The sequence below is a fragment of the Prosopis cineraria genome, unplaced genomic scaffold, assembly GCF_029017545.1.
Source record: "Prosopis cineraria cultivar Desert tree isolate PC_DT_omini unplaced genomic scaffold, ASM2901754v1 PC3, whole genome shotgun sequence".
NCBI lineage: Eukaryota > Viridiplantae > Streptophyta > Magnoliopsida > Fabales > Fabaceae > Prosopis > Prosopis cineraria.
Window position 1 is genome coordinate 43,378,752 of NW_026555334.1, and position 71,087 is coordinate 43,449,838.

The 71,087-nt window shown below is 35.3% G+C and overlaps 4 protein-coding genes across 4 annotated transcripts; 1 reads left to right on the forward strand and 3 right to left on the reverse strand.

Moving 5' to 3' along the window:
* Nucleotides 1-3,220: 3,220 nt before the first annotated feature.
* On the reverse strand, nt 3,221-4,994 carry LOC129306395 (cytochrome P450 94A2-like). Its single transcript, XM_054946986.1, has one exon. The coding sequence runs from the start codon at nt 4,936-4,938 to the stop codon at nt 3,400-3,402; it is 1,539 nt and encodes a 512-aa protein (XP_054802961.1). The 5' UTR covers nt 4,939-4,994; the 3' UTR covers nt 3,221-3,399.
* Nucleotides 4,995-14,918: 9,924 nt separating this feature from the next.
* On the reverse strand, nt 14,919-19,130 carry LOC129305316 (myosin-binding protein 2-like). Its single transcript, XM_054945358.1, is given in 4 exon segments — nt 14,919-15,497; nt 15,939-17,385; nt 17,477-18,316; nt 18,319-19,130. Coding segments are annotated over 4 exon segments (2,655 nt in total). The 5' UTR covers nt 18,686-19,130; the 3' UTR covers nt 14,919-15,496.
* A 5,915-nt stretch (nt 19,131-25,045) lies between these two features.
* On the forward strand, nt 25,046-39,770 carry LOC129305978 (uncharacterized). The gene is made up of 5 exons (XM_054946231.1): nt 25,046-25,465; nt 26,533-26,783; nt 26,886-27,177; nt 38,043-38,195; nt 38,812-39,770. Exons 1-5 carry the CDS (start codon nt 25,109-25,111, stop codon nt 39,196-39,198), a joined length of 1,440 nt encoding a protein of 479 aa, XP_054802206.1. The 5' UTR covers nt 25,046-25,108; the 3' UTR covers nt 39,199-39,770.
* An 18,440-nt stretch (nt 39,771-58,210) lies between these two features.
* LOC129306319 (histone H1-like) lies at nt 58,211-59,520 on the reverse strand. Its single transcript, XM_054946844.1, has 2 exons — nt 59,210-59,520; nt 58,211-59,112 (listed from the first exon to the last, which is right to left on the reverse strand). Exons 1-2 carry the CDS (start codon nt 59,390-59,392, stop codon nt 58,435-58,437), a joined length of 861 nt encoding a protein of 286 aa, XP_054802819.1. The 5' UTR covers nt 59,393-59,520; the 3' UTR covers nt 58,211-58,434.
* Between the last annotated feature and the right edge of the window lie 11,567 nt (nt 59,521-71,087).

The window sequence follows — 71,087 nt, forward strand, 5'->3', positions numbered from 1 at the left end:
AACACAATATTCACTATGCATAAGACGATATCCACGCATGCTCAACAGAAAGTCTATGCATTTTCAATATTAAAAAGGACAATTATATTATATATGAATAATTTCATGATGGTATTAGCCTAGGTACTAAAACAAGTACTCACATGAAATTTGACACAATATTTCAAGTCTGATATATACAAAAAGTTAGCCACTATATCCAAAATATCTAACAGTTGCTTCTCCATATACAAACAAAAAATATTTGTGATTTCCACTTACCCAAAAAATATTATTTGAAAATACTTTCATATACATAATTATAATTGCTTGTGTACACTAAAGAAGTACAATATAACCACTTCTCATGTTGGGTTAAGATTCTTGTATGTCTTGTGATTGTGTCCGGCCTTTCCACATATTGAACAATGTAAATCTTCTTATCTTGGAAGACTTTATCCCCTTGTTCATGCCTTCCAAGAGGACGGTTAGTTAAAGACGGTTGCAAGAAAAAAATTATGATATATTCTCATATGAAAGTCCATGTAATTTCAATTTATCATTATGCTAGGCTTAACAAAATATTAAAGTTAGGCAAATAATGCATAACACAATATTCACTATGCATAATATAAGGTTCATTTATTCTCAATTAAAAGTCCATAAGATTCTACCTTATCAGTAGGCTAGGCTTGATAAAATACACAAGCAAGTAAACAATGTATAACACAATATCCACTATGCACAACATAAGGTTTATATATTCTTAACTAAAAGTTCATACAATTCCACTTTATCAGTAGGCTAGGCTTAATAAAATGCACAAATAGACAAACAATGCATAACACAATATCTACTATGCACAATATAAGGTTCATTTATTCTCAATTAAAAATATATAAGATTCTACTTTATTAGTAGGCTAGGCTTGACAAAATACACAAATAGGCAAACAATACATAACAATATCCATTATGCACAATATAAGGTTCATTTATTCTCAACTAAAAGTCAATAAGATTCTACTTTATCAGTAGGCTAGACTTGACAAAATACACAAGTAAGCAAACAATGCACAACACAATATCCACCATGCACAACACAATCTTCATATATTCTAAACTAAAAATTCATGTGTGTTTAGTTTATCAGTTGGCTGGACTTAACAAAAAGTTTTTCAAGTTTATGAACAATAAAAATTCTGTATATAACATAACAAGGTCCATTTATTAACAACACAATGTCCATTTATTTCATATAATTTGTGTGATTAAACTGAACATTTGAAAAGTGTATCAAGTTAATAAAAAACAAAAGGTTTATATATAACATGAAAGTATTCATTTGCTAACAACACAATGTCCATATATTTAAAATAGAAGGTTTATCGATATGATATACATAAATATTCGCACAAGTTAATTGCAAAGTTTGCACAACGTAAACTCCATAAATAATAATATAAATTTCATAAACAACATCTACACCAGAATATTTATATCAATTGCAAAAAAATATGTATCAGAAACAACAAAAAGTTCATAAATAATAATTTGTTTTCATTAAATGAATGTGAATGCATACATTATGATTAGATAAAATTGATATGGCTCAAAATCTCTCTATATCTTTTTTTGACAAAATAAAATCGATAATAGAAGATGCAGTACTTGATCCACACTATGAAGAATCGTTTCAAGAAGCTGGTTAGTATGAGAGGAATGTAATCGAACGAACGTCTGATCAGCTTCTCCATACCCGTCTGGATAAAAGTGAATCACCCACTCATACCTGTTGAACAAAAAAGCTTTAAATGAGAGAAAGAAGGAAGAAAGAGGAAGAAGAAGAGAGGGAATAGAGAAGCATGATGGGAAAAGAAATAAATTTGGTTATTGTATCAGTGTTGAAAGAGGAAGAGAGAGAAGGACGAGGGAGGAAGGACGGAGGAAGAAGAAGCAATTTTCGTTTAGCTTATAGGAGGGACAAATTAATCATTTCACCAAAAAATATAATTTTAAATGAGGCCTTTAGACCCTCAGAATAATTTCAGAATCTATTAAGTCTTATTTACAAAATTCTTACTTTTAGGGCCCTTAATACCATTTTCCCTAAAATTTAAAAAGAATACTTTAATCCAAAGGCTCGTGTGACTCCATAGAGAAATGATTGAATTGCATCTCAATTTAATTGTCCTGTTTTATTTATTTTGGTCAAATATAAATTTTCGAGCGTTGATAACATCCTAAAACTATAGCATATGACAGTATTTGAATTTAATGAGTGTTCTAGATATACTTACTTAATGAATGTGTAAATTATAATTGTTAGATTTAATCAATACTTGAAACTTATCAGTATATATTTCTATCCAAAAATTCAGAATAATCAACACAATTAGAATACTTTAAATCATTGACAACCATTCAATTAAATTAAACTATTGTTATCAAGTCACGTGAGATTTTTGTTGAATGAGTATACCTAGGACACTTACAAATCCAAATCCTTAGCATGACATTTACTGGCTGTGAAGATTCAGGTCACTCATGGAACCATTTTCTGTCAGTGTACACCAATGTTAACTTTGACTTTTAAAAAATACACACCGAATTTAGTTTTATCCAGTATGTTCACCCCCCCCGGGGCTTTAAGATGGAGGCCAAATTTGACTTGACATAAATTTTTATCGGTTAACCGACCAGACCGAATGATTGAATAGACCAAAAACTGATCTTGATTATATATTCTGTAATTTGCCCCAGTTTCTAATCTGATGATTACGGTGAAAGCAGTTACAAATAAAAAGATTAAATTGATGTTATCCTGTACGTGCTTCATATCAATCTAAAATTTTAATTTAATACGATGTACTCCCTCCATCTTAAATTATAAGACACTTTTAAAAAAATTTAATGTTTCAAAATATTAGATATTTTAATAAAAATAAAATTTTATTAATGATACTTTTTTAAAATTATCCTTTTCATATATTCTCTCTTTTTAATATTATTTTATTAATGAAGTATTAAATGAAGATTATTTTTAAAAATTTATATTTTTTTTGAAAATGTAAGGTTATAAAGTATATTTAATAAACTTTATCAGTATATAAGATTTTTTTAAAAAATATTTTATAATTTGGATGGAAGGAATAGTAAAAAACGAAGTGAAATTAAGAAACTTGTTCTCTTCTTCTTAGCAAAGGCATAGAGCTTCAAGAGCAGCAAGCACCATGAAGGCATCATGGAATAATAAACACGTTTTATTAATTACCGACGCATTAGACAGGGAGAATATTGATGTACAATCGATGTTCACCCCTTTTAAGGTTTTCTGAATCACACGCAGAACCGGAGACTAAACTCTGATATGTATTTTCTTAGTCATATAAAATTAATTGCTGTATATGCATGCATAGGATTAATTACTGGTGATGTCGCTCCGTTTCTCAATCCTGACAGGGAACCCATTTTTCATCAGTGACGTTAAGTGCGCAATGTACACCGGCTCCACTCCATCCGCCGCCACCGGCACCACCTTGAACCTCCTCAGAACTCCGCCCACTATCCTCTTCATCTGCAAGAACGCCATCTCTTTACCCAAACACACTCGGGGGCCTGCCTGGAATACCGGGTACGTAAACGGATCCATTGCCACAAATTTCCACTTCGTCGTCCCTTCCGCGTCCGGCCCCTCGACCATCTTCAACCATCTCTCCGGCCGGAATTCCGCCCAGTCAGAACTCCATAGCTTTTCGGACCTTCCCATTGCGTATACGTGATACGCCACTCTCGTTCCTTTCTTCACAAATGTCCCGTCCGGCAACACGTCATCCATTGCAGCTTCTTTTGTGTCCACCGGCACCGGCGGGTACAGCCTCATGCTTTCACATAGAGCGGCGTGAGTGTAAACCATGTCTTTCAATTCCTCGTAGACGGGCGCGTCTGATTTTTCTTTGATCTCCTTCAGAATCTCCTTCTCCACGTTCGGGTGCTTCCACAGCAGCCAGAAAAACCACGTCAGAGCCGCCGAAGTCGTGTCCCGACCAGCTAGTATGAAGCTTATCACTATGTCCGTTACGAAATTTTCGTCTGATATGCCGGAATTCAAGAACCGCGACAGCAGGTCCACTGAATCCAGCGAGGCCTTCTCTCGAAGCTCCTGCTTCTTCTCTCTGACTATTCTTGTGGCCAAGTCGCGCACTTCCGAGATTGCGACTCGGAGTCGCTTCTCGGACCCAATGTTGAAGAGCTTCTTGATTTTCCAGACCAGGGGAATCGCTGCGTTGAACCTTTCGCTGCTGAGCTTAGTACCCTCTTCGAACGCTTTGGCGAACTTGGTTTCTGGGAGAGAGGGCAACAAGTACGCCGGATCGAAGCCAAACGCTATTCTGCAAATGTTGTCGAACGTAAATCGTTGGAGGATATCTTGGAAATCAAGAACAACGGGGTCACCGGCGGCGGCGGAAGAGAGGAAGGGGAGGAGGCGGTCAGAGAGCTCCGTGTCGACGACGGTCTCGACGAATTTTCGGAGAGATCTGGTGTTGAACTCGTGGCTGGAGAGCTGTCTCTGGAACTTCCAGGTGTCACCATCGGCGTTGAAGATACCGTTGCCGAGGAAATCGCCGAGAGCTCGATGGAGAGCATAGCCTTTGTGGTAGATGGGGAAGTGGGTCTTGAGGATATGCTGGACGACGGCAGGATCGGCGGTGAAAACTTGGCGGGAGCCGAAGGAGCGGTGGAGGGTGAAGGTGGCGGAGGGAGAGCGGTGGAGGATGTCGGCGATCCAGAGGACACGGCGGTGTTTGTTGGAGGAGATGGAGAAAACGGAACCGATGAGAGGATAAGCCCTGGGGAGGGCGAGGGAGGAGGGAGGGCGGGAGGTGTGGGCTCTGCTGGCAGATAAGAACAAGAGAAGAAGAGAGAGTCCCAGAAGAAACAAAGAGACGACTAACTCCATGCTGCGGCTGCTCTGTCAAACAATAAAAGAGTAATGTAACCACTGCACTACATCTACATGTTAGTCGCGCCATATATATACACTGAAATCTCACTCAGCGCCGGCCCGCTTTCAACCAAAAGGTTTTACTTTTCTGTTTTGTCACGTTGGACCGCTTGTCAGCAACCGCGCTTCGTTTAGTTATTTCCTCGGGAAAATCACATTCAGGGATGACCGCAGATAATTAATTACGTGGACCCAAAGATTCTCGCGTTACTCCGCCGAATCAAAAGACTAAGTGTAACAAATATTTACTGTGAAGAGATAAAACTTCCTTGGATGTATATTTGTTGTTACAGAAAAATTGATTGTTATTAAAATAAAAATTATAATTTTTTTAAATGAAAACTTGTTGCACTTAATTGTAACACTCATTTCTCTCCATGTTTAAATTAATTTTTTAAATTTATTGATAAATAATTGATTATTGTTAAAATAAAAATGTGATTTGTTTTGTTTTGAAATAGAAACTTATCTATCGAATTACAGTACTTGTTTTATCTCCACCATCAAGGTAATTTTTTACAATTATTAATAAGAAAATTGATTGTTGTTAAGATGAAAATGATATTTTTTTTAATGGGGACCTATAAAAAAAAGTATGTGTTTAGATATGAGGAATGGTTTTGTCCTTGAACAATAAGTTTTAATTCAATTTAGGTCATTTGATCCTGCAAAATAATATTAGAACCGTTTGGTCTTGCAATGCAGTTAATTATCTTTAATAGTACTTGACTGTGTTTTTCCCTATTTTCTCCCTCTACGCCACATAGTACCTATCAACTATCAAGCGTGACCAAATTTTCTTTTCCTGCTAAAAACGCACGCACGCACTTACGCACGCCAAAATAATAATGGAGACCTCATAAAATAGTTAATGCAGAACAATTTAAATTTTAATTACTACGGTGAACACTCACTTTAAAATTTTATCTGCAAGCCAGCCTAAATTGTAACAAAATGCAATGGCATTTTACAAAAATACCCGTTTAGATCTCAACGTTTCTCTCACTATAGAAGGAAAAAACTGTCAAGCGAGCGTTACGTTGTTTGATAACAGAGGAAGAGAAGTATTGGTCGTACATAAACTAACAAACAATTTACCCTGTTGATATATTTGGAATTCCTTATAGCATCTGTGAAGCAGGAAAAATTCAAGCAGCGATGACTTGGAATGGTGAATAAATAAGCAGCGATGACTTGGAATGGGGTTTTTATATTTTCGAAGTTTAACCCGCGACTGCGAGCGTGCAAGTTCAAGATGCAAATCATGTACTGAATTATTAATATATGTATATATATATATTTTTTTTTTCTTTTTTTTAAAAAGCATGTGTATCCATGTCGATATTGAAAGGGGCAGGGGCAGGGGATGGGAGAGCCTGCTGACTGACACGTGAACCATTAAAAAAAAAAAAACACGTGACAGTGGGGAAGGATTGAGAGCGCCGCAATCTGGGTAGTCTCCCGCCCTGCCTGCCTATTCTGATCATATTCGTGTTTTTATGTTAAAAAAAAAAAAAAAAACTTCGGGTGCTTGTCATGCCCGAGCCTGGGTGAAATCGGGGACGAATCTAGAGCTCCCACATTCCAATCAACCGTTAAAAAGATTTAAAAAAATTAAAAATAGATTTTGGCTCCCTCACTTCATGTTATATTTTTAGTTCCTGGATTGGATACTGTTGAGGCATGTGATGGTACGGCAGCAGCGAGCTGGGCGAGCCTCTCTTAAGGGTGGTGTAATTAATAATAATAATAATAATAAAACGGCGATGTCGTCCGCCGAAATCACGGCGCAAGGAGTGGCGTCACGTGGCTGGAGAGCGTACGTCGACTGTCGACACCATGTTCCTGCCTTCAACGTAACTCTTGGAGCAATAATCCTGCATGCGGCAGACATTTTAATCTCTCCACTGTTTTATTTTATTTTAAGCAATACGCAATGCCAATGCATATTCGTAGAATGCAAGTAACTGTTGTCCGGAATGAAATTTAGAAAATTTGAACCCAGTGATTATATTTAATACAGATAATATTATTTAAATTATTAAAATATAAATTAATAATTTAAATAAATTTATTCATTTATTAATTTTAAATGAAGTATGCATTCATAATTATTAATTTAAATTTTAATAATTTAAATAAGATATTTATATTAAATATACTCATCAAATTTAAATTTAAATTTGTGGCCGTTTCTGTCCGAGAAAGCTCCCTCCGCTTAATCATTGGCTCGCTTTCCCATTCTCACCTCAAAATCATCCATTCTCCGTGAACGCCTTGCGTTCGACATTGACACCTAACGGCTCTCCCCCTCCCAGTCCCCATTCGCTCTCCTCCTCAATTATTTTCTTATTCCAACATTTCCAATACAAATCTTATCTTATTTCTATTAAATTACAATTCTTTTTGCCAACCCTGTGTAATTACGTGATTTATACATATTCCTTTCATTTAAAATTATAGAATACTTTTAATTAATTTAAACTGTTCAAGAACTTGGCCAACGAGCTATAAAATTATATATTATTTTATATTTATCCTATCAATACCACGTTTCAATTAATTTTTTCACTAATCTCGCTTTCAATCAATGTTGTTTTTAAAAAGATATTAAGTACTCTGTTCGTTAAAAAATATAAAATATTTTTTAAAAAATTAAATGTTAAAAATATAAGATATTTTTAATCTTTCAAGATGTAATCATTATTTTTTTTAAATATCATTATTAATAATAATTTTATATTTATTGTAAGATATTTAATAAAGATAAATATAAAAAATAAATAATTACTTTATTAAAATGTAAAATTCAATTAAAAATATTTTATATTTTTAAACAGGAAGGCTATGTTTTAAAAGGTTAAAAATACATAGTTGTTGTTAAGTACTTCCTTCAATTTGATTTATAAGTTACATTTTAAAAGATTTATTTGATCTCATTTATAAGTTATGGTATGTCTTTTAAGATAATATTTGAAAAGTATTTTTAAAATATTTTTTATAAAAAATAATAAAATATTATTTTTTAAATTTATTATATTGAGATATATTTAAAATTTTATAAATTTTTATTTTTTATATTTTTTTATATTAATATTGATAAAAATGATAGAAATGGTTGACAAACAGTAGCGAGGAGTAATGTATAGAAACGGGCGCTTTGGTCATGGCCGTACACAATTCCATCAAACTCGTCACATCATTGCGCAAAGTTGGACGGTGCGCCTCCTTGCTTCAGGCTATTGCGCCCCGCCACTCTGCCGACTTACGGCTAGCTAACCTCATCATTGACCACGCTTCAGCAAACAAAAGTTTGTCTTAGACTATGATTATTAGCACTTTGTTTTAGTATGCGCTAGGACTCATCCGCAGTTTCATTTCTTAAATTAGAAATGATTATATTTCAATCATTTTTTTAGCAATGGTTATGCACGTGCTTCGTCTAATGTGTGTGTGTGTGTGTCTTTGAGCATTTTTGTAAATATTTTTATACGTCATATAATTAAATTAATTAGATTAAATATATTTGTTGTTAAAAATATTGATTGGGAGACTAAAACGTTTATGCGAATGCAATGATGCACTTCCATCCCCAATTGGGAATTATGAAGGGCTCAAATTTCAAAAGAATCTACTGGCGTTTAATAGTTCCGTGCATGCTTGGTGGCAAAACGACAATCACTCAAGCTGCCAATCATACGAAGTGATCCTCGCGGCGATTTTATATGATCTATCCCTCAGTCTATTTTCCCACGTCGACTTAGCCCTTAGTGGATGCGTTAAGCCATTATTAATATACCAATGATCCATGAAAAATCAAAGTCCGTAGTGTACAGGACGAAATAATTTTATTCTTGTGTTGAGAGAGATGAGTTGAAGTTTCTTAAACAAACGAGGAAGATGAAAAAAGACATAAAAATTGTAAAAACATTAATAGTTAAAACACAAAGAACATGAAATATTTTAAGTGACCATAATTTCAAACGAGGAAGATGTAAAAAAAAAAATTACAAGACAAATATAATAAAAAGTAAATTTGGATTTGACAAATTTTTATGCATCTAAATGGGGGATTTATTTCAAATTTAAATATCCATTAATCCAAACAAACAATAATAGAATATCCTCTGCTTTCATTTCAACGGTGTTGCCAGTTATCTTACAATGTATTAAAATTATAAGAAAAAGAGTAAAATAACACAAAAGATGCATGGACATCAAAAATTGAGATAAGCATCCCATGGGACGCAATCCTATGAAAGGTATAAACAACGTGGAAGACCTGAATGTTTGACCCGAGGTGTTTTAAAATTGAAAATTTGACTTTGCGGATTTACTTGTGGCATGCTTTCATAGAACGTGTCAAGTAATTGATTATGTTGTCATCAACAATAAATAAAGGCCCACAAGATTTAACATCGCTCAAGGTCGCTTTTGCAGAGGATTCAGCATTATTTGGGGCTAAAATGGTAAAGATGGAGTGCATCCATGTCATGCACGTCACGTTTGGAATTCAAAGTCCTCACACGTCCTCAGCTCAGTTCGGTCTTACTTAATATTGGGCCCTGCTCGTACTGGCCCAAATACTATCTCAATCTGTAATCTGTTGCTCTCTTTTTTCTGGTGAACGAATTTGTTTCATATTTTCTGCCAGAAAAAAAACAATATCTTACCGATTTTAATAATCACGCCTTGCTCGTAAATAACAGCGCTCCGATTGATTTTAATAACCGAAGACTAATTTAATTGAATGAATGATAATTTTAATTAGAAAAAAAAACTTATATACTTGACATTGTACACTCAATATGCTTACTTTCAATTAAATTAAGGCATATAAATATTTTATAGATTATTTATTCTATAATAAATTATTGTTATTAATATTATTAACACATTAAAATTTATTTATAATGATTTGATTAGATAAAAGTATAGTGAGTAGATAAGGCTAAGTATGTAAGTCTTATTTTAAAAAAATAATAATTATAAATCTTACCCTTTTAATTATATGAAATGATAGCAATTTTTTTATCGACAACAACCCCTATCCCGAGAAGTCAGGTTTGAGTTTTTAAGTGTAAAAACTTACTTGGAGATTAATGACTACTTCCTTTTGAAAAATAACAACTCTAATTATATGAAATGATAATAAAACATTTATTAAATGCGATTATTAATCGAATTTGATAATTATTCTTATATAATATTTTGCGTTGTGCTATCAATGAGGACTAACAACCCAATAGTCATATAACTTCTTGAAAAACAAAAAGATTGTGAGATCAATTCTTACAATCACCATCCACAACTCTAATTTTACTAATATTATATTTGAATACATATGAATTTGAAGCAAGTCTATTATTTAGGTAATTAAAAATGTATCTAAGTTTTATCTCAATATCTTTATAATTTAAAATTTTTTTAAACTCTTATTATTTTAAATCATAATTCAATCTCTTTTGTAATTTGACCTAAATTAATTTCAAGGACTAAACTCATTTTAATATTCAAAAAACCCTCTAATGAAATAACCCAATTGCCCCTCTGTGTTAGAAGAACGAATTCTTCGCAGGCATTTCCTAATTAGAGAATTACTAGGGAGACGAAGCAATAGTCAACCATGATCAAGTTTATGTAGAAGATTTTTGTGCAGGTGGAGAAGTTTATTTAATGTTATGGGGATTTGTTTTCGTGATCAAGCTTTGATTCCTTCCATTTGTGATTGATCACCCAACTATGCTTTGACTTCTAACAGGTTCAACCTTTCATATACAGAGATATGAATAAGATCTACCATGAAACAATGGGCTAAGGTGGAGATGTAGTTGTGAACAACATCTTTAGATGCTGTTAAGTGAAGATGGGAATAAGCAACTCACAAGAAGAGGAAAGTGCATTAGAGTGGAGTGCCTCTGTCACACTACAACAAATTTTTTTTTTTTTTTTAAAGAGATAGATCTGTGAAATTTTAGACCCAACTCACACCACTTCTTAATAGTTTTTAACCTTGTCTGACCACATCGCCGATCATCGATTGCTTCTCTATCAATGTCATTTGTCATGACTGACTATTGCTTTGTCTCTCTAGTTGTTTTTTAATTACGTGTGAAGATTTAGTATTTTTTTAAAATTTCATTTGCTTAACACAAAGTGACAATTTGGTCATTTGGTTCATTGTTTTTTGAATATTAAAATTAGTTTGGTCTTTAAAATCAATTCAATTCTTGACAATAATTTGTCTCTTAGTGTGGTCTTTTTTAATAATTTTTCCTTCTAATAATATTATGATCATTAGCTAGGAGTGACCGACCGCTAGAGCTCAATGCTGGTGAAGATCTGAAGACAATCGATGGAATTTTTTTTTTATTTTTAAAACAAGGGTAGTAAGATTATTTTACAAAAAAAATATTAATTTTAAAAAAGTCTCTAAAAACTTCATTATAATTTAGTTATTTCATGGTTCTTATTTATAGCATGTATGCATATTTCGATTATATGTTGTAAACTCCTGATTTGGTTGTTTTTTGAGTAGTTAATATAGTTTCCGGTTTACACACACACATTAAAAAAAAAAAAAAAACATGCTCATTTCGATGGTCGTTGTATGCGATTTTCTCTTTTTAGAAATGTAAAAACTGGCTAAGGCAAAAACGTTGTTGTTCAGTCTCCAGAAGTAGAGCTACCCAAACGTGCTTGTGTTATTTCTAGAATGTGATTATGCTCTCTTTATTGGAGATAAGTTTTGGACCATGGTGCTCATCACGTGAATCAGTAATCTGAACCATTTGGAGTTTTAATTTGAATGGTTTAGAATTTTATATTTTATTTTGTATTTAATAAAATAAAAATCTTAAATTTTAAAAAATCTACTTTATTATCAATTTGAATAATATATATTTAATCTGGATGATAAATTTAATATTAAATATTTTTATAATTTTTATAAATTAATTATTCAGATATATTCTGAAATATCTGAATTTAAAATTAAATTGTTTTTTAAAATTTTTATTTTAGTAAATATAATATTAAAAAATAAAAATAAAGATGATCTTCAAACTGAATTTTTTTAAAAATTTAAAAAATTAAAATTAAAATTTAAACTATACAGAGTACATCTAAATAATTAATTTATAAAAATTATAAAAATATTTAATATTAAGTTTGTCATTCAAATTAAATCTGTATTATCCAAATTAATGATAGAATAAATTTATTAAGATTCATAATTTTTATTTTATTAAATATAAAATAAAAATTATAAATAAAATATAAAAATCTGGACCCTTCAGATTAAAAATCTAAATGGTCCAAATTATTGATCATGTGATGAGCTTCACTGAAACCAGTCTCCTCTTTGTTGTTATTTATAAATTATTTTTAAAATAAAAAAATTTGGTGCTCATCAGATGATGAGTACTAAAACTGGTCTTCTCTTTCTTTTTATTTATAAATTATTTTTAAATTTTTTTTAAAATAAAAAAATCTGGTGCTCATCACTGATGAGTACTGAAACCGATCTCCTCCTTATTATTATTTATAAATTATTTTTAATTTTTTAAATTAAAAAATTTTAAATTTTATTAACTTACTCTTAAAATTTAATAAGTTTTTGCATTTATTTCTTAATAAGAATAAAAAATTAATTTTGATAATTTTTTAATATTAAATAACAGCAAAAAAAATAAAGATGCACATAAAAAATAATGAAATATCTGACAAATGTAACTAAAATTAATTTTCTATATGTGCTCTAGAGTGTGAGAAGGGTTGGCAATGACGTCATGCATGAGCAAAATTAGTTGAACTTGAATAATTTAATAAAAAAAGAGAAATTTTTTGGTAGATCATATGTGCCACATCACTTATAGTCTATTAGATTGGAATATGACATCTTGACAGTATTAATATAAATTAACTCTGATATTAATAATAGTGGGAAAAAAAAGACAAGAAATTAAATATGAATTTTTTCATAAAAATAAAATCAATTAAAATAATGTTATATAATTTTTTTAAGTTGACTTAAGACATTTTAATTAGACATGTGACTTGAATCAGATAGTAAACACTATTCTTATAGTGTATTCATAGAGCAGAAAAAAAATCAATTTTAGTTCTAATAGTAAAGTATTTTACTATTTTTTATATTCATTTTTTTCCTTTCTATCTTTATGAAGATCTAGGAAAAATATTTAAAATAATTTTTTATTCTCATTAGAGATAGAAGGAAAAAATTATTAAATTTTAAGAAAAAAATTAATAAAATTTAAGATTTTCTTGGTTAACTTCGTATATTTCCTCTTATGATCAGGCAGGTCCGATGTTCGCTATAATGCTATTGACTTCGTGGAACTTAGTGTTAATTAATTATTAAGACAATAATTGTAACGGAAAGCACTGACCGGGACAAGTAATTTAAGAGAATAATTATACATTTTAAATGTAAATAAATTTAAGTTTTGACCATTCCATTAATTTTCTAGCCAATAGTAATCCCTTCCATTATCATTTTTGGGGTGTGAATATTAATGATGGGCCCACTTGGGGCTCTGAAACGGTAATTTCAACCGGACATTGCCTCGACACGGTGGCGGTGGTTAATTAATGTTTGACTTTCTTCTCGTTGTCACCGGGAGGCTCCCGCTTAATAAAATATGATGTACTTAGACGTCGGAATATTGTCTAACCAATGTTGCCATGTCCTGTAATACTACTTCATTAGGAAATCCCTGTCTCAAGTCTCAACAATTTCTTTTTCTCCGTCTCTTCTTTTTCTGAATTATCACCGTGTTAATTTGTAAACCACGTCTTGTTTCAAAATTGGGGTGTCCTCTGTACGTAACTGTCATGTGTGGTGAACTTGTGACAGGTGAACTCCGTATTATTTATGTTTCCTTTTTTTCTTAATTAAAAAAGTATCCTCGACGAATCATAATGGAATGAATGTCATTCACCCTTTTCTTTGACGGCCATGCCCCAAAAAATAAATGGTCCGGAGAGCCTAACTTTTGTGGTCATTTTTTGATTAAGTTTGCTTTTAGTGGAATAGGTGAGCCTAACTTATTTTTTTTAAAAAAAAAAACATTTGAGAGCGACGTAGTACCATGTACCAGTGCGTGAAAACCTTTGAATACTTTGGATTCCATCTAACTATATCATTGCAATCCATAACCAAAAAAAAAAAAAAAAACTAGTTGGGATTGGATTTTTTTTTTGGGGCCAAAGTTAGGATTGGAATTAATCTTGCAGAAAGCTTATGAATTCGCCATCGAATCATTTACGAATTACGAGGACAAAAACAATTTTATACAAGCAATTACAAATACAAAACCTATATATTTCCCATATGGATTTACACGGTTTCCGTTATTTTCCATCTAAATATATAATTACACGAGCCCCGGGAGACTAAACAACTCGAATGCGCAACGTGAAGAATTCCATCTTTGATTTCATCTCCGTCTCTCTAATTAGAAAGTGTCTTTGTTTGGCGTGACGCTACCCCTTGCATTAAATGTTCTACGCGCAAACAAAAAAGGTATGGTACCAGCACGACCAAAACAAATAAAAAGTTGGGTTATTTGTGTACATGCTTCTTAATTATTAATATTTCTAAAAAATTGATTGAGGAAGGATATAGTATAATATCATCAAACAATCATGCAATCGATTACATTTAATAAAATAAGGCTCGTTGTTATTGTTATAATATCAAAGATTATCCTATCCCCGATGAGATTTGATTAAATGATAGTGATTGACTCATATAATTCAATGATATATTTTAGTGAACACAGAATAGGGACGCCCTTCAATATTTTCACGTCAAATTTATTCAATCAACTATCTGAACTAACAGGTATTCAAAACTCTGAGAACGTCGTTAAAAAAAAAAACAGAAAGGCTCCAACATAACCTTCTTAATGGAATATAATTATCATTCTAATAATAGTATGAATATAATACGACGTAGTTATACATCAGGTTGTCTGACCAATGAAGTAATGAGCTATATTTATCAGGCAATCTATGCCTCAACCTCCTTCCACTTTTTTCCGTCTCTCCTTTTCTTGAAAAATGACCGTATTAATTAATTTACAAACTATTTTTGACAAAATGGGGATGTCCTCCCTCTGTAACCACCACATGCGGTGACAGGTATAAACTCAGTCAGTTAGGGCTCTAGATTTGCAAAGCAAGTGTTTTTTGTCACCAACTTACAGAAATATTATTAGCTCACCCACACTCTACTAACAAAACAAGGGCCAGAGATCACAATCCATTATAGCCCAAATTTGCTGCTACTATTTTATGTTGTAGGAAGTGTTCGATGCAGATGCGGAGATACCTGTGCTTGACCCCCAATTCTGACAGGTTGATTCTTAACAGAAGGTTGGCAAAACCATGAAAAAATAAACATTAATTGTCATCCTCGCCCAATCATCATTTCATTACAAGAAACTGACGACGAATCTTTCTAATTCAACATTCCTATCTTGATACATCTGCAACATGGACAACATCATATTATACGAATGAAATGTTTCAGAATATCAAGAATAGAATCAATTGAATGCTACAGGTACAAACGATGAGCTGATGATATTATGAAAGGGTTCAAGAAAAGATTATACCGTGGGCAGTGGTCTATGAGTCCATTCATGCCATATTAAGCAACCACATAATATTTAGGTAGAAAAGAACAAGTTGAACTAGATGCATCCCAAATAAGTTCATACTCCAAAAGCTGATTACACTATCCCTTACCCCACCCGAAAGAACTGGCACATGGCAGTATCATTTAATGTCAATGAAAACAAAATAATGAATCTAACATAAGCATGAGATTGTATTGGGTGAGTTTATATCACATCTCCAATGGCTAAAGCAGATGATGATGTTCAATGATATAATTAAAAAACTAAATGTTGGCTCTTTAAGCTCACCATCTTAGTCTGGTGCCCATTTTTCGTAGCTCATGCAATTGATGCGCTATGTCTCGAATAAATTGTAGCCTATCATTGTCATCTCGAAGTGAATGCAATATATGCTCCAGAAGATCATGATCAGCTTCAAGTGCTTCCAGCCTTTCATTAAGGTCTGATATTTCGTTTTCAACAGCAGCCAAATTAACACTTATTCCTTGCATGGAATTTTTTCCCTCAACAGATACTGAATGATTATTTTCTTCACAAGGGGAACATGCATCACTTTTTGAAGCAACTGAGCCATCCTGATCAGTAATGCTTCCGTTAGAAGTATTATGATCTCCCTTTATAGACAAAACATTATTATCTTTTTGACAGTCTGATTGAGGTCTTTCACCATTAGAAGATCCTTGTTGATCAGATCTACTTTCTTCAGAGTTTTCAGGTCTATCATTTGGCATATTGAAGGCAATACCATTATCAGAAATTTGACAAAGCTTCCTCTCCAAACTTCTCAGACAATTGGAGATGTACAACTTTTCCTCTTCAAATTCTAATGAGATTTCATGAGCCACAGATAACTCGGCCAGCTTTGAATTGGAAGAAATGGTGATAGGAGGTACACTAAAATTTTGCACAGTGGTGTTTTTTCCTTTCAAGTCACAACTCTCCTTGTGCATATTCTGGCCCATAGGTTCATCTTCCAAGTTTAACCTATAAAATTCCAATTCTGTTTCTAAATCCTGTATTTCTTTCTCCTTCTCTGCCAGTAGATCATAAGCCTTTTCCAATTCCTCTCCATCATATTCTGCTTGCTCATCCATCATTCGCAAGTATTGGAGGGCTTCCATGTGTAGCACTGCCTTCTCCTCCTGTAACCTGGTGATCATAGCCATAGATTGATTTGCAGCAATTGCAGAAGCATTTCTTTCTTCCTCCAGCTCCTTATACAAAGCGCCAATGCATTTATTGTCATGCTCAACCTGTCGCTTTAGTTGATCAACAATCGACTCCCCTTCAATTTCACTGACACAGTATCCTTCAAGAGACCCAAGAACAGGCTCTATTGAAGCGGCCTTCTGAAGTTCTTGAATTGCATTGGAGCTTGAAGTGTTGGTTTGCATATCAAGAGCATTAACTTGTTTAATGAGAATAGCTGATGACATACTGGATCCCTGGGGAGAAGAATTGGGAGAATGTGATAGCTTTAATTCTTCATTTACTCCATTAACTTCAGTTGGAGATGGATGTTCATGTACAAGAGTAGGAACTTCTCTTTCCTCATTTGTGATAGGGATGTCATTATCATTACTTGACTTATCACGCCCACGATTTGAAAATGTTGAATCATTTCCACAGGGCGCAGTTTCAATGGATGCTCCTATAGTTAAAACTGTTCCCTCTGAGGCTTCCTCATCGTTTTTGGATGCACATCCAATAATACTTGCTTGTGTATTATCAACATCTAGAAACATTTCAAAATGAAAATGTTAGACATTCTATATTAATACATCTACATAACAAAATATATGAATTGCAAGGCATAAAAGGATTACATTTCTCCGGCGATGTGCCAGCCAATGGATGAGAATTTGAAGTTACAAGCTCAGAAAGTGCAGCAGGGAGAGAATTCTGAGAAAGGCAAGTATTCTTACTCCTTTCTGGTTCTTGATTAGTAATATCCGCTACATTAGGTGTCGGTGAAACCTCATTTAGTGAAATGAGCTCTGGCAGTTCAGAACTCAATGACTTTTGATTGAGCTGTTGCCATTTAACTTCTCCAAGACCATGGTCATTAACAGCATCAGAAACGGTGGAGTTGACATCAGGACGGTTTCTGATGTCAGGCTTTATACACGGAAATAAAAGCAAAGGCTCAGTTTTGGGCGGAACAATGTATGGCTTTGTTAGATTTGAATCGCTTGGAAGATATTTTGATGGAACGGCTGCTGTAAATTGGGGCGAAAGATTGTTCCTAGCTTCAATGTTTTCATGATTTTGATGATTTTGACTTCCAATATTGTCATCATCAGAAAATGCAAACTCAGATTCAGAATCAGAAGCAAGTTTCACCTCAGTGTACTCAGCATAATTAGACAATGAATCGGAATTGCACTTTACTGAGCAAGAAGGCTTATCACATATCCTCTTGAGGCTGTTCTGGTGGTTTCGACAGTTTTTCCTGTATATATCTGGCAAAGTAAAGTCTGGCTTGAAAACAGTTATCCTGGGAGATTTCAGTAGTAGCGATCTTTGAGAACTCAGCATTGAGTTCCAAAACTTTCCACAACAGGTACATGGCTTTGAGCCCATGGTGAACGTATCTCTATTGGTAAATGAGCTTTGAGAACCTTGATTACCAAGAGCTGGTCCCAGTTTACCCAATAATAACCTTTGAGTTTTGGAGTGGGTTTATCGTTTGGGGCGAACGACATGAGGCACTCATCACACATTCCATGACCATCTGAAACCTTATCATGAATGCGGCACGATACAAGAGATGATATTTCTGATCTATGATTGCTACAAAGTAGATTCTGATATAATTCTAGTTTTTCACCATTTATTACATGATCAATTCTCGAGCACAACACACAAGGGGTTTGCAGTTTGCAGTATCTTGCAAATGTTGTCAGCAGATATGATATCACGGCATTGATGAGAAGAAGAAATATCAAAAACCACTCACAAGCTGCAGATGTGAGGACGGTGTAAAAGCCCTGTATCCTTTGTGTTTTCACAAATGTGGTTCCACTTTTTGCCATATCCAGAAATCCACGCCAGGGCAAGTTTTTAGTTAAAAGCCAGCCAGCCAATTCAAAGCAAAAAATTGCATCCTGATGTTAGATGCCAGGGCTAAAATGACCAAAAGAACGTAATGAACAGTCAGAATGATGTTAAAATCCAAGCAAATGCATGCAATTAATAAATATGCCAGACTGAATAACGGGGAAAAAAAAGAGACGCCAGATTAAAATAGGCCTTAGGCTTAAAACTCCAGAACAGAAAATGGATGAAGATGTTAAAATTTCCTCCTCAAACAGATCAAGAAGACTCTGTTGATCCTTATCAAATACATAAATATGAGGCCCGAGATTCTAATGGGAAGCAAAATTACATTGAGTTCGAGAATCCGAATTCTTCGATCCATATATATATATATATATATAAGAAACAGTACAAACGAGGTGAGATATGGAGACGAGCAATTTTTTGGGGCGAAAGCAAAGAATGAATAACTGGAGATATTGATATGCCGCTCAAGGTCCCGTAGAAAATTTCCAAAGATTGGGTTTAAAAGAAACCGAGTTCGTTAAGAGGTCAGGAATCAAGACAATGAAAAATCATTAAAGCCAGCGTAATGCGGATGCCAATGACAACGTGGGCCCGAGCAAATTGTTTGGAAGCCATAGAACACATAACTTATGAAGTTCATGCATGCATCGGAAATAAAGCGAAACGGGGTGTATACCTGTTCTGCAGCTTATGAGAAAGAGGAAGAGGGAGAAATCAAAATTCTGATGAAAGATGGTGAAGAATTTCTTTCTATTTTTTTTTCCTTCAGAAAAATAGGTAAATAAATAAGAATAACCCACAACCGAATTAAAAAAAAGTTAAATAAAATTACAGATTACAAATTGCAATTAGAAATATAAATCAAAAAAAGAATAAGACCCTGATTTTTTTTTTTGGCCAGAATAAGACCCTGATTTACATGTTGGTTCTTCACTCAAACAGAAAGAAGAGTAACCGATGAAACCAACGGCTTTTGGCTTCTTTTGGGTGTGCTCAAAGATTGTAAAACTCAGCCTTCATTAATTTTATATTGAAATACGTTAACCACCTTGACATTATAACTTAATTACACAGACCTTCTTTTTTTAAAAAAACATACATAAATTTTTCTTAAAATTAAAATATATGTTAGACATACCTTTATTTTATATTTAAAATTCTATTTTCGTCTGTCTAATCATAATTTAACCATTAAGTTTGACTTTTAAACTTTTAATTTAACCAAAATGTTCCACTTTAACATACAAATTTTCTAAAAATCTATATTTGCAAAAAAAAAACAATTGTATACAACTAAAAACTATAATGAATATATTTTCAAATTTGTATTATATTATAAAATTTATTAATTTTTATCATATTATAAAAAATTTATTATTTTAATTTTTATCAAATTTATTGAAACTTATTTATTTATATTTTTAAAAAATTTTAAAAATAAATTTTTATTCATCACATAATATAAAATGATATAAATTCAACAGATTACATGAATTATTTAAATTTAAAATTCAAAATTTGTAAATATTTTTTTACAATGAAATTATGTAACTATCAAAATAATATAATTTAGGGTTTATTAAAGTGAAGGGTAAATTAGTAAATAAAATTTTTTATAATATAAATTTTAATTTAAAAGTAAGTTTTATTATCTTTTAGAACAGGGTTAATGAATTTAACTAAATTTTATGTTTTCAAAATAAAAAAGAGATCTGTGTAATTAAAATAAAATAGAAGGGTGTTAAGATAAGAGTGTTTTATTTCTAATTTTATCAACCTCCAGGCTCTCTGAGCCAGCGCCAGATTTTGAATTGTTCATACTTTTAAAACCAAATATTTTTTATTTTGCCATTGAATATAAATGGTACTAGTACAAATAAAATGCTTCCTGAGCTAGTGAAAATAAATAAAAGGTATTATAAACTCACAAGATTAAATAAGTTGATTGCATTTAGAGGTAAATCTTCATTTTAAGCAAAAATATATTAATTGATTCAAAGGAAAAGGAAGAACTAGAATCCATCCATTCACATCAAAATAAGGGCTACATATAACGGGAATGGGAAGCAAGAATAGTGAAATACAGAGAGAAAAAGACTCAGCTTTGGACAAAGCTGACGATTAACGCGCATTGAACAAACAAGTACCGCGACAATTATCTCTCGATTCTCTTCGCCGATTTGAGAATCAATCTAGTCTTCATAGGTTTGCTCGTTGGTCCTTTCATTATTTGATTCTTTGCCGTCTCCCTGGATAACAAGTTAGGAACCTTGTAAATGTTTTTTTTTTTTAAAGGCATAAACAATATAAAAAGGAGAGGTTGATCAGCAAGGCTGCTGAAAACAATAATTCATCAAATTTGGCCAAAAAAAAAAAAACTCCCAATGATGCGATTTTATATACCCTCATCAGTTCATGCTTGCACATAGATATTTGGTATATTTGGATTTCAATTGGATAAAATTGATTAACAGAAATTTTTTTAATTATAATTGATTATGTTATAACATGATAATATTTGAATCTTATTTCCTAAATTAATCGTGATAAAATTAAATATGTTTAAATAATTGAGTTAACATTAAATTTAGATGTTCAAATTAGGACAATGACTTTTTAAATGTAATAATTGATAAAATGATATATATACATGATTAATTATTGAAATTTAAATTATTTTATATAGTAATATTAATACTTTAATGTAAGTAAAAATAAATAAATCAATGTATCTAAGTTTAAACAAATTAATGATCATCAAACAAAAGAAAAGGTCACCCATCTTGCTCCGCGCACAAGGCCAAACCAAGATCCACAATACAAATCTAACGAAGGTATTCATCATGGGTCTCTTCCTCTAAGATGGGAGTAGTACCAGCAAATGGGAGGTGAAAAAAGAACACTAAAATATATGCAATAATTAAGGGGTGCATTTTTAAAATGAAATATCTAACAAGTAATAAATATATATAACAGTGGAATTGAAATTCCGGAGCTACTCTCTTCAGCTTTGGCAAAAACGTGGCTTGGATTGAAATAACTGATTATGAAAAAATAGGGGTGTTTGGGTGTTTTTCACTGAAACCATGGTTTTGTTACATATAATTGATTATGAAAGCACATCTAAACAGGGAAGAATCGCTGAACAACAATTGCTGCATGAGATCAATTGGTATTTATTCCCTTCGTGTGCTATTCATTGCTTAATTTGGATCTTAAATAGTATTTCCCCATGTTCTTAATTAATGATTCAATGCTCACTATATCAAATAATTTAAATTATACGACTTGGGAAAGAATCGCTTTCAATGTTGTTTTAGTGCCTATTTAGATTTTAGTTGAGTATAATAGGTTATGAAAATAATTGATTAAGTGGTATATTTTAATCATAATTGATTTTATTATAACACAATTTGTTTGAATACTGTTTTTTTAAAATTAATTTTAATATAATTAAAAATATTTAAATAATTTATTTAAAATCAATTTTAACTGTATAGCTGTATAAATTATTATAATCTTTTAATTTTATTAAATTTTGTGTCTTTTTTATAATTTTTTCCTGAGCCTTTCTTATAATTTTTTTTATATTTGTTAGATAATTTGAACGCAGAAGCTGGAGAGCTTTGAGGAAAAATCAATTTTTTTTTGGCAAAAATTAATTTTCTGGACAAATGAGTGTTTGAATAGTTTTGGCAAAAATCAATTTTTTTGCCTCAAATAATCGACTATAACGTATCCAAACAGACTGGCATGAGGGTAGTGGTTATCACTGCTTTCGTGTGTTTTTTTTTTTTTGCCCCATTAAATATAACGACAATATTTGAAGCCGCACGATGCTGGAATGATTTTTATTTTTCCAGTTAACTCCAATGATAAGTCGTAAATCCTGATTAACTGGGGCCATGGGGTGCCTTGAAGATTACTTACGTAGAGCTAGAAACTAGAAAGATTGGGTTCGTGAATTCCCTTTGTATATTTTCGAAATTATAAAAAAGAGATTAAATATTAAAATTCGAATCTGGTCAATAGTCATCTTGAAAAAAAAGTAAGTATTGATAAAAAAAAATATATTTATTCGTCTCGAACTCTTTTAATTTTTATACTAATTGTGTTATAATAAATTCAATTATAATTTTAAGATTGTAATAACATATTGATTTTTTTATATAGTTTCTCCTCTCATTACTCATTGCTTGACTTATTAATGCATTATTATTGATTTTGACCAAAAACATGTTTTATTATTAGTATTTTTTTAATTTTTTTGACATCTTTTACAAATGGCAAAAAAAAAAAAAAATCATACACACGCGGTACACATGGGAGTCAAAACCGCAACCTTGTTTGTACTTAAAAGCTATAATACATTTTAATTTATCGATTAGCATGGTTTTTTTGTGACCTTTAATTTAAAAAAAAAGTTATAATACATTTAGAGGACGTTTTTAGTGTCATTGTGACAACAAGGTCATCTACTATCTATCTGATATAAATATTAAATAGGTACTTTTTATGATTTAAATTTAAATGTTAATATATATACACACACATATGCATGTATTAATAATTAATAATTTATACTTATGTGTTGGCAAAACAAATACTCCTTTCGTTAAAAAATGAAAGATATTTTTTAAAAAATTTAATGTTAAAAAGTGCATAACATTTTTAATTTTTTAAAATATAATCATTACTTTTTTTAAAAAAAATGCACCTATTGAAAATCATTTTATATTTATTGTAGAGTGTTTAATAAGAATAAATATGAAAAGTTATGATTAGTTAAAAAGTAGGTAACTATTTTATTGGGAGTGAGATTCAATTAAAAATACTTTATATTTTTAAATGAAAAAATAATTTATACCTATATATTTTTATATTACAATATATGTATAAAATAAATATAAAGAAGTACAACTCCACAATCAATCAACTTAAACTAATAGGTCATGACACATAGGCTAATATATATTTAATCAGGTTAAATATTGGTGGGTTTCTTCCCAAGGTCATTCCTGTGAATGGCAGTTTTAGTGTGTGTTTAGATTAAAAAATTTATAATTAAAATTAAAATTTAATTAAAATTAGTAAATTGAGGTTAGAAAAAAAGTTAGTTAATATAATGTGATTTATATTTGGATACTTTTTTTTTAAATTAGTTAGATAGATTGAAATTTTTTTGGATAATTTAATTTAAAAGCTAGTTAAAATTTTTAATGACAAAAATAAACATAAATTTTTTGTATATATTTTTTAACTAATTAATAAGTAAAAAATAATAAACTTAAAATTATAATTACTAAGTAAAAAATCTTAAATTTTTAATTATGAAAAGATAAAATAAATTCATAAATTATATTTAATAAGTAAAAAATCTTAAATATTCAGCTAGGATTTAGTTTTATTTTGAATAATATTTATTTATTTAATAGTAAAAACTTAAAATCCTATTTAAAAAGAAGTTTAAGTAACAAAGGATTTTACAGAAAGTGGATGCGAAAGCTAATGATTTTATCAATAAATTTTAAACTCAAATTAACTGATTAATTAAAATTTTTCAATATTTAAACTTTTTTTAAATAAATTATTAAATTTTTACTATTACATAAATAAATATTATTTGTTATAACTTTAAAATTTTAAGGTATGTTTTACACATATTATAAGTTCAGGATCTATGATGTTTTTTGTGTAATGTCTCAAGGTCTAAAATGCTCATTAATTCATTTATAAATTATAAAATATTCAATTCTAAAAGATAAAATAAATTGACAAATTAAAAAATCTTAAACTTTTAGAAGTTAGAATAAAATGATAATTTACAAAATATTAAATTAGACAATCAGTTTTCTTAATTCAAATTTATACATAAACTTTAAAAAAATTATAATATTGCCAATGAATTAATCTCATCTAATTTAATTGAAAAATAAATTATAATATTTCAATATAAAGCATAAAACTCACGTCTAGTTTCATATACTTATGAAAAGCAAAGTAAAAAAAAAAAAAACCCTTGCGTTAAAAAATGAGCTTCCTATATGACATTGTAAAAAATTAAGTTAGTAAAATTATGTAACTTAAAAAAAAATTTTATATGTTGAAATCTGTGTAATATTACTCCTTCCCTCCAGTTATAATCTCACTGCTGCGTTTCAAAAGTCATCTTTCATAATCTTACGTTAAACGGGCGTTTGCCACCAACACTAGTTATAATTTTTTTTTTTATCCAAACAATATTTGCCGAGCTTTTAGCATTTCAATCCAAGTTTGAACCACCCTAAGTCAGCATGTTATTGAAACATACCTTAATCCGGTCCTGTTTCTTCACCTCCCTTGCTCCTTTCAGCTACAGCCTAACTGGAATATCGTGACGCATCATTGGCTGAATGCCTCTCCATCCACAAGCCATCAAATCCTCCATTGCCCCCCATGGACCTTCCTTGCCCCCCACATTTAGTCGAAACCCTTCCCTAATTTTCCCTTTCACCCGCCCTCACTCCGTTTCGGCCCGCAACGGCGTCCAAATCCCTTTGCTCAAACTCCTCTCTGCCTCAATCGCCTCTGTTGCCTACGCTGCGGAAAATGATTGGAAGCTGAGGAGCTCCGGAATCAAAGATATCGATGTTGCTACTCTTGGGAACCTTTGTGTTGACATTGTGCTCAATGTCCCTCAGTTGCCGCCTCCCTCAATCGAGGAACGCAAGGCATTTATGAAACAGTTATCGGCTTCCGCACCAGACAAGGTAGCTTCTCCTGCTTGTACCTTCTCTGAAATTAATCTTTAATTTTTTTTAGTACTGCAATTTTGTGCCTGGTTTTAGTCTCTTTGAGCGACCAGTTTGGCGATCAACTCTATCTTATCCAGTTACCGTTGTTACATTAAAATTATTTAAAAAAAAAAATCTGAACCTTTCATCTTTTAGGTGGCTTTTTTGTTCTCCTATTCCTGTTTTTATTTCTTCTTAGCTAAGCTTGTCTAGCCTGTGTGGGTTACGCTCTTTCTGTAGAAACTATGATAGTTTTAATATCCATCTTCGCTTAAACTATATGGTTTGCTTCATTTGTTTTATATAAATTAGTCGGCGGGGACTTGAAAATTTAGCTGGTTTTTGAAGTTACCATTGTGCGAGGATAAAAATTTCAATTCAACTTCTTGATGATCCACTTCCCGCTCTCTGCCTCTTCTTCTTTCTAACTTGATCAAAACCAGTATTCCTGCGAATGTAATAGAGATGTTGTTAAAGGCAAGTTTGATCACTCTTCTGGTTTTGGTGGATTTTCTTGTGGTTAATTGACATATATCAAACAACAAACAACAAGCATCAAGAAAAAAAGCATCATTTTAAAAATGAAGCAACTAGAGGAGTAAAAAACGAAAAAAATTATCCAGGAGAAACTGTGATGCGTCTGTTTGGTTATGACCATTCTCTGTTGAATAAAAGAGTTGCAAAATCACTGAATATTGCGTTTCTTCTTAACTACTGTTTACGTCTGTTGTTCTTTAGACTAATCTTAGATTACGCATAACACAAACAACAGGATAATTAGATTTGTGAGGCCTACGAGTTTGGAACATGTCGTTCAAATCAACTACTTTAGGCCTACGAGCATGTAATTGCTGAATTTTAAAAGTTTCGTATACATTCAGTCCGATTCCATTGTGGAACAAATCTTTACCTGCTTTTTTTTTTTTACATAAAAAACAATGTCTTTTGCTTTTTATGTACTGCTTAATGCAAACGAATAATGCAGTCTCTCATTGTTTTTTATATCTTTTATTTCACCTTTGATTCTATTGTTTTCCATCAAGAAATATTGGGAAGCTGGCGGAAACTGCAATATGGCTATAGCAGCATCAAGACTGGGACTAAACTGCATTTCGATTGGTCATCTGGGTAATGAGGTATACGGGAAGTTTCTGCTTGGTGTGCTTAATGATGAGGGCATTAGGATGGTAGAAATGAGTGATAATGCTGATGTTGCCAACAACTCTAGTGCCTCATATGAAACACTTTTGTGCTGGGTTCTTGTTGATCCTTTACAAAGACATGGTTTTTGTAGGTAAAATTTTACATCGAAGTTGCATGTCACTATAATAGCAGTTGTTATTTTGTTCTCATATTTCATTCACAAATACCTGAACAAGCATGTTTTCTCTGCTAGTCGAGCTGATTTTAGCAAGGAGCCTGCATTTCACTGGATGGACAAACTGTCCACAGAAGTAAAAGTGGCTATTAAAAAGTCAAAGGTCTTATTTTGTAATGGATATGGCTTCGACGAGCTCTCTCCTTGTTTACTACTCTCAGCAGTGGAATATGCTGTTGAAGCTGGCACAGCAGTCTTCTTTGATCCTGGGCCACGTGGAAAGAGTCTTTCAACTGGGACACCAGAAGAACAAAGAGCCCTTTACCAGTTTCTGAGGATGAGTGATGTCCTTCTCCTAACTTGTGATGAGGTTTCATTCTAGCTCCCCTTAGATTGCTTTTATCTAAGCTCATTTCTAGTTTCTTATCAATGTATGTTCTGTTCTGCATTTCCTATTATGTGTTGTATAATTCTTTCATTAGCTTATAAATTTTGCAATTGCTCCATATATTCCCTTATAAGCTACATATTTTCGTTTGCAAAATGAAAGTCACTACATGTCTATGTTTCAGTTTTTGGTTTTAATGCTGAGGCCTCATGTTTATATTGTGCTTTGATAAGGACCTTGTTAACTCTATGTAATGATTCAACCATTCCTCTTAAGAACGGGTCTGTTTTGTTTGTTTGTCAAAATTAGTTCTGTAGCCTTACTTGATTATGAATTCTATTCTTTGGTGCCGCATAGATGAAACTCTGTGCATTCCCGAATGCATGTCCAATAGTGCAAGTTCATATGGCAATTTCTCGTGTTTATGGCTAACAACTTGATGGGACCCTGTTAAATAATAGATCAGAAAACAGCAAACAAGCAACAACAAAGCACAAAATAAGGGAAATCCTTGATAAGGTATTGAATCAAGTTACAAGAAGGACTCCTTGATTCATTATAAAACCCTCTTCCCTTATTACAATGAAAAATCACAGCAACTAAGATAAACTTAGTCCCTCTACTACAGAACAACTGCTGGCTTTTGAGAGGCCAGTCCTCTCCTCCCAACTCTCAAATACCAAAACGACACACACCTTACTTGGGGACCTCAAGCATAACTATAAACCCAAAAGACAACCCTCACGGACTCCAAAAAGAACCCTCTCCTAAGCCTGGTCAAAAGCAGCTCTAAAGTAGTCTTAGCTGTTATTTTCTTGCTCCTTAATAGTTGGAGCAGTCAGGTCAACGTTCTGACCATCTGAAGGCATCTTTCCTTTTTCATGCTTCTTAGTTTTCCTTTTGTAGGTCTGGACAGCAATAGCAATCCTATCATTACCCTCCCCTAAAAGTTTCACCTTGTCCTCAAGGTGAAAATCAAGAAATTGCATAGAGATGGTCTCAGCATCCTCCCAACTACTCTTGAAATCCTGCATATCTTGCCACTTCATGAGTACTTCACGCTGTCCATTCAAGAGTTTCCTGACTTTAAGAATTTCCTGAGGCTGTACTTGTAATTCTAAGTCTGCTGACAGTGCTGTAGGTAGAGTGGGAGTGACCGCTGCAGCATGTACAGCCTTCTTAAGGTTGGAAATGTGAAAAACTGGATGAATACGTGCTGTAGGGGTAGTTCCAGCTGGTATGCCACTGTTCCCACCCTCTCTAAGACCTTAAAGAGCCCATAAAAGTGAGGACTAAGCTTCTCATTAATTCGTTTGGGCAAAGATCTCAGTCTATAGGGTCTGATTTTGATGTAAACTTGATCCCCGACTTCAAATTGAACATCCCTTCTATGTTTGTTAGCTTGTTCCTTCATCTTGCATTGTGCCCGCAGCAAATTTTCCCTCAAAGTAGCAATGACCAGATTTATGGCTTGGACTTGTTCATTGACAGCTTCAAGAGTAGAAGGCTCCTCATTCAATTTAGGGAAGGTAGGAGGGTCTCTTCCATAAACAGCCTTGAAGGGAGTCATGTTGGCAGCACTTTGATATGAAGTGTTGTACCAATATTCAGCCCAAGATAACCACTTAACCCATTGATTCAGTTTTTCACTGATAAAATAGCATAAATATGTCTCTAGTCCTCGGTTTAGCACCTCGGTTTGGCCATCGGATTCTGGATGATAAGTGGAGCTAAGGCATAATTGGGTGCCTGCTTGTTTAAACAACTCCTTCCAAAATTGGTTGATAAACACCCTATCTCGATCAGAAACAATTGTTTTTGGAAAACCATGTAGCTTAACAATCTTGGAGGCAAAAATTTCAGCGACATTCTTAGCGGTGAATGGGTGAGCCAGGGGCAAAAAATGGGCATATTTAGTGAGTCTATCAACAAGAAGAATGGTGTCATACCTCTGGGATTTAGGAAGCCCGGTAATAAAATCCATGTTTATATCCTCCCATATGCTTTGTGGAATAGTGAGAGGTTGCAAGAGTCCTGCTGGAGATAAAGCTTGGTATTTATTTTTTTTGACAAACATCACATTGTGCTACACAAAGCTGGATATCTTTCTTCATGCCTTCCTAATATGCTATATTAGCCAATCTCTTGTAAGTGCGAAGGTAACCAGAATGTCCCCAAACCGGTGAGTCATGGAATTCCCTCATTAATAAGGAAATTTGGCTGGAGTTTTTTGGTAGAACTATTCTGCCCTTGTAAAGTAACTACCCTTTTTCCCATGCTGTACCCTTCTACACTATGTGGCTTGGCAATGAGCTGCTGCAAAATTTGACGTAGCTTGGGATCCGATTGAACCTCCTTCTCCTATTCTTCAATGTCATCGTGCTGCCATAAGGAGAAACCGAACAGCTCCATAGGTTCTTCTTGCCTAGAAAGAGCATCCGCATCCCTATTCTCCTTACCGGGCTTATAGACAATCTCAAATTTAAAATTAAAACCCATGAGTTTTGAAACCCACTTTTGCTGATTTTCTTCAACTATTCTTTGCTCTAGGAGGTACTTCAAAGCCTTTTGATTGGGGTGGATAGTGAATTTCTGCCCCCATAAATAATTTTGCAATTTCTTGACTGCCATGACCATAGCCATTAGCTCCCTCTCATAGATAGAGCATTGTTTAGCCCTATTAGAGAGTTTTTGGCTAATGTATGCTACGGGTTGCCCTTTTTGCATCAGTATAGTGCCTAACACTAGATCCAGAGGCATCCATTTCAAGTTCAAAAGGAGTAGAAAAGTCCGGCATGGCGAGCACCGGAAGAGTGGTCATTGCTGTTTTGGGCTGTTCAAAAGCTTGTTCAGCTTCTTGAGTCCACTTGAAGGCATCTTTTTTTAGTAAATCCGTGAGTAGACTTGCTATCTTGCCATAGTTCTTGACAAACCGTCAATAATATCTGGTTAGCCTTAGGAACCCTTGCAAGGATTTCACATTCTTGGGCTTAGGTCATTTCAACATGCTGTCAACTTTTTCTGGGTCAGCTCGGACTCCTTCCTTCGAAATGATATGGCCAAGGTACTCAATCCTTGGTTTGCATTTCTTCAAATTAATCACCAATTGATTTTCTTTCAAGCATGTTAGTACCACATTTAAATGCTTCAAATGGGAATCTAAATCAGTACTGTAAATGAGGATATCATCAAAAAATACCAGCATAAACTTACGTAAATACTCTCTAAATACCTCATTCATCAAGGATTGAAAAGTCAAGGGGGCATTAGTCAAGCCAAAAGGCATCACCTTAAATTCATAATGACCTTCATGAGTTCGGAAGGCGGTTTTGTGCTCATTGCCAGCTCTGATTCGTATTTGGTGGTATCCGGATTTCAAGTCCCGCTTTGAAAACACAGTAGCCCCCTTTAGTTCACCTAATAATTCATCGATGGCAGGAATTGGAAATTTATCGGGCATCGTAATCTTATTCAAGGCTCTATAATCCACACAAAACCTCCAACTTCCATCCTTCCTTTTCACCAGCAAAACAGGACTGGAATAAGGGCCGTTGCTAGCTTGTATAATTCCCATCTTCAACATGTCTTTCACCATATTTTTTATCTCATTTTTTTGTAAATGGGGATACTTGTATGGCCTTACATTTGGTGGTTACTCGTTGGGTTTGACGATTATAGCATGATCCTTAGCTTGCGGGGGTGGTAATCCTTCCAAAGCTTGACACACTGATGGGAATTGTTGTAACAGCTCTTCTATTTCTGGAGTCAGACTCATGGTCTCTCCATTCTCCCCTATCAATCCTTTATATTCAATTAAATACCCCTCCCCTTTCTTCCTCATGGAGCGCATCAGAGACTTAAGGGTAGCCTGATTTTTTGACAAGGTGGGATCGCCTTGTAGACAAACTCGGTTGCTTTTCTTGCCAAATTTCATAGTCAATAGACTCCAATTCATTTTTACATCACCCAGTGATTTAAGCCATTCCATACCCAGGACAGCGTCAATGCCATTCAGAGGAAAGGGATAGAATGTTTGAATTATGTCAATACCCTGTACCTTCAAATAGAGGTCCTTACAATGTTGCTTTCGTTTGAGAGTGTACCCATCACCTACTACACTTGTGTATTTAGATATCTCATCTGTTGGGAAATCCTTCTTGCTGCGCAGCTCCTTCGAGACAAAATTGTGGGTGGCTCAACTATCTATGAGAATGACAATCTCTTCCTCCCTGATTTGGCCCCTTACCTTCATGGTGTGGTTGTCACCAAATCCAGCTAGAAAGTTTAGAGAGTTCCATATGTGTAGCTTCTTCCTCTTCCCTGTTGCATTCCCTTTCTGATTCTTGCTCCATCTCGGCCTCCTCTGTATCCTTCTCGGAATTCATCTCTAGCAGCATTACTTGGTAGTGCTTGTTTCTGCATTGATGATTTGGGCCAAATTTGTCTCTACATTTAAAACTGTAGCAAATAGACCGAAAAACTCTTCTTCTTGAATCCCAGAGTATGTACACTGATTTATACATGTGAGAAGATGATCAAATCTCCAAGAAATCAGGAGATGGAATCAGGAGAGGATATTCGGGAATAGGATATCTACAAAATCCCTATTTTTACTCCTCACAGTATCCCCTTTATTAATAAATAATATTTACATTAAATATAGGTCAACCACACTCCCCCTCAAGTTGGATCATAGATGCTAATCATGTCCAATTTGCTTATACAACTATCAAATGCTGGCTTGTGTAATCCTTTGGTGAGTACATCAGCAGCTTGAAGCTTTGTTGGTATGTAGACAAGGCACACAATTCCTTCTTCAACCTTTTCCCTTATAAAATGTCTATCAATCTCCACATGTTTGGATCTTTCGTGTTGAACTGGATTTAGCGCCATACTTATGGCAGCTTTGTTGTCACAGTACAACTTCAGTGGAAGATCAGTCTTGACGTATATCTCATCTAGTACTCGCCTTACCCATAGTACCTCTGATATACCTTGGGCCAACGCCCTTAGTTCTGATTCTGCACTACTCCTTGAGACCACTCTTTGCTTTTGACTCTTCCATGAAACTAGGTTTCCCCATACACATGAGCAGTAGCCTGACGTTGATCTCTTATCCTTGTATGTTCCTCCCCAATCTGCATCTGTGTAGATCTCTATTGATCGTAGACTTTGCTTCTTGAACAATAATCCTTTACCTGGTGTCCCCTTCAAGTACCTTAGGATTCTGTATACAGCTTCCATATGCCTTTCTCTAGGGTCACACATATACTGGCTTGCCACACTTACTGCAAAAGTTATGTCTGGTCGAGTATGAGAGAGATAAATCAGTTTCCCAACTAGCTTCTGGTATCTTTCTTTTTCCACAGGCTCATTCTTCTCTCCTTCTTCTTCACAATTATTTTCCTCAGGTTCAACTTCATCTTCTTGATTTTCCATATCTTTTATTAATTTCTTCCCCTTCTTCTTCACAACAATAGGGGTCTCTACAGGTTTACATCCCAACATTCCTGTTTCAGTAAGCAAGTCGAGAACATATTTTCTTTGAGTCATATAAATCCCTTTTTGTGATCTTGCAACCTCCATGCCCAGAAAGTATTTCAAGTTACCAAGATCCTTCACTTCAAATTCCTTTCCAAGAGCCTTCTTTACTCTATCTACCTCTTCCTCATAGTCACCTGTGACAATTATATCATCAACATATACAATGAGAATACACCTCTTACCACCTTCCATTTTTACAAACATTGTGTGATCAGACAATCCCTGCTTATATCCTTCATTCTTCAAGACTTCCGAGAATCTGTCAAACCAAGCCCGCGGTGATTGTTTTAGGCCATACAAGGATTTCTTAAGCTTACACACTTGATTGTTCTTTCCCGCCTCAAAACCTGGAGGTAGTGTCATGAAGACTTCTTCCTTAAGGTCACCATTTAGGAAGGCGTTTTTAATATCTAGCTGCTGGAGAGGCCAATCCAGATTTACAGCCACAGAGATTAGGATTCTGATAGTATTAAGCTTGGCTACAGGGGCAAAAGTTTCTTTGTAGTCCAAGCCATATGTTTGGGTGAACCCTTTTGCCACTAACCGTGCCTTTAATCTGTCCAACTTACCAGCAGCATCATATTTTGGGGTGAACACCCACTTGCAGCCCACAACCCTCTTCCCTTTTGGTAGCTCTACAACTTCCCATGTGCCATTTTTTGTTAAAGCATTCATCTCCTCTATCACAGCATTCTTCCAATCTGGTATGCTAAGGGCCTCATATACATCATTGGGAATCTTCACTTTATCAAGGTTAGTTACAAAAGTGCGGAATTGTGAGGATAGAGTCTGATAGCTCACAAACCTTTGGATGGGGTGCTGTGTACAAGTTCTGGGTTGTTTTCTGAGGGCTATCGGTAAGTCTGTCTCCGCTTTCCCAGCTTCAGGAGCCTCTTGTGGTTCGAATTCTGGTTGTGCTTCAGGTATAACAGTCTCCCTTTCTCGCCATTTCTTCCTAGAGTAGACTATGGGTGTCTTTTCCAGTGCATTTCCAGCAATTTCAGTGCAATCTGAAAGACTTTTTACTTCAGTTTCTGGCCTAGGAGATTGGACCCTGAATTCGGTGGACTGTGGGTTTAAGAGTTCAGACTCTATTTGAGAGTTTGTTGGTGCAAGAATGAAGGGATCAGAATCATGAATGGTGGTGATTTCTTTACCCCTTTGCCTCTCACTTTCACTTTCCAAAAACTGAAAGTCACTCCCCCTCTCCCCCTGACTTGAAGTGTTTGGGTAAAAGGACTCATGCTCAACAAAGCTAACGTCTCGGCTTATGTAAAGTTTCTTGGTATGAGGATCAAAGCATTTATACCCTTTTTGTGTAGAGGAATAACCAAGAAAGATACATTTGATGGCTTTAGGGTCCAGCTTTTGGGAGTGATGGGAGTGAACATAAGTGGAACAACCAAAAATTTTAAGTGGTAGGTTGGTGTCAAGATGAGTAATGGAGTGAGATTCTTTTAATTTCTCAAGAGGTGTGGTAAATGAGAGGACACGACTTGGCATGCGGTTGATTAAATATGTAGCGGTAAGAATTGCATCTCCCCAGAAATATTTGGGAACGTTATAAGTGAAGAGCAAGGCACGTGCAACTTCTAAGAGGTGTTTGTTTTTCCGTTCCGCAATACCATTTTGTTGGGGAGTGTTAGGACAGGTACTTTTATGGACAATTCCATGTTCTGTGAGGAACATATCCATGGTTTTATTAAAGTATTCAGTGCCATTGTCAGTATGGAGGACTTGGATTGTGGTGTCAAACTGGTTTTTTACCATTGTATAAAATTGAGAAAAGACAGAGGGCACAGCAGATTTATCTTGTAATAGGTAGACCCAACACATTCTAGTATGGTCATCAATAAATGTAATGAACCATTTAGTATTTGTACGATTAGCAATACGAGTAGGACCCCATAAGTCACTATGAATAATGGAAAAAGGACGGGTAGATTTATATTCAACAGGTTTGAACACAGATCTGTGATGTTTAGCAAGTTCACACTCAGCACAGTGAAATGAAGAAATTTTATTAACTTGAAATTCAGGAAACAAACGACATAAGTATTGAAAATTTGGATGACCCATTCTCCTATGCCATAACATAAGATCATTAAAGTCTTTATTTGCAATGTGACACTGGATTCGAGACCAAAGACTACTCACGGTTGATTCATCGAGATAGTAGAGACCGTTATGCTCCTTAACACTGCCAATCATCTTCCCCGATAAGAGGTCCTGAAAAATACAATGAGTAGAACAGAAATGAGCCCAGCAATTTGCCTCTTTAGTCAACTTACTTATAGACAATAAGTTACAAGCCAAGTAAGGTACATGTAAAACATGATTCAGTCTCATGACTTTAGAAATAACCACACTTCCTGTTCCTGCTATTGACGAGGAAGATCCATTAGCTGTACTTACTGTTTCATTCCCAGCGCTAGGAATATAGGTATTGAATAGTTTAACATTTGAGGTCATATGATCAGTTGCCCGTATCAACAATCCATTTGGGGTTACTATTAGAAGTAAGTAAGGCACATTTACCTTTGTGAGCCACAGATGCAGTAGGATTCAGTTTCTGGTTTTTCTCATTCTTCTGCAACACACTAAGCATCTCAAGTAGCTTACCTAGTTGCTCCTTATCAATTTCAGGTATTGAGTCTGGTTTATCTGGCGGTACATCATGAGAAGTTTGATAACTTCGTTGCTTGCCCTTTTTCGGCTTCCAATCGGCTGGCTTTCCATGTATATCCCAACAAGTGTCACGGGTATGCCCAATCTTCTTGCAATGTTCACAAGTGACCTTCCCTTTTTGGTTCTTATGATTTGAATCACTGCCCTTGCTCACAAGTGCAGCAGTGTCCAAGGAAGAAGTTGGTGCAGAAATTCGAGCCATTGAGTTTCATGGTAACCACGAGCACCGATGATCTGTCATGACCAGTGATCGACCCGAGGGGACTACCGGCCTTATCTGGATCGATTTGCGAGGACCCATCACTCTTCGACATTGGAGAAGTGTGAATCGGGTGCAACTCTTGTGTCTCGTCTTCGGTGCTTTCTGTCTCAGAGTTTTCGGCGTCGATATCTGCTAGTAGCTCTGATACCATGTAGCAAATAGACCGAAAAACTCTTCTTCTTGAATCCCAGAGTATGTACACTGATTTATACATGTGAGAAGATGATCAAATCTCTAAGAAATCAGGAGATGGAATCAGGAGAGGATATTCGGGAATAGGATATCTACAAAATCCCTATTTTTACTCCTCACAGTATCCCCTTTATTAATAAATAATATTTACATTAAATATAGGTCAACCACAAAAACAAAGTCCCAGCTCCCTTCTGCGATTAATCTCAGCGTCTGAGAGCCTTTGAGAAAAGCCTCCATGTCAGAAAGTGGATGAACTCGTCGAACTGCCCTGGAACTTTGACTCCCTTGTTTTCGTTTCTACTTTCTTGGCTGCATTCGTGGTCGCATACGCAAAGCCCGCAAGGACTGTGGCTTTGCTCAACTCTGATATGTGCATTACACATGAGAAATAAGGCTGGGCTCGATTTGTTTTAGGCCTAGATTGATAACATTGGAACCCATTTTTGTGTGGGCCTTTGCGTTCCTCCAGTATCCGGTTTCTTTCTTCCACACACAGAGCAGATGTGATGACTTCATGCAGAGATAGGGCACTCGTGAGTTTTAGTTTTGCTTTGATCTCGGCTCTCAACCCATTTCGGAAAGCGCTGATGAGACATTCCTCAGAAGCTTCTCTTAATGGTGCGGATAAGCGTTCAAACTCCTCTACATATTCCAGCATCGTGAGTTCCTGCCTTGTTGAAAAGAGCATCTCATATTTCCCCCCATGTTGAGTAGAATGAAACCCACATAGCAACTTGCTCTTAAATTCGGTCCAGCTTCGTAGTGGGGTTAATCCATTGGTACCAATTAAGTGCTTTCCCTTCAAGACATACTACTGCAACTTCTATCTTTTTTTGCTTTGCTATTGTGTTGATGAGGAATAGCATTCTACTTGGAAAAGCCAACACAATGGGTCTTCTTCTGCAAAAACAGGTAACTCTAGTCTTATGTACTTTCCACCATCCCTCTCACCATGTGGGTTACTTCCAGACGTGTCCCCATGATCACTAGGCTCTTGTTCCAGTACATGAGTGTCTGCCATTGTTCTCTGTATCTGTCCCAATGCCTCATTCGTCTTTTCTAACACCTCCTTAATTGTGGTTATATCTCTTGTCAGCACACCAACTGTCTCTTTCAGTTCTTGAACATCCAGATTCGCATATTGCACGCGCTCATTCATTGTCACCGTGGTCTATAAAATCCCCTAAGATCTCACCGCTCTGATACCAAATGATGGGACCCTATTAAATAATAGCCAGAAAACAGCAAACAAGCAACAACAGAGCACAAAATAAGGGAAATCCTGAGGTTTTAGATTAATATGATAAGGTGCTGAATCAGAGTTACAAGAAGGACTCCCTGATTCAGTATAAAACCCTCTTTCCTTGTTACAATGAAAAATCACAGCAACTAAGATAAACTCAGTCTCTCTACTATAGAACAACTGCTGGCTTTCGAGAGGCCAGTCCTCTCCTCCCAACTCTCAAATACCAAAATGACACACACCTTACTTGGGGACCTCAAGCATAACTATAAACCCAAAAGACAACCCTCACAGACTCCAAAAAGAACCATCTCCTAAGCCAGATCAAAAGTAACTCTAAAGCAGCCTTAGCTGTTATTTTCTTGCTCCTTAATAGTTGGAGCAGTCAGGTCAACGTTCTGACCATCTGAAGGCATCTTTCCTTTTTCATGCTTCTTCTTAGTTTTCCTTTTATAGGTCTGGGCAGCAAAAGTAATCCTATCAGAACTCTTTATGTTTACTTATGAGATTACTTGTTTCAAATTTCCAATTCTCTTTTGGATTTGTTAATGAGCTTACAGTTTATAGTACAAACTAGTTGGACATGGGAGCCAAAGGCTGGCTGCTTAACTATGTGTGGGTCTAGGTTGGTTTAGATATAGGATCATCTGTCTTACAGGCAAAGCTCAATTACATAAAGTGCTAATTCAATAATATTCTATTACTGAGAGGCAGAGAACTTTAACATGAGTGGTAGTCATGAATTGACCTCCATCTAATGTCATTTTATTCAAACTAATTTTGAACTGGTGGCACCCTGGTCTGAATCTGTTGGACGTGCCAAAGATTGAAAAAATTATGTACTTTATTTTTAGGCAGTTCACTTGCTACTTTTGCATTTAACTACATCTTTGGTGTTAATTTATGACTTGACAGGCAGAGTCATTAACTGGCATAGGGAATCCAATATTAGCAGGGCAAGAGTTGCTTAAAAGAGGGATCCGCACAAAATGGGTGATTGTGAAAATTGGTCCCAGAGGGTCAATCCTAATATCCAAGTCGAGTGTAGCTTGTGCACCTGCATTTAAGGTATTATCTTTTCATTTTGGGTTTTCTGTTAAGATGCTATTTCCATGAAACTCTTCCATGTTTTGAGATCATGAATGATTGTGTATATTTGCAGCACATCACCACATCCAAAATGTCATGTTTGCTAATGGCTTTCAGGAATAATTCGGCTGACTAATTAATGAAAAATTAAGATCGTAACAAAGATCATAAGATTTAACTTTATGAAGGAAAGATTGTGATCCCCCTTCCCCCCACCAAATAACAACAACAACAACAACAACAACAACAACAATAACTGAATGACCATATATCCAAACTAAATGGTCTTGTGCACCTCAATAATTTTCCATTCCACAGATTTGTTTTCAACTAAAAGATCCTTTTAAATAAATGAAACATCACATGCAAATGCAAACATGCAAAAATCATCCCCAAATTGATTCTGACATGTTCCTACTATAACATAACCTTTTTGTGTTCATTTTGTTTTGTTTGTTTCTTTCAATAAATTTAACTAAATTCATGTCTTATGATCTTTCTTTATTTTTTGCCATTGTCAGTCTTGGTTAATTTATTAATCTCTTCAACTTTCTCGATCTTGGTGCGAACTAATTGGATTTTAAAATGTTATCAGGCCAATGTTATTGACACCGTTGGGTGCGGAGACAGTTTTGTAGCTCCCATTGCTTATGGTTTTATAAATAGGATGCCGATGGTTAATACGTTAGCAATAGCAAATGCTGTAGGGGCTGCTACTGCTATGGGTTGTGGTGCTGGTAGGAATGTAGCTACACTGGAAAAAGTTACGGATATATTGCGATCATCAAACCATAACGTAGACGATGAATTTTGGACTGACCTACTTGGAAATAACGTGGATGCTCAGGAAATAGTATTTCTGTCAAATGATGTAGTAATCGGAAATGGAAACCAGCTCAAACATGTCTCCTTCAATAAGGTTGCCTCTGAATTGTTGCTTAGGTTCAAATTTCCCCAGCTAGAACAGAAAGTGCTGTCATGACAGATTTTGGACAAAATCCACTAAAATTAAAAGTGATTCAATTGCCACCCTGATTATCTGAGGGCCTTTGCTTCTACTTCCTTTTAGTAAAAGCCTTGCGCTGAGTAATTATTGCAGAAGAGTTCATCCTCCGTCTTAATTGCGTTGGAATAGTTGTTGAAAAGGCGTTGCATTGAGGAAAAGTTCATGAAATCCCGCGATTAGCTGCTCGTCAACTATTTTAACTGATTGCTGCAATTGAAATCGGAGCAGTATAATATTATTGCTGTGATATCTAATGCCCTCATGTTTTGGGCCGAAATTCTAATGCCTCTGACAGAATCTAATTTTTCAGCAGTGCAGATGATCCAACTTAGATGTGGATTCTTCCCACCTGTTGCTACTGCATGTAGTATGATCAATGCAGTGAAAAATTATTGGCAGCGCAAAGAAAATTTTTTTCTTTTATTTATGACTTTGAATAGGGATTAGGAATCGTTTGTTCTGCTGGAGAGTGTATTGTCTTTGATTTCATAGTCGTGAGACTTGATCGAGACTGAATTCAATTTTTTCAATAATTCTTTTGTCTAGAATTTTTGTTACATGTTCGTTGGAACGGAAAAAGATTAAATCAGCGACGAAATAATTACAGATGACCTTTTTTTTTAAAAAAGAAAAAAGATTCACATTTTTTTAACGAAAAAAAAGGAACTTCGATGACCAATTGGACTTTTTTCCCCTTTGCCCCGTCAGCTTGTAGGCTCTTCCAACCAGTTTGCGACAAGGTGAGGATATGATTCTTAACCGAACCCAAAAAAAAAAAAATGCATTAAACGGAAAAAATATGCTGCTTTTAAAGTTACACGAGAAAATCCAACAACTTTTCAAATGAAGAAAACAGACCAAGGCTAGATGCATGGTCAAAATAATATCCATATTATAAGCTACACAAAGACCAGTTTGGACCTGGCTTGCCATCCGTCGAAGCTTGGCCTGAAATATCACTATGCTTGTTTTTCTGGTCTTGGGTTATGGCCATTTAAACATGAGATCTTGGATTTGAATTTGTGTAAATACAGAGAAAAATCTTAGTATAGATAAGTATATTATAATCCTTATGCCATTACTCCAGCTGTGTTAAACTTGGAAGTCCAATCTTGACTTATTAGTCGTGCAACACTATCAGAAGGACCCATCTCAGACGCAAACTTGAAGTCTCCATGCAGAGAATGTGGAGCCACTCAATTTGGCTTTTATCGTAAAGGTTTTTGCTTTTGCTTTTTTGGGACCCAAAAAAGGGGAGAATAACATTAATCAAATGCAGAGTAACATAATTCAGAGCCATAAGCCAGTGGCAAAAACATTACAAAAGAAATAAAAGCTCATTAGCCAATCCCCTCACGATCATGTTCTGGAGTATGTTGCTGCAAGTAGTTCTGACAAGAGCTTGAGTCTTGGAAGATTAAAGCAGAAAGAGGGAGTGAAGGTTAAATGCAGCAAATTAGCATCGTTCTGACAACAGAATTTGGAATTGTTGGGATTTGCAATTTAAAGTCAAAGACAAGCAGATGAAATTGCAATTTAAGTCAAATATCAAAGCAAGTTGCTGTCTGTTGCTGCTTTGTTAAGTGGGTAGACATCACACAAGTTCTCGAGTTATGCCGACGCAATGACTTTGTTCAGCCTGAAAGGAAACCAAGAAACCCAGAAATAAAGCAACTGAGAGTAGGAGAAAAGCCAAGAGCTTATAAACACTTCATATATTGCTTCCTGTAGCATTCGGAGATTGGCTTATAAAAGGTGGTTATTATGGCAAATGTTGCTCCTCACAGTGAAATTTACCAGCAACTAAAAATCCCAACTAAATTATTATTGATGTTTTCTATTACTCTCACCCCGAACAAAATTTAAAATGAAGACACTTTTTCAAGGAAAACATAGTTGGAAACGCGGAAACAGAGTGATTCATTAAAAGGAATTTTGAATTTTAGGTTGGTTTACTGCAAAATATGTGTGCTTTTTTATATTTAAAAAATGGCATAGAGGTCATGATGATCTGTCTTTTTCTTCTGGGTTTGTTTATGGTGCAAGATTTATCTGTTTCTCTTGGAAGTTCACCACAGAAACTTTATTCTGCCAACATATCCGGATACATGCACCCCCACCCTCAAAAGCTCATTCTGACCTAAATTTGTTTTTCAGTGCGAACTTTTTTAGGGTGTCTGTTCTGTATTTTTCATTCACTTTATATATATATATATATATATAGATATCTGGGCCATGCATGGTTATAGCCATGTTTCAGGTAGGTTTGAATTTTCATGATGAACTGATTAATGGTGTAAATTCACTGTCCTTAGGATTATGATATATGGCACATATTTCCCTTAGCTGGATCTCACATGTCTTCAAACCATGTCAAAATTCTACCTCATCTGTTCAGGACGCGTCTGTCATACTGTCTTCACCCAGAACTCTGGGTTCACATTTTCCAATTTCGAAATTGAATTTAATGACTTCCATTTATAAGAAGCCATACAATTAGACTCCATCAATCTTTAACCTTTTAAGAAAGGGGTGAGGTCTGAAGTGTGAACTCTCTTGTTGAATTCATGCTGCTAGAATTGGATCAAAAACTCTTGTTCATTTCAGTCAAGTTATTCTTTTCTTTGTTTAAAGAAAAGATCGGGGCAAAAAAATTGGAAATATTTGAACGTACGACATGAATACTAAAAATGTGATGGGGCTGCTCTCCCATGTGCCTAAATCTGAGGTGACTGAGGACAAAAGAGGGCGGAACAATCTTTGCTCGTAACTTTATCAGAAGGCAACTTTACAGGGTGAAAGAATTCAACTTTTTCTTCCCTCTATTGATGTGCGTGTAATCGACATGTCACAAAGAAGCACAACAAATTAGGGTATGCAGAAATGGCGTCTGTGTGCGCGCATTCCTCTTTCTTTGGCTATTCGCCTCTCTCATCTCATATTGTATGCTTTCCACTTTGAAACGAGCTTTCTGAGTTAAAGCTTAAGGCTCAAGTTTGGCATATTGCTGCCGTCTTGACTCTTGAAGGCTGAGAAAGCCAGAAACATATAGGAAGCAAGTCGCCGATGGCCAGAAAACAAAAAAGTAGGAACCTCAAAACTATTCAACAGTTTCCCTAATTTAAAGCACGCCACACCTGTATACATGCGCGCGTGTGTACATATATGTACACGTATGTATATTCGGGCACATGCCATCTTTTTAAATAATCTTTTCATATATTTTCAAATTGTTGTTAGTACAGTGATATACAAAGATTAGAAAAGTTACTGAATAACTTTAATAATATAAATTTGTTGTGATGTTAATTAAAATCTGTTTATATTAATTTTTGAGAAAACTAGTTCAATGACATTAAAAAATACTTCTACCATAAATTATAGATGGAATTTTTGAATATTTTGAAATATGACCTGTTCATAAAATCAATTAGATGTATTTTATTTTTTTATCCTTAAATTAAATTTATTATTAAACATTATATATCTATTGTAACTAATTCTTAACTGACTGAATCTTTTCTCTTTTTTTCCCTTTAAATATAAAATTATCGGTACCTTTTTTCATTGTAGATCTTTTCTTATCTCTTTTTTTCTATTTTTCTTAGGAACACTATGAAGAGTACATTAGACATTGAAAAAAAATCTTTATTTTTGGAATTAAAAGATTAGGCTGGAATCTATTATCTATCATTAGATTTTTATCATATTCACATCTTTTGGTAACATTAAATTTCTTGTGGACTGTGTTTGATTTATTTTGGGCAAATGATTATGTATTTTTTGTGTTGTTGATTTGCGATACTACATCATTGATATATAATTATATATCAATGAGAAACAAGTTTATGTCTGATTGTTTAGTTATATTGATTTGCGATAGTATATCAATGATATATAACAATATATCTATGATGTAGTATCGTGAATTAATAATACAAAAAATATATAATCATTTGTCCAAAACGGATCAAATATAGTCCATAAAAAATTTTGGAGTTTTAATTTATCACAAAAAGTCAAATATCTAAACTAATAAAATAAAAAATCATGAATCTGTAGCTCCATTCCCCACCGATGTGTTCCGTTTTGTTAAGTACCATTGATGTATCTCACATCAATGTTCACATTGCTCTATTGTTTTGCATTTGTCTCTCTTACGTCCAATTATGTCTTCTCTTTTGCTTTTATCTCTAAAAAAGCCGTTTTAGATTATATCTCTCACATTCATTGCGTTCAATTTTAGATATTTCTTGCATTTTGAATCTTCTGGTATTTACAAAAAGTAGATATTAAAAAGATAGTTTTATAAATTAATTACAAACTAAATATTAAAAAGAATATTTTTAAAATTTAAGAAATGATAGGCTATTTTTTTTATTTGATCTTATGATATGGGCTATATGTGTAAAAGTCCCTTAATTTTTTAACTATCTCATATGTACTCTCTTGTTTTATGAAATTAAGAATTAAAAAGTTTAAATGGAAATTACTTAATACCCCTCATGTCCTAAATATAAGCTTTGTTTTAAAAACTTTGGTTTAGTTCTAAATATAACATCTCATTTCCTCTTGTTTCTCGTATTCAAGCGTGATAGATATCCTTCTTTATGTTGGAAAGTTAAATATGAATTGACTTAACTTAAAATGAAAAAAGTCTCACAAAAGTTTGGAGAAATATATAAATTAAAAAAAGCTCTTAAATTTAACATCTTAAGATGTAGTATCATGTTTATTTATGTATATTCTTTCATAATTGTTAGACCCAAGTCTATTCTCCCCCTGTTTGAGACTTTTTTGGGGCCCATCAATTTATTGAGACGTTTTTATCTCTACGCATTAAATTTTAATCATTAGATGTGTGGGTTATTTTTGAAAAATTATGACAAAATCTCTATATATTAATTACAAATAACAAATTTGATGGTCGAAAAAATTACAAATAACTAATTTATTTGTTTTTGAAGATTCTACCAATTAATTAATAGAATCTTATATTTAATAGTGAACTAATTAATTAATTCATGAATATTTTTAAGTTATTTATTTTTCATTATTGTGCAAAAAATGTGCATTACTTTTCCTAAAATATCCCTCTTTTAATGTGCGTATTAAATATTTGAAACAAAAAAGTGATAAAACCTGAAATTAACTAGGATAATGGGAACAAAAAAATATTAAACAAAGGTAACATTGCAGATTGAAACCTTATTTATGACCCGAACAAATTCTTTAACTAAGTTTTATATTTAGTAAGGAAGGGAATATGAAATAAAGGAGTTATTAGTTAGCAGGGTTAGTTCCCCCTAGGTGAACGTGTGTAGGGATAGTGTTATAAATCTCATATCAACAGGTCACATTGATGAAATATAGTTTTATAAGTAAGCTGGGCGCCCTCCTCTTATGAGGTGCCTTTTGGAGGTGAGTTCTACTTGAAGGATTTGTGATTGTGACATTAGTGTTCTCATTAAGAGGGAGAGGTTGACTGATCGAAAATTAAATAAAGCGTTGTGAGGCGTGAGTCGTTGCAGACGCCAACTCTTGAGAGGTGAGCTATGTTATGACTCCCACATTAGGAGGTCGCATTGATAGAGTGTAATTTATAAATTAATTGGACATCCTTTATAAGACACCCTTTAAGGGTGAGTTTTACCTAAAAAGTTTGTGATTGTAATAAATAAGTTGTGATTTGCAAAAGTGCATTTTTCAAAGTGAACGGAATAGTCCCATGCAAGAAAAGAAGCGTTGAAAAATACCCATAGAAACTAAAAATGGAAACTAAAAGGAGAAGGAAAAGGAAGAAGCGTTGAATATGAGCGATCGAATAGGGATATGTAATTGAGATTTACTAATCAAATGCTGAGAGGAAAACATGACTAAAAAAATAATAATAAATAAACAGGGTCAAGATGGAAGGCCACTATTTATGTGGAATTAATGGTAAGATAGAAGTAGCGATTTAAAGGAAAAGCCTGCTTGTGAAAAGCAAAAAGAAAACTAGTTGTAGAAAAGTGGACTCCTAAAACAAAGAATCTCCCAATCGTTCTTCAAGTATATAACTAACCCTCATGACAAATCAATGCATGGCCATATGACCAACCACACCACTCTAGTCAGTCATATCACTCCCCCCACAACCCAACCCTTCCTCTGTGTCTCTTATATTTTCATGAAACACAAGTTGTGGGGAATGTCGTCTGGTTCGAGATCACTCCCGCAAGCTCTCTAACATATATACGATCAAGCTCTTCTCAGTGACTTCGGACCAGGCTTCATTCCCCTCAGCCATATCAATCAAGCACAAGCACTCCCTAGTCTCTTCCTCTCTATATATTCACACACGCTACATATCCTCTTTATCTATTCCCCCTCCCAAAAAAAAAAAAAACAAGAATATATATATATATATATATATGGGCAGCAATATGAATATCCAGGTAAGTCCTCTTCTTGTGCTCTCAAGTTTGTACAGAACAAACAACTTAGCAGGATTAACCAGCTAAGGGTAGTATAATTTGTTCATTAGTCATGGGATTAGGTACTGTATTAACTCACTGGTTGATGATTAGGTTTCTTTTCTGGCTTTGGTTTATTGTCCTTGAGACTTGAACTGGTATAAATAATGTTGGTTCTGCTTTGCGAGCTTTGGTTGTGTTTTCTCAGGCCGGGGCCATGCTCTTCAATCTGCTCCAGCATTCATCATCATTTATCTTTTGTTCGCGTCCAACTATTCGTCCCTGGCGTGTCCACTTTAATATTAAAAATACTAAACTTAAGCAATGGATTGAATTTACACATGAAGCTCGTTATTGAGGTGGTTCAGATCTGCCTTACATTGTCTTTTCTTGATGGAATTGTCTGCTTGTGGTTAACCATTCAAGAGACTCAATCATAGAGCAATTCACCATATCGATCGCTGGATGCATATTCCTCAGACTACAAAATGCAAATAACTCTACTTCATTTAGGAAGTTGTTTAATATTGTATCATAGGTGACGAATAAGAGTGTTTTTGCTTGAAAAAAAATATGTAGAAGTTCATCTAATTTGATGAAGAATCAGAGACAAGAACGGTGCAAGAGATGTACTACTTGAAGGGGGAATCAAAGAGAAAAATGAAGGGAAAATTACTCTAAGGTCCCATGAAAGCATTTAAAATACATTGAAGTTCTATAAATTCATCAAATAGCTTCCAAATTCTTAAGGATTTAAGGGTGAATAAGTCTAAAAATAAAATTACCGACTTGTCCTCTATCATTAAAAAGGAAATTTTGCTTGAACGCACATCTCACGAAACCTATGATCAGTGATACTAAAGATTCCTGCATATTCATGATTGTTGATCATGATAGGGTAATTTTCATCTTCTCATATCTATTATTTCTGCCTTTGTCTTCATCTAAACGAGGTGGGAATGTTTCATCTGTGACTGCAGGATTTCATCGACAGAAAAAAAAATATAGTGATTGTTGAGCGGGTAAATGATTTTTTGTGCATTAATGATTTCATTATTATTTAAGGGTAGGATAATGCATTTGAGTATACCTATGATCATTCGATTTGCATAGCTAATGGGCATGGAATAATCTGGTGCAACATTGATATATTAAAAAATATCTGATAAAAATAACTTTACACGTTGTCAATAATGTATTCTTGTATTGTCAATATGCTATGAATAGTTGTTAATATACTGTATTGTGCAAGTTGACTTGTAAGAATGCAAATACTACTAGAAAATATGTATTATGTTTTATTTTTTTTTCATATAGGGGGACATTTTATATATTATTTTCAAGCGTATGATGCAAGCTTGTTTTGTTGAAAAATCTCTATTGTACCTTATAAGATTGACTTGTGGTGCAGGATGACCTTTATAGGAATAAGGTAGAATTCTTGTGGTGGCAACTGAGTCATCGTAACAACATGAAAGAACGCGAAACCATGTCTTTGTTGGAAAGATCCCAAGAAAGGAAGAAGAGAAAATAGAATATTATTTATAGAACTTTAGGATATAACTTTATTGATAATCATGTCCTTTTGTATAGTTACCCGATTTCATGTAGTTAACTTAGACAATGCTATTATGAATATTGATTACAAGTTTGTAAATGTGGCAAATAGTTTGTTTTAGTAATTAAATGTTGACAAGTGGCCAACTGTGATTAACAAGTGATTTTCACTTTATTGATAAGCTATGCATTCACCATTGACTAGTACTGGTACATTAGGTGTTCTTATTCCCTTTAAAAATTAACAAGCTACAAGAACTTGTTAATTACTTACTGTTGGAAATTAACAAGTGGTTATCACTATATTGACATGCTATGCATTTATAATTGACAAATGCTGATAAATTAGGTGCTGTTGTTTCCTTTAAAAATCAACCAGTTATAAGAATTTGTTGACTACTTGCCGTTGGCCATTGACTACATGTTATCATTATATTAACAAGCTATGCATTTTCTATTGACAAGTATTGATATATTGGGTACGATAATTTCCTTTAAAAATCAACCAATTACAAGAACGTGTTGAATACTTTCTGTTAGCTATTAACTACAAGCTATCACTTCATTGACAAGCTATGCATTCTTCATCGACAAGTGTTGATACATTAAGTGTAATAAAAAAAACAAAAAAATAAATTTCAGATATAAAAACAAAAAAGTACATCTGTCTTTGATATTTTCTAGCATAGATTAGGATTCTTGCAAGTCTTAAAGGTATGATCAATTTCATAGCATCTTACACAATGATAAAACCATTTGTTTTGAAATTGAAATTTTCTTCTTCTACTCTTTGACCTACCTGAAGGCCTTATAGTCATTGGTGGCTTCAAGTAGGTTTGGGTTAATAATTTTGTCACCGTCAATGCTTCTAGACATAGACAGTCATGTGCGGCTACCGACCTTATGCTGCTGGCATATATCTTCTGTTGAGCAGTAAACTTGTAAAATTCATCCATAAAATTGTACACATTGTCATAAACTAGCTAGATTGTTGAACATGCATGTGTACAAGGTATTCTACTCATTTCCATGCTAAACAAGAGCATATATGTGCTACTCCTTTGATGAATAATTCTTATCAACTCTTCATACGTTGTCCCTTCCTTTATTATTTTTGTTCTAACACTCCCCCAACATATTGCATATTTTTTTGGTCATCATTTTGAAAATGTCCCTCATATGGAAAAAACCTAATATACGTTTTCAAAAAGAACTTTCCATCTTACAGGTCAACCTACACCACACACAGTGTATTAATAATTACACATAACATAATGACAACACATTCATCCATTATTGACAAGATGTAGTGTTATTTCATAACAGAGATTTTTTAACAAAACAAGCTTGCATCATATGCTTGAAAATAATATATAAAATGTCTTCCTATATGAAAAAAACATAACATAATACATGTTTTTAAGTAGTATTTGCATTCTTACAGGTCAACCTGTACAATACAATGTATCGACAACTATTCATAGCATATTGATAATACAAGAATACACTATTAATAATGTATAAAGTTATTCGTATCATATTTTTCAACGTATCAATGTTACATTGATTATTTCATACCTATTAGCTATGCAAACCGAATGATCACAGGTATACCCAGAAAGCGTTATTCTTCTCTTAAACAATAATGAAATCATTAACGCATAAGAAATTATTTCCGCTCAACAATCACTATACTGTTTTCTGTGGATGAAATCCTATAGTCGCGGATGAAACACTCTCACCTTGCTTAGATGAAAATAAGGGCAGTAATTATGGATATGAGGAAGTGAAAATTACCCTACCATGATCAACAATCATGGATATGTAGCAATCTTTAGTATCGCTCATCATGAGTTTCGTGAAATGTGTGTTCAAGCAAAATTTCCTTTTAATGGTAGAGAGCAAATCGGTAATTTCATTTTCAGGCTTATTCGCCCTTAAGTTCTTAAGGATATGGTAGTTATTTAATGAATTCATGAAACTTCAGCATATTTTAAATACTTCCATGAGATCTTAGAGTGATTTTCCCAAAAATAAAAAAAGAAAGAAAAGGCATTATCCATAGATACTAAATCTAATGTATTAAGTACATTACTAAAAAAGTTTTCAAAACATTTTTACCTTGATGCCCCAGTAATAGTCATAATCTCATAATAGAACTGGCCAACGGACATAAATATCTAAGTACATGTTTTGTTGGGATCATAATTATGAAGTATAAATTGCCCGCATGAAGTTAGGGAATCCTAATTACATTTTAGATGATTTGTAACTAGTATTAACAAGATCGTTATAGTAGTATTAATTAGCTGAATGATTAGGTGTTCCCTATCACTAATACATTCATTTGGGTCTGATTGGGAGTTTCTTGTTTACAATATCAGGACAGAACAAGTGAGCAGTAACAACTGCAATTAATGTCACCCGAAAGAGCACTGAAGATTACATTGCCAAACAGAGATAAGTAGTCATTAACTGCTACTTACTCATACCAGAAACGCCAAAATTTTAATAAAATTCCGACATGCGAGTTACTGGAATTGCGGTTTAAAGGGTCTTGAATATGGATGCCAATTATGCTATGTCCAAATTGAATTTTGCTTATCTGAATATCTGCATTCAAATTCTGCACTTTTGCAGACAATGAAGATTTGGAATTGCTTATATTTACTAAACAAGCCTGTCCTTTAATTATATAGATGTGTAAGACCATACAAACCAACCCACCCGAATAAAAGAATCAGTTGCAGAGTGTCAAATCCATGATAAGTAAAAATATGATAAATGTTTGAGATGTTAGTTAACCAAGTTGTTGCTCTTTTTCTTATCAATTCTTTTGTCTCTTCTTCTGACAATCTTCAGAATTCGTCAGTCATCACTACATGTTTCAACACACACAAGAGTCGTAGCCTTGACATCATCCTTTGCAGCTAAAGGTGTGAGGAACATCTGAAGCATCATTCTGTCCCTACACGACAGTGATAATTGTCCGGCATGCTTCACCAGTGAGTCAATGATGGAGATAGAAATTGCATTATTCACCTTCATGACTTTACATAGTCATAAAGTCGGCTAAAGAAGAAAACCATACACGTTCAAAGCCTAGTTTAGCTCTTGGCGTAAATAGAAAATTCCCAGATGAATCGTCAGATATGAGTTGGGATGAAATGTAGATCTCAACCATGACAAGTGACCAAAAGATGAAAGAGTAAACCACGGCTCACACAGAGACGAGAGCAAAAAGGTTGAGATAATTGCATTGTGTTAGTCGCCAGAAACTCAACAAGGACTACTATACAATGACATTAGCACTCTTCATGACATAATTAGCTTATTTAAGATTTAGGCCAAACTAGATATGTCCTGCAGAAGCAAGCAAAACTAGCTCTTATGGACCTGTCTACCTTCCCCCTTTCTGATGCATGGTATATGATAAACAGAACAATATGAACATTTTTTCAGTACAAAAGTTCTTAAGCATGAATTTAACATAATGCTCATACTAGTTACTATGTGTTGATCATAATCTTCTTGGTTTAGGGCTCCTCATGATTGCGGTAACAAGGAGTCTATTAAAATCTCAAAATATAAGTACCATCAAGGGCGAGAAGAAAGAAAAGCTAAAACGTAACCAAAGAAAAAACAGTGCTAGCTCTACACAGATTCAAGTGTGGAGGTGGGGTACCAGAAATAGAACTTTGGTTGCCTTGATCCCCAAAGTTCCCATGATTAATTAATTAGAGGCAGAGGGTTCCAGGGAATCAGATTCCAATATCACTTGCCCATCTCTCCAAGCAAGTTCCGGCCACAATGCACTGCATAAAGCTCATACACAACACAGTACCAGGCTTCTCTAGTAGCTGCAAACCTGTCACTTCACATGCCAATTGTTTCAGTTTCAGCATTAACTACTTAGCCACAACTTGAACCCGCTCTTCCCATATACCTAGTCAAGCTTGAAGCTACCATTGAGATTAATTTTCATCATCCATCAAGAAAGTAATATATCTATTGTTTTATAATCTAAACATAACTCTAATTTAGGTAGCACTGCAATCTTTTCAGTTCGAGAGAGTGAGAACAAGGAATGAACCTCAAAAGCTTTTCCTCTCTCTTCTTACTTAGTTGCAAAAAGTGGAGTTAGCGTAAAAGATCCATATTAATGAACTCCTTCATGCACTAACTGTATATTATCTAAGTCTCAGCATTACCTCCCTATGACTCACTTTGGCATCTCTGAGAAAACTAATTAGCTTTTGTTGATAGAAAAATGTAGGAGTAAGAAACCAGATGAAAAAACTGAAGTCCCACGGCTACATGGATTTTTTTTTTGGGAGAATTGCATACAGGTCTAAACAGAAAAACTAATAAAACACAGGCCTTGATGACTTGTAAATGATTGAAAAAGTAGTTTATTTCCTTATTTAGGATCTGCTTGTAATTCTTTTTTATTAGTATCCCATAGATTTAATTATTAAGGTAAAATTTGTCTAAGCGTTACTTCCTTTATTGATTCCAAATCGGTGTATCTAAGAAATATAATCAATTTTCCATGTAATTAAAAAAAAATAGCCAAAGAAAAAAGGAGTAAGATGCACAAAAGATAGGTGCTTTAAATATGATAAAGGTACATTTTTATCCCTAAAATATTTTTTGAGTAGCACCCAACATTTTAAATTATTGGCAGGAGCAACTTTACCCTTGAAATAATTAAAACAAAGCATTTTTACCTTTGCTATTAAATCCCCTAGCGATTAATGTGGAGTCCCAATTAGCATTGTCTAATTGTCAATGTTGAGAAGTTGATGGTAAAGGCAAAAATACTTTATTTTAATTACTTTAAAAGAAAAATTATTTCGACCAATAGTTTATGGTGTTAGATACTCTTTGGAGAATATTTCAAGGACAAAAATGCACCTCTACCCTTTTAAATATTCGAGTCCAAACAAAAGCTTCTGGTTGAAAAAACAAACAAACAAACATTCCGGACAAAAGCCATGGAATTGTGGAAGACGCCAGGCAACATCAATTTAGGTAACAATCTCAGACTGCATAACTTTGTCCTTCACCTTCACTGTGTTGACTGTGAACCACCCATCAGTGAGTGAGTTATACAATATTTCATTGCATGGTTGAATCGTGATATTAACCATTAATAAATATACCATATGTTGAATCTGGTAGCATTTCATGAATCATCTCCTCAAAAGTATTAACAGCAGTACAGCACCATTTTCAAAATTCTGCAATAACCTTTCATCAGAACATTGTAACCAACAGCATCAAGCTCGTCAATGATCATGCCCATTACAACACATCTAGACACAGACGTGTCCTTTGCATTGTGGAGCTTTGCCTTTCAATGTTTATGTGTTATAAGTGATTCGTCTCTACCCATTTTTCTGCTTCACGAGCCTGTTGGCTGCTGCCCTCTGCACCATTATATAGCAGCTTGTCTAGAGATAATCTCCAGCCCTCATAGTTCTAGCTTCTCTTTGATTTTGCAGTATATACCTTTAACACATTATTGGTGTTTCAGATTTCAACAGCAAATCCAATTTCTTACAGATCTTAGCCTCCTCAGTTGGGTTGATCTTTGCCGTAATAGTGTATTATCTGTCTCTAAAAATCAAAAGGATAAAAGATGGGAAGATCACCCTACGTCTACAATTATCCTGTTCAGGAAGTTTTTCCCATTATGTAGGCATGTAATAATATTAGTTTATTTTTCATTTTTTACCAATTAGAGACACATGCTTTCTTGCTTAAAAGAGGCATTTGCTGCAAATAGGCACAACAATCATCCAGAGATGTAGTCTTATCTCATTACTGGTGTTCAGATCACAGCATTAAATGAAGGGCGGGATGTAATTTATGGATGTGATGGAACCCACTACTCAAATACATTATTCAATGATCAAAATCCAACTAGAATGCATCTACGCTGGCATAGCTACAAAATTTCAGGAGAATAGAAGAATAAAGCAAAAGCTCATACACACACTCATAGATTCCCAAGCATTCGAGAGACTAGAGTCTCTCCCTCACTACTCACTATCTGGTTCCCCCTCTGAACCATCACTTCCCAAATATATACAGCAAATAGTCCTTCTCCCTGTCTCTCTCCCTCTCACAAACCTCACACACTCCACATGCCTTGGGCTTGGCCCATTAGATAATGACCAATAACAATAACAATAACCAGGAATCGGGGTTGGCGACAAGGTGGATGAAATGGCAGTGTAACTGAAAACTAATGGGAACAAATTGAGGGTGAAGAACCGGAACAATTTGGAGGAATAGTGCTGATTGGAGTAGCATGTGATGCATTCGTTGCACTTGTTAAGAGGCATAAGGTACATTATATCATCAAGAATAATATTTCCTTTTACAGTTTCATACTCAATTTTTCTAATAAAAAAATGGATTGTCTTAGCAGATAACTTTGAATGTGAACAGAAGAGCTGTCATGTGGTAAAGAGAAGTCGGAGTAAAATCAACAATTTAAGTCCCACAAGAGATTTGCTGAAGCATTTCTGACTCACTGTCAACATGTAGACAATGCCCCCAATTATACAGCACGAATGCCTTGGAATTGGAAGGCCCACCCAACAAGGTGCATGATGATAATGCTCCCCTCATCATTGTACTGGGATAGAGGTTTAAAAGCTGTGGAAGTTTACCGTGATTGTGTGAAAGCCATCAATCTACTTACAAGAGAGCAGAATCCTCAACGTCCTTCCCAATACATTATCCATGAAGCTGCAAATCTTTTTTGTAAAAATTGGCGTGTCACCGTTAATTTTGTGTATAAGAAGTTAATGGTATGGCAAATAGCTTAACTAGTAAAGCTCATTAACTTACTATTTATATTTGCATCTTTAATCATTTCCCACCTTTATGGCCGGAGGTGGCAAATGATGAAAGATAATTGTCAAGCTCTGATAGGTCATTCTCATAGTTGTTTTTCTTCATTTAGTGTATGAAAATATTTCAGTTTGAATTAAAAAACAAGTGTTTTTCTCTAGACAATGGATGCAAACAATATTTCAATTTATGTTTTGACTCTCCGACTAGGCATACTAGCCCATCAAAAACACAACACAAAACGCATAAAATTTGGATCTAACCACAAAATTTAAACTTCTTTTCCCATAAATTAATCACTATTTCAATTGTCAAATCATCAATTATCACTGAAGTGATCAATGTTGTAAAGTTGATAAAGTGCAAGCATTAAGACAAGAGATTGGTGGTTGATCAAGATGGAATTGACTGTTTGAAGAGGTTTGCTAGGTTAAACGAGGAAGCCGAACCCATATATGAACTCTACAAGCACCCTAACCCGGCTTTTGAAGTTGGACCTAATATAGAAAGACATTGTTTTATACTCTTCAAGGTTGAACATCCAATAGGAGCTCAAATATGCAATCGAAAAGGTTGAAAAAATTGAAACATAACTTCGTGAAGGATTGATAACATTTAAAAGCTCGGAGAGGGGAGAGAGGCATGAAATGGGAGCTTCCTCAAAGTTCAAACTCGTGTCCGAGAAATTTTTTTTGTGCTGATGCACAACACATTCCTGCATATCTCCTCTTTAATACTGATCAGGAAAGATGCTTGGGAGAGGATATTTCAATTTATTTATAGGAGATTTCATACAATGACATCATCAAATATGCAGCTTGTATCTTCGCACAGAATGACAAATAGGTAAATAATCAAGACAAATTAATGAACACCTGGTTGTGCTACTCGCTTCAATAATTAATCTATTTATGAGAAACTATCATTTTTTGTCCAAATTATACTCCAAACATTTCTCCCAAAAAAAAAAAACAAAGCAGTTCAACCCAAATAACAAAACCTGATCCATTCTCTTGCGAAAGTGATCTCAGAAAAAGTCCCTTCCGAGAAGACGACGACATCGAGTCCCCTCCGAGACATCTTATAAAATTAGAAATTTAATCATTTCTCATAACAAAATGCACTTGAAGCCTATATCCATTTGATTTCATGTGTGAATTCAATTAGCCATCACCTACCTTACCATTCAGGAAAAAAAAAAGAAAAATAAATGTTCAAGCCAATTCTACTAGAGTTTTTCTTGCACTGAAAGTAACCGCAAATTGACCTTGACGGTCTTTTCTGGTTTTCCCACCTTACTCGAGTTTATATCTCACATTTCCCCAACAGATTTTGGCTTATAACGGAAAGCAGCAGGTATGACATGTTACAATCGAATCATCAAAGAAATGATAACCTTTCCCGATACGGTATGAGTAAGTGTAAATTCCATCATCTAAAAGGGTTTAAGAAATTGGGCATTGTAGGATGGTTAGGTTCCAACTCAAACCTAATGGGTTGTCCCTCAAATACAGATGTCACGTATGTTCAGTAGTACCAATAACTAATGCTTGTCTCCTGACAATCCCTTACAACTGACCACATGCACGCATTAGGAAAATCCTTATGCAAGAAAAGAAGCTACAACCAAACTCGCCAAAAGTGATCATCCATAACACTAATCATTAACTAGAAAAAGGAACATATAGAATAGATAACTCTTATCAGTAAAATTAAAAAGATTCTGGAATTCTCAATTTCTGCAGGGACATCAGCTAACCCTCTTTCACTACTTCAACCTTCCCCTTTGACTAAAGGCAAGTGTGAAATTTAGGAAACCAGATATCCGTGAAAAATACAAAATGGTTGACTACTCTACTCGCTGCATGGCCCGCCGTCCTATTCTTTTCCTGTTCAATAATGACCCATCAAAAGTTAATTAATCCATGTAAATGACTAAACTCAAGCACGAGCAAAGGAAGGAGTGATTTTAACCCATGTAAATCAAGCACTTGCCATCACAATGAAAGCTAAGGCTGACAGTTAAGTGCTTACAGCTCAAGCATCACAACTCACAAGACAGCAGTGACTCGAACTAACCTCAAAGCACATAATCCTTTCATAGATACCACTAACAGATTAAGCTGTCAAAGGCATGCTGAAACTCGACAACCATTCCAGTTTGTTCTAACTGAACCAACTTGCTCATTGGACCTTACTTTGACTGAGAATCTCCCTTTAAAGGCCGCAACATATTTGTCACAACGAAGTTGCCATTCCTGGATTCTTCTCAAAAGCCTAGTGCCATTCAAATGCCCTTTTGACAACCGCTATACTTGCCAACACCACCTTGCAATCCTTTTTGACTGTCACCTAATCTGAAGAACAATTTCACAATTCACCCTCAGACATCATCTCATAGACTTGCTATTATTCCCTAACAACTTCTAACAATTAACCTCCTAATCTTTTGCAACACATTCACTCTACCTCCCAAGCAATTACAAAATAGGTGTCGATCCTGTGACTTCAGCCCTTACATGAATGAGAGGAAAAAGAGCCTACTATTACAACAAGAGTTTCAGCCAATGGCAAGAATTCTTCTCAAATCCTTTGGCCATACATGATACACCATCTCATGTAAGAGGTGAACCATGACTCAGCCGCCGCCACAGGCTCTTGCTAGATGGGAATAAGGCGGTGCATACACCTAGCCAACAATACTAAACTGGAGGGCATAGGAAAAAAGACTCGATACCATTTATATGTTTTTCCTCTCCAAAGCCAACTAGTAAGAGTGCAGCTACCACCTCGCTTCTTATATACTTCCATTTTCACGTGTACTAAAGAAGTTCAATTCAATGGACCAATCCAAAGGGATAAGGGAGATAAAAACTTGCTACCGCTCCTATGTTTTCGAAACCCTGTTATTTCATGATTTGGATAAATTATGAATTAAGGCAAGCAAGCTCTTCGTTGTTTGGAAATGAAAGATACAAAAACACACACCACCATTTTTGGAAATATAGTTAAATTTCCCCAATCAGCACATGTTATCATCATATTCTTAAAGACAACACTCGATTCAAATACATGAACCTAACTAAAATTCCACACATATTTTGCAAAGGAATTAGTCAACCACACATGAATAATACATTTAAAAAAAAAAATCTGCCTCTGTCCCAGTCATGATTAGTAGAAGAGAAAATTATCAAGGATAGCAAAGCACAGCATGCATTAAGTGAAACACAAAAGCATTCCTAATATGGTTCAATATGGCATTAATGTCCATACAATGCACGAATTCAAAGATAACGGCCACAGATAACTCCTTCCTATACCATCAATAACTTGACTCTTCATTCTCTGCATCTGCATTGTTTTTGTTCTAAGTTATTCCATACAAGGAGTAAAACATTGCGAACAAAGCAAAACTGCAAAAGGCACAGTCCCTGTAAACCTGATTGAAAATTGGAAACTACAAGCGCTTAGCCGTATTTAATTTCCCCATTCCATCATATTACCATTCACCACATTACTTCAAGACTACCTATATCTATCCTACTAAGAAAGTGCACTGCCTACAACAAAATATACAACATAATACCTTACCAAAACCGAGCATCTCCATGTTTCATCTCAATTTCATATTTGCTAAAACTTTCCCTTCTCTAAACTAAATCACATACCGCAATCTAATGCAATCAATAAAAAACTTCATTAAATTTCTAACATACAGTATAGTGTAAAATACAGTATGCCTTAACTGGAAGAGTCATCTAGCATTGAAACTATACATGATTTCAAACGGTTTCATCGGTTTTTCTATGTCAAATCTTCGTTCTTTTTACAACATACTAAACAGGTTTCGGATTATAAAGCAATTATGCTACAGCTAAGCGTAAAGCATGTGTATTATACCGGTTTCTTCACTGCATCCCGTGATCATTCATTACAGTAGTGCCGTCATGTGCCAGTCGTTTAGGGCTTGCATCCATGTAAATCACTTACCAAACCGCAGAGATCGGCAGCCCAGAAAATTCAAGTTGCAGGACGATCGAGTACCATCATCTTTTTAGAACGGATCAATGTCGCCATGGTACTAACCAGCGCCAAATGCTATGGTATTATGAAACCATCAAACTGTAAATTTCATTTATCAGAACTCATTGAACTACAATAGGCTAGATCATATGTCTACTTAGATATGAAAAGGGGGAAAAAAAATAAGCAACCAAGGAGAAAACTGATAAAATTCGATAACTTTTAGGGATATCTATTGATCCATCTACAAAGCTACGACAAGAACTTTACATGACTAAGCCCACAGACACTAGGCTCTGATCTCTCCTCACTTCCTTCCTCTCTTTGTCGCAGCCTTCTTTGCCGGAGACTTCACCGTCTTGGGCTTGACGCCTTTAGCAGGAGCTTTCTTGGAAGCCGCAGCCTTCTTTGGTGCCGGTTTAGGAGCAGGGGCCTTCTTGCCAGGGGATGTCCTGGTCGATGTCCTCGAAGCCTTGGCTGGCCTCTCCTTGGCCTTCGGTCTTGCAGCAGCCTTGGGCTTAGCAGCAGCTTTTGGCTTCGAGGCAGCAGCCTTTGGCTTCGCCGGAGCGGCCTTGGGCTTCACCGCAGCGGCCTTCGGCTTCGGAGCCGCCTTAGGCTTGACAGCTGCTTTAGACTTTGCCTTGGCGACTGCTTTGGGCTTAGGGCGCGCTTTAGTGGCCGCCTTGATTGATTTCGTCTCCTTCGGCTTAGAAGCTGGTTTAGCCTTGGGCTTAGCAGCTGCCGGCTTCTTTGCCGGAGCAGAATTCCCAGATGCCTTTGGTGCCGATGACTTAACAGAGGGAAGCTTGAATGATCCCTTGACCTTGACAAGCCTTCCGGCAGCCACAAGCTTCTTAGATTGGCTTAACACAATCTTCCTGAAATTGGATGGAAGCTGCTTGTATTTCTCTTCCATAAACTTGGTAATCGCGTACTGACTAGAACCAGTCCTCTCCTTCAGCGTAACAATTGCGTCCTTGATCATCTGCAAAAGCCAAGTTGAATTCAAATTAGATCCAACGCATGATAGTTGTATCAACACTATCACACAATTTAACAAGAAAGCCAAATTGATATCACACCTCTTCATAGGGAGGATGCGCAGGAGGGTTTCGAGATCTAGGAGCAGCAGCTTTTTTGGGCTTTGGCTCCTTAGCCTTCTTGGCCTTGCCACCAGCATCTGCGACCTCTTTCTCCTCGGCTGGCTCAGCAACAACTGGCTCCGGTACAGACTCGACAACTACAGCGGGCTCTTCCGTCGCCATGGCTGAAGAAAAGGGATGACCTGAGATCGGATGAGGGCTTCGAAGCGACGCAAACTCAATTCTTCAATGCTGAATTTCGAGGTAACGTTCGTTGAATGGACGTTGCCACTGGAGGTTTTGCGGTGTGAGAAAACGATGGAGTGTTGGTAGTTTAAATAGTCATGTGTATGTAAGACGGTGCCTCGATACTGAATTCTGATTGGTGGAGAGGGCCCTGACACGGATCGCTGTCCAAGTGAAGTTTGAATATAGCCCGTCGGATGAAATGATATGCACGGCTAATAAACACCGAATAACAACGCATGGAGCGCTGGCTCGGGCTGAATGGGGACGTTTTGGTTGGTTTAGGTGTGCTTTTAAGCTTGATTCATTTGATCATATTTTGAAATACACTTATTAATTTTAAGTTCGGTTTTTTAAAACTTTTAGCTTATTATGTGAGCTTTCTAAAGGGTACTTGAGCGCATAAAATGGATGGGTAATCTTGGAGAAATTTGGTTTTGAAGCCACAGTGGTCATGTCTAGAGTTTTTTATGATGTTGTCAAGGTTTTTGTCAAGGTAGGGGTAATGTTTATGGGCGGGGTAAAATTTAATTAATCATTTGTGATAATAGGCTAACACAGGATTCCATTGCACCAAGAACCATGAAAATCCGATGAGATTTGAATACAGAACCATTGGTTAGAATGTGACCAAGGATGAACATGTATTTGGGAAGACCATGTATAGCAATGATTAGTGCATAGAGAACACAGTTATTTGTAACATCTTGCTTAGGATACAAATTCATTTGAAGAACCCAATCTTATAAGTTATCAATGGTGTTAGATATGAGCATATTGTCCAGTCCTAAAACCCAGCAAGCACAACATGATTTTCCCATTCACGATGCTGATGTTTTCACTAGAAAGAAACAGCTTTGATGGGCAAATCTCTGCAGAATGGACGTTATGCCACACATCCTCGTGCCATATTCCACTTATTCCCTTATAATTGTCTCTCAATTCTGCATTATGCAAAGTGTATTTTCCTTGTGTATTTCAATCTATTTACTAGATGTGCATTAATTGTGACTTCATATGTTATATATGCAAATATATACACTAACAACTTTATCCTTTACTCGGCCATGTAAAAAGTCTAAAGGCAAATTTCCCGCCACATTAATGTCAAGTGCAAATTAATTGAAAGCAATTACATTGTACTGTCTTGTATACAAAAGCAATTACATGGTATGTGAAAATCAAACCGAACTCGCCACTAATGCTAAGCCTAAAGGCCCACTGAAATGCAAGTGTAACTTTCAACAGATAAAACTTGCCTGGCAGCAGGCGTACGTTTCTCTATGGCATTCGCGCGACACTGAACTGTAAATTTGCACAATCAAAGCCAGTTATAACAACACCCAGAAAAAAAGCCAGTTATAGTAGTTTTGTCTGTGAGTCTGTTGCTTATCATAATTATTCTGAACATCTTACAGTGAACATTTAGCTGGCAAAAGCTACTGATCCAGTGATCCCATTGCATAAAATAAATGAATCCTGCATACGAATTGCTCGCAGAAGCTTATTGTTTATTTAGTCTCTTACTCGGCTCACTAGTCGAAGATGAAGCAGCCATTTGTGTGTGAGTTGTCTTAGCTTGTGCCATCACATCCACGACTAAATAGACTGTTTCCCCTGATGGTTCAGATGTTGAGTGAATATATAAGTAGAATATTCTAGATATGCGTCATATGGAATAGGAATGTAGTTTTCAAGAAATTTAATTGGATGAGGATGCTTTTGCTTACACGTAAGTGTATAGAAGAAATTATTTAATCCTCACGTAATAAACTTACATGTTACAGCCAAAGGGCAAACTTTGCTGCTCTATGTGCAGTACAATAATCGACCTGGTCAACTCTGCTTCTGGGATTGATGTCCAAGTGATAACAAGTTCTTAAACTCGAAACTTTAAAGTAAAAGTATAGATTACAGTAACATGATCCATGTTGCGAAATAATACAGACTTTTAAATGAATTTGATCAAGTTAAAAATCAAGACAAAACAGTGGCGTGGTCCTTTTTGAGGTTCCCTGCAAAATAAATTATTTTCTCAAGTTTGCTAGAAACTTGAATGCCATTCTCACCCAATAACGCAAATTTCATAGCTTATATTGATAATGTCCATTTTTACCCCCCCCCCCAAGGGGTGAATTCGAAAATTCGATGAAGGCATAAAGAATTCAACGTTAAATTGATGTCCAGAAATAGTGCTAGCTATCGAGCTAGGTAATATTGACGCGCATGGTAAATGGTCTTGTACAACGTATCTATAAATTGACAAATCATGCATTTTCTATTCATGGTTGGATGTCATACACAACTTTCTTAACATTATTCAGATGATTTCGTTTGTCAGAATCAATGATATTTAAGAGAATTGGTTCGTATTGATGATAGAATTAACTCCTCGTGTGGCAACATTAATAGGGATTCTTTATTACTGTGGCTGCCTCTTCCTCTGATCGATTTGTGCTCATCCTCAAGCCCTTGGCAACCCACTTGTAGTTTCAAGTATGATAGATATAGAATCACACCAATTGAAATTGGATTACATATTATGTTGTTTGTTGAAACACCATTGAGTCGAGTGAAAGTTTTTGCGCGAGTCCAAAGAGTGTTTATTAAATCTAGATGAGTTTGCTCAGACGTAATCTCACACTCTGACGAGAATTTTTTGTTGCTAAGCTAGTGGGCTACCAATTGCACTTTTCAGTAGAGCCCCTTAGTTTGGACAAGCAAGGCGCATAGTTAAGCTCGCTTCTAACAACTCATATTTTTAAATTAATTTAAATAGGTTTGGATATTCAAATTATTAAATTAATTTTTTTTTATTTTTCAATTCGGGTATGTGTGTCAAGCTTGAGCCCATCAGGCTTAGCTCAAATTTTTTAAGTCAGATTGTCAATAAAGTGACATTTTACCGTGTTTGATTTAATCATGATTACATACTCTACTTTTCAATCCTACCATAATTTTCACTCCACTTGGAAAAAAAAAATGCATCACTCGCAATTTGTTAAGAGTACGCATGTGTATTAAAATACAGAGCCAAACAATGATGCAAAACATGGGAAGCCATCTTAGTTTTTTTTTCTTGGAAAATTAATCATTTGATCCTCATAATTTTAACTAAATTTAGTTATTAAATTTTGACTTATTATAATCTAGTCCTTGTAGTTATGACTCGGTTATAACTTGTTTTTTGAATTTTGACTCATACAATTCGGTCTCTATAATTTTAACCATTTAAAATATCAGTTCATATATTTAAAAAAAATCAAATTATAAAGATTAAAACTATTTTAAAATTTTAATATTTATAAAGACTAAATGGGTTTAGTAACTTGAAATATTAGCATTAAATTTTAACACAATTTTAATATTTGTAATTTTATTTTTTATAATATAGGGACCAATATTTTACATGGTTAAAAGTTCAAGAGTAAGTTGCAACCGAATCAAAAATATAAAAATCGAGTTACAATGAGTTAAAATTCATGAATTAGATTAAGTCGAAACCACAAAAATCAAATAATTATTTTTTTTCTTTGCTAGCAAAAGTCATGTTAGGATGAAGCCTATTAATAACTATATTTCAAATGAAAAAATAATAACAACATAGCATTTTGAAATGACATGTCAAGGTTGATTCATGTTCATAAATCATTTATGAAAGAAGACATTGGTCTTGGGATCTAGGGAATGTCAGGCTTATAAGGAATCTTGGAAAATATCTTGGGATATAGCTCACCCATCAAAGGGCTTTGTATAACCCATTTGCTCCTATTTTAGACAAGGTCAAGGAAGATTGGCGAGTCGGAGAAAGAATTTCTTTATAATAGTCAAACAATCAGTTTTGATTAAATTTGTAGTTTCAATAATGTCATTCTATTACATACAAATGACAGTGCTCCCAAAGAAATTAACGTCAAAGATTGACAAAACTTCTTTTGAGGTGACTCCAATGATTGTAGAAAGGTACATCTCCTAGCTTGGAAGGAAATTATCATTGATGAGAAAAAAGGTGGATTAGGAATTAAGGATCTGAATGTGCAAAATAGAGCTTTTATTTCGAACTATGTTGAAAGATGCTTTAAAATGATAAAGCTTTATGAGTTCAAGTGTTGAAAACTAAATACAAATGTGAAAGTGGTGTCTTGCCAAAAGTGGGGATGAAAAAAATTCTTTTTTAATGTAGAGAAGCATCATTAAATATTGGGAGAGTTTCCTTATTGGGGTTGGTAAAAGAGTTGGCAATGGGTGTAACACATTTTTATGGATTGATTCATGGGCTTATTGCAATAAACCACTCGCTCATACGGCCATGGAACATGATTATGATGTTGAGAGCTGTGTGATTGATTTTGTTACAGCAGACAACTTGTAGGATCTTCAAAAGATGGGACTCTAGCTACCTAGTACCATTATTAGCCATGTTGCTCCCACCATAACTTTGAGAGTTAAGAGGGCTAAGGATTCCTTTATCTAGAAACCTCTTCATATGGTAATTTTAATGTCTCTTCTGCATATAAATTTCTTACTGTAGATACATCATCAATAGCTAAGGATTTGTAGAGCAAAACTTAGAGCTAGTTAGGACATGAAAAAATAAAGATTCACCTTTGGCTAGTAGTTAAGGATAAAGTCCATATGGTATAACCAAGAGCATGTAGAGGATTACAAGAATTTGATCTCTTTTCGCTAGGTTATGGGCACACTGAAGACACCATGCACTTTCTTCAAGATTGTCCATATGCATACATTAAATGGAAGGACTTAGTTAAAGAAAGTGAATGGGATAAGTTTAAGAGATTAAAGGGTACTGATTGGGTGTTTTGGAATCTAAAACATGAGGTAGGTAGTAGAGAAACTGAAGGTGTGTCGTGGGATATCTTGTTTAAGTACATGTGTTGGGATATATGGTGTTTTTGGTGCAAAAAAACTTTCTCTATGGATGTTAATGAAGAAGGGAACTATGATCTAGGTATTATTTTTCGATCTTAAAATGACATTCAAATACTTAGCCTATCATATAACTTGAGGACCAGTCTGGACTAAGCTAATGTATCCCTCGGGGCCTGTCCTCCTAAATTAGTATAGAACTACAGGACAGGGAGGCTATCAACCAGATAGCCGTTCTACTCACTACTTAAAGGCAGTGCATGGTGGAACTTGCAGATAGAGATGCCTGCCTCTGTTTCAATAAATGGCTACTCACTACTTTAAGCACATACTAAAGAGCCATACTAGTAAGTGTTACCTCCCATGTTTGTCTTAGTTCTATTCTTCTTATTTTATACCCTAGTCTAATCCTGTTTTTATTTTTTGTGAGCCATGATTGGACACAGTCCCACGTGTTGATGACATTCTTTAGGGGAAACATTGATGCCCTCATCACTTTTAAAACCCAGACAACCCCTTCATTGAGGACCATGGTTCAAAGGATGGAGCAAGATAATGCCCCCTCTTAAGTTTTTGCTCCCTCAATCCCTAAGAAGCTCAGGGCTAAGAAGAGTTTCTTAAGTCATCCCAACAAAGGAGATGGTCTTAATAAGAGGAAGCAAGCTTTATCTCCATCACCTGAAGCTAAGAGGAGGAAGAAGATGATGCCCCTTCCACTTGACAAACCTTCCTCTACCCCTCTCTTAACTAGCCTCACGCCTCAGAAAGGAAAGCGTATACATAAGCGCCAATAGACGATGATCCTATTAGTAGATTCTGACGATAGTAGAATGAGTCCCCTTCAATAAGGGAAGAAAGAAACCTAGCTCCTAAATCTTCAAGTGGTCATTTCCCACACCGCTGCTACTCCTGAGCCAATACTTATAGACCTGATTAAAGTCACTTGGGAGGTAATAGAACATGATGAAGGTTGGGGGCTGCCATATCTACTGTAGCCCTAGGCAGTCCAGAAGATATTGGGGCTGCCCTTGATCAGGGAAGGGCCTTCGCCATAGCCTTAAGTAATGAGTTAGAGTTTAAGGTCTAAGGTCCTGCTACCACTGAAGGCCCCAAAATGGTCTCCCCAATCGATTTGATCCCACCCCTAACTCGTCAAGTCTTCAAAAGGTCGAGAGCTCTGACAGATCCTTAGAAGGATTTCATGTGACGTCTGTGAATAATACCTTAGTCGCTCTGGTCCCTACCCAAGGTGGCTCAGTGTAGGGTCAAACTAACTCTTTTACTCTTATGAGCCATATGGAGAAAGCTCTACGCTCAGCAGTATGGTTTGCGCGTACTCCTCCTCCTTCCACGAGCAAAGACAAAGCACTCGTGGACCTAATTCAGGTATTGTTGTATTTTGCTTTTTCTTTATAGTCCTTCTAATTTCTTCTTGGTCATTTGTTATTGACCTCATTTTTGTTTTCTTCAGGTAGCTGTACTGGAGGCAGTGCCTACTAATGCCCTCCTATCTCACATTCACATCCCTGAAACAGACGTGGTATTGGATACTTGGAGGGTTGTGTAGTTCCAATTCAGCCGCAATCCACTCCTTATCTTTAAATAAAATTTTGAAGAGATGATCCTGGCTCTCAGAGCTATGGAGAAGGTGGTCTCCATGTCTGAGTTGGAGTTCTTGGCATGTTATGGCATTATTAGCCAGTATTGTAAAGAACTTCCCATCCTGTTAGAGTATTTGAAAAACAATTTGTCAGTGAGGGATGAGTACTTGGTCACTAAGACCCAAATGACTACTGCTATTGATCTGGTCTATGAGATTGCCCCTCACATGAATCACCTCCGAGCGCCACAGTCTAAGGTGGCAGACTTGAGGCTCCAGCTCACAGTAGCTAAAGAGGAGTTGGTGAGAGCTGAAGCTGAAGACGGTCTAACTGAACCTAAATTGGAGGTCGCCACCAAGGTTCTTAATAAGGCACAGGCCATTTTGAATGTTAAGCTTCAGTCTATGCTTGAGTTTGAGATGGTCCTTACTCATTATCAAACCCTTTCTATGGATTTAGACTCAACTTTAGTGAAGTGAGAGACCATGTGCAGTCTTTATAAATAATATATCTATGTGTATATACACACACACATACTTTTAGTTTCTTTCATTGTTTATTCTTTATTCTTCATTCCTGTACTCTATATCTTTTGTAACACGATTCAAACATAATAAAGAACAAACATTTTTTTATTATGCGACTTTCGTATGCCCAAAGGCCATTCTAGGCCTCGGGTCTTTTATCGCTCTTCTATTATAATAACGGCTAATACTTCTTCAAATACTTTCCATTTATGGCCCGTCTGTGTGGAATCCCATTGACACTGGCTAATATGAATGTGTTCCCTTTAAGTACTTCGTCTACCTTGAATGGTCCCTCCCAATTAGGCGAAAACTTACCGAGTATCCAATCTTTAGAACCAGGTGATAATACAAGTTTTCACACAATCTCGCCTGCCTGAAAGTGTTTCCTTCTTATCCGCTTATTATATATTCTTGAAACCTCCTTCTTTTGGGCGATCATATGATCGAGTGCTTGTAAGCGAATTTTGTCTAACTAAATTAACTCGTTCATCATAGCTTCATTGTAGTCATCAAACGGTCTTCCTTGACTGCTATCAATGCGTAGTGAAGGGACTGCTATTTCCATAGGCAAAATGGCCTCGTGCCCCTATGTTAATACATACGGACTTGTACTTGTAGCTTCTCTCTTAGATGTCCAATATGCCAATAGTGTCTCAGGAAATCTTATGTGCTATTCTTGAGGATTCTCTTCCATTATCTTCTTTAGAATTTTGAGGATGATCTTGTTAAAAGCTTTGGCTTGTCCATTTGCCTGAGGGTAATATGGGGAGGATGCTAATAACTTAATCCTACTTTTCTTAGTGAAGGCCTTGAATTCACTTCCAGTGAACATTGTTTCCTAGTCTATTATAATTATTTGAGGAATCCTAAATTGAAACACAATTTATTCACGTACAAAGTTAATAATATCGCCCTGTTTTACTTTCTTCATAAGGACGACCTCGACCCACTTAGTGAAATAGTCTGTTGCCACTAAGATGAATAAGTGGCCCTTAGATGAGGCTGGATAGATTTTTCCTATTACATCCATAACCCATCCTTAGAAAGGCTATGGTTTGATGATTAGATGCATATCTAATGCTAGTACTTGTTATGTAGGCTCGTGAGTCTGACATTTTTTGCACCTCCTAGCATATTCGATGTAGTCTCTCATCATTGATGGCCAATAGTATCCATTCTTGCGCACAAACTATTGCATCTTTAGCCCTGACTGGTGAGCCCCGCAGACTCCCTCATGTACCTATCTTAAAACCTTTATATAATCAGTGAAGGCCAAACATCTAGGTAATAACTCATCGAGGCCTTTTTTGTATAACTTATCTCTAATTAAAATGAAGTGTTGAGCACATATCCTTATTTTGTAAGGGTATCGTTGACTGAAATCTTATAGATAACTCTTACAATTATCTTGCAAATCTCAGGCTAATCCTTGCGAGACCGTGCTGCATTGTACTGTCAAACCACAATGTGTGATTGAGGGATGTTCTTTCCATTCTACCACAATTACCTTTTTGGTGAGTTCAGGTGACAGCCTTAGCCCTGACACTATTTGAGCCAGTTTATTGGCTTCCCAGTTTTGAGCTCAAGGAATGTGAGCCAACGTTATCGTTTTGAACTCTTCTAGAATCTGAGATGCCCCAACATAATACATTACTAAAGCCGAGCTTGTGCGCTTGTACTCGGCAGTTAATTATTTGATGACTAACTGAGAATCCCCTTCTATGACCACATCACGAGCTTTCATTTCTTGAAGAATCTTAAGCGCTATGAGCAATGCTTTCTATTTCACCTAATTGTTAATACACTCAAAATTTAACTGAAGAGGTGGTATTATTTTTATCCTCATAAGAGAGGTTATTACTATACCGGCCCCAGATGCTTGCTCAGTACTAGCTCCGTCAAACTTAAGCACTCAGGGCCTTGGATCTATTGAGAACACAGGTAGTTCTTGCTCATCTTTAGGGAGCTCAGCTAAGGGATGATCAGCCAGGAAGTCTGCTAATGCTTGGCCCTTCACTAATTTTTAAGGCAAGAATATTAACAAAAATTCTGCTAAGGCCAAGCTCCATTTCCCTATACGGCCCATCATGATTGGCCGATTAAGCATATATTTAACTAAATCAGAATGGAAAACCACATACACAACTACGTTTATTATATAATGCCTTAACTTAGTATAAGCATAATATAGTGCCAAGAATGCTATTTCCACAGCTAAGTATTTGGCCTCTGTGGGACTTAAATACTAACTCAAATAATAGACTACTTGCTCACGTCCCCCATCAATATTTTGGGCTAACATACAACCTATGGACGTGGTAGTAGAAGCTAAATACAATAAAAATGAGGTGTTCTCCCTTAGGGTTGCTAAGACCAGAGTTTTTATCAAGTGTTCTTTAATCCTATCAAAGGCTGCCTGATGATATTTGATCCAGGTGAATTCCTCAGTACTTTTAAGTTTCAAGAGCTCAAAAACTCTTTTGTCTTTCCTACAAGGTTTGGCATGAAATGCCTGAGATAGTTGACCTGCCTCAGGAACCTTTAAAGTTCTTTCTTGTTGCTTGGCGCCTTTGCCTCTAAGATAGCCCGTGCTTTATTTTGGTCTACTTCAATACCCCTTCTGTGGACTAAGAATCTAAGGAAATTACCTGCACTTACACCAAAAGCACACTTAAGTGGGTTTAACTTAAGGCCGACCTCCCTCATTCGGAGAAACTTATCCTTAAATGCTCAATATGATCATGTGCCTTCTTAGATTTAATCATTATGTCATCTATGTATACTTCTAGATGCTTTCCTATCATATCATGAAAGATGGCATTCATAGCTCGCTGATAAATGGCCCTGGCATTTTTCAGACCGAATGACATGACTACCCATTCGAATGTTTCAATGGAGCACGGACACCTAAAAGCGATCTTTTGAATGTCTTCTTTTACGATAAATATTTGATTGTATCTAGAGAAGCAATCCATAAATGAAATAAAGTGTTTTCAGCCCCAATATCTATTAACCTGTCTGCAATAGGCATTGCATACACGTGTTTAAGTGTGGCCATGTTTATGTTTTAAAAATCTATGCAAACTTGTGGCTTCCCGTTCTTGATTACTAGGACTATATTTGAGAGCCACTGAGCATACCTACATGTCCATATGAATCCGGCCCGTAGGAGGCATTTGATCTCCTCCTTTACTCGTAGCTCCACTTCGACAGACATTTTCCTGGTGGGTTATTGGTCCTATTGGACTAGCTGTCTAGCCAACCCTGGCATTTCATTATAGTCCCATGCAAAGCAGTCCTTGAATTCCAATAGTGTTAACTTAACGGCATTCTTTTATTCTTTATCTAGTAGTGAGCTAATGAATATGATCCTTAGCTTTTCTGGGAATTTAAGGTTTACTTCTTCTAGTAGATCTTGGACCTCTAGGGCCATGTCTTCAAATTTTAAAGGTGTAGGGTCTAGCTCATGCAATTGTACTACCTTTTGGGTTTCATCTTCGTATATGACTTCGGTCCCATTAATCTCAGGTCCGTAGTCTTCTAATTTCTCTTGTATATTGTGCAACTATAGCTTTTGAATGGCCACGGCTGCTACGACCTTTCTTCTGTCTGTTTTAGTCATCAACTAGTTCTATAATAGGCTCGTGCCTCTGTGAGGTTAGAGGCACTATAGCATCTATTATTGTTCTGCATGAAAGAATTCCTTGAGCCTTTTGGAATGTAAATGGGCCTACATCAGTGTTGTAATACCTCACATCTATAAAGTCAGTAGCTACTATGAATGGCTTGTCTTCAGCCCAAAATACTTCTACCTCCTCTCCTTTCCACATAAGGAACATCTGGTGCAGTAAATAAGGTACGTACTCATTGGCATGGATCTAATCCCTACCTAAAAGGGCCTGATATTGTGCTGTGGTGTTGCTCATAAAAAAGGCCATTAGTGATGACTTGGTCCCAACATCAACCTGTAATGGTAGTACACTAAGGACCTTAGATGTGGTCCTAGTGAATCCTACAATAGATACCTTAGTCGACATCAAATCACGCTCTTCTCGTCCCATCTTGATCATCATGTGTTGGCAAAATATTCACCGTCAAGCCATTATTCACAAGGACCCTAGTTATTAGCCTCCCATCAAAATGTGCCTTGATGTATAAAGGCTTCAGGTGCTGAGTCATTTTCACACAAGGTTTCTCCAGGACGGCCCACTTTGGTTTTCCTTCTATTGCTTGCAAAGTAATTTGGCAGACGGGCTCTACAATCTCTTCTTTCTGTGCCTGGGTCTTTATATGTTCATACCCTTCTTCTTCTTTTGGCTCCATTGGGTGGTACTGATACGGGCTCGTCTGTGTCGGCCCCGAGGAGTTCTGTTTCTATTAGCCCTGGGTACCACTAATGGTGGACCTGAATTGAGAAAGTAGTGTTAACGAAACTACACAACAAAGGTTAAGTGGTATCTCTCCAACGTAAATGGTCCCATTTTTCTATTTTTTGGTCTCACTTCCTTCATCCTGATCCTTGGTGGACTTTCTTCTGAACTTAATAGCCTCTTATTGAACGTTAGGGCTATCCTGTACCTCAGTTTTCTACTGTTTGAGGTACCTCTGTGCAGCTCA

Bases quoted from the DNA above. Each gene is read 5' to 3' on its own strand.
- LOC129306395 (XM_054946986.1), bottom strand. From the start codon at position 4,938: ATGGAGTTAGTCGTCTCTTTGTTTCTTCTGGGACTCTCTCTTCTTCTC.
- LOC129305978 (XM_054946231.1), top strand. From the start codon at position 25,109: ATGCCTCTCCATCCACAAGCCATCAAATCCTCCATTGCCCCCCATGGA. The intron at 25,466-26,532 runs GTAGCTTCTCCT...TTTTCCATCAAG, and splicing joins CGGCTTCCGCACCAGACAAG to AAATATTGGGAAGCTGGCGG. The intron at 26,784-26,885 runs GTAAAATTTTAC...TTTCTCTGCTAG, and splicing joins CAAAGACATGGTTTTTGTAG to TCGAGCTGATTTTAGCAAGG.
- LOC129306319 (XM_054946844.1), bottom strand. From the start codon at position 59,392: ATGGCGACGGAAGAGCCCGCTGTAGTTGTCGAGTCTGTACCGGAGCCA. The intron at 59,113-59,209 runs GTGTGATATCAA...TGGCTTTTGCAG, and splicing joins CGCATCCTCCCTATGAAGAG to ATGATCAAGGACGCAATTGT.